We start from the raw sequence: 72,089 nt of genomic DNA on the forward strand, positions 1-72,089 counted from the left end.
TCCGGTATAAGTCGGTCGGTCATTTTAACAGATATAGGTTGTCTTTTTCTAATAATTATAGTTTAATCACTAGTTTAATCTGTAGCTGTTTATCCTAAACCGTATATTCTTACTTAAGAAGCTATCTTAAGTAGAGTAAGTATAAGGAGTAGGTTAATTCTTTAGATTAAGACTAGTAGCGTAGGTCTTTCTTATAGATTAATAGATTAATCTATCGGTTTTCACTACCTTCGGTAGCTTAAGTTTCTCTTCGAGGGTCTTTTGAAACTACAATAGTTTTAATAGTAACCGTTGTAATTACGAAAGAGTCGTTTGTTTCGATTTTTGATAGTAGTCGGGTATCCGTATTTAGAGTATTTGATTGGTATTGTTCTTGTCCGCCGTTATTGTCTTCGTATAGTAGTATACTCGGGGATTGGTTATATAAGTCGTTTATATATCGATAGTCGTCTAGATTAAAAGTATCCGTTATCGATATATAGTAAGATCGGTAGGGTATTTCGAATAGTAGTCGATAGCGAGTAAGGCTTAATATCTTAGGTTAAGAGCTAGCCGGGCTCATAACCTGTTAAATTGTGTAGTAGTAGTATAGGCTGAACTGTATTGTGTTCGTTGTGTTCTATTCAAACTAGTAACTATCCTAGGCATATATATATTTAGTCCTTCCTATTGTCGAGTATCCCTACTATTATCGGCTACTCCGACAATAGTATCGGTATATCCGATAGTTCTAGAGGCGCCGTATTACGCCTCGTAATCTTATTTCTTTATATATAAAGGCTGTATATATATAAAGAAGGATATAAGGACAAAGCAGCCCGAAATTATTATTTACTCGCTTTGAGGCTAACAAAGCTTATTTCCAAGAGCCTCAAATTGCTACCTATAACAGTGCTCTATATAGTCTATAAGCGGCTATCTAGTCTAGGCTTCTAGAAGGACCTAGACGAGAAGTTTAGCTATTTAGCTACTATATTAAGTTATGTATTTAATGCGGCTATATATAGCCTAGTAATAAGGTAGAAGTCGTTCTTATTCTTTAACAAGAGGCGGCTTACTAAGCAATATCTCCGGAGCCTAGCAGAGTCGCTATATCTATCCGTCGGACTATCTAGTATCTTTAGATATATTAACGGCACTATAAGGAAGATTGCGAGACTATAAGAACCTAAGCAAGTAAAGTCTCCTATTATGCCTTAGCAAGCCTATATAATAATTATATAATGTTATTACGTACACTACAGTACTGTCTCGCTAGCGCAAAGCCTACTTAGCGTATACGCGGAAAAGCTCGGTCGCTCGTACGGACATACTCGGTTGCCGGCTCGGCATATATACTATCCGTACGTAGCCTAGTTAATAGTAAACGCTCTACCCTATTCTAAAAAAGGTACGGTTTAGTTCTACTATCTACTACTACGATTAGTAGAGGGTGTTCTATATATTACTATATACCTATTTTCTTATAGAGACCTAGTCGCAACTAGAGGGTGTTTTACAATAGCTATAAGCACTTCTACGGTATTAAATTCTAAGGTATATAGCTGCCGGATAGAATACTACTTATCGATAGTCCTTATCCTAGCTCTTATAGGGATAGCCGAATAGTACGCGAGTCGGGGATTAACTAGGTGTAGTATAACCTGTTTAATAATAACGATAATATAGATAACAAGCTCTTTATCTTCGGTAACTTAGCGTACGGATAGGTAGATAGCATTATCGGGTCGTAGAAATCGAAGAGAGGTAATTATCGCAACGCTATAATAGCGTAGGTCTCGAAGGAATAGTTAGTACTACGCTAGTTAGTCGAATAGGGGTTCGGTAAGGTAACTAACAACTAGCTATTTTTCGAATATAAGAAGGGGTTACGTACTAGTTTAATGCCGATAGGATCCTATTATCTAGTCGCCGTATTGCTTACTAACTGCCTATCCTATTATCGTAGAAACAAGGTCGCCGCGTACTACGGTCTTAGGTGCCCGGATATTAGGGATTATTTAGGTACTAAGCTACTACCTATGCCGCTAGCAGATACGGTAGTGCCGGACCTAATACGTATAAACCCTTCCGGTAATAGATTAGATATCAGAAGTAACGTAGAAGATATAGGGGATATAGTTGTTAACGATAGTAATAAAGAATAGTAAAGGGTAGTTATAGATTAGTAAGCGGATTATATCTAACTCTTCTTAGTTCTTTCGTTAATCTTCGGAGTAGATACGGAAGAGCTTCGGATAGCCGTTTTAGTATAGGTAGAGCTATATAAATTGCTTCTCGATATCTTAGTAGTAGACAACGATAGAGAATAGCGGGGAGTTATAAGGGAATACCCTTCTATACCGCCGAGACCCTTACTAGGTACCTATAAGGCACCCTAGAGGTACCTCGCTAGTAACCCCGAGTTACCTAACTCTTAGTACTATAGGATAAGGCGCCTATTCCTACCTCGAGAATCGCTCGTTCCTTAGGCGATATCGTTAAATGCTAAGACTACTATTTACTCGTGTTAATACTCCTTATATACTACTTTCTTATAGAATATCGCCTCCGAATCCTCCTTAGGAGTATAGCCGTACTAAGTACGACCTCTAAGTAGTAGTACCTACGTCGTCGGTACCTACTAGGCCTCTTTAAAGTGCCTCTAAGCTACCTAAAAGCACCTCTAACTAGCGTACCTACTCCTAACGTAGTACTACCTACTTATTAGTACTATGCCTCCTAAAGGAAGCAGTAGGGCCGCCGGCGGAACTAGTATATCGTTATCTAAGGGAAAAGGTCCTAATATTAACCCTCTAGTAGAAGAACAAATATTCCCTACCGGACCTAGAGACTAACTTTAGGACGATAACGAAGAAAATAACGATACTACTTCGGACGATACTATAAGTACCTTAAAGGGACCTCGTAGCTCCCGTATAAGTAGCCGTACGGAATCCGGTCCTAAAGAAGAGAATTAGGACCTAAACCCTTAGGCTAATACCTAGTAGACGGCAAAGAATAATATTAATCGAGTTTCTCGACTTATTAATACCCTCGATGCCTTACTACTAAAGGAATTAGAAGGCTAAGCCTTCGACGCTTACGTTTAGAAGCGTAAAACCCTTATAGATCTCCTTGCCTCCTTTAAGAGCAAGATTGCTATTAAAAGGAAGAGGGTAGAGACCGTCGACGAGACCGCAAGTCCCGCCGACGCCTCGTAGATACCTCTAGGGCCTCTAAGAGACCCCTTAATTAAGCTCTTTAAGAAAGATCCTCCCGAGCTTCTTACTATAAACAACTAAGCTTTTCTTAAGTAGGCCTAAGTATGCGAGGCCCGCTTCTTCTATATAAATTGTACCGATCGAGACAGTACTAGACGTACTCTATAGGCGACTAGTAAGGTTAAACTAGTAGAGATTACTGCTACCGTTAAACGGCGTATCTAATCGTATATAGATAACTATACTAAGTTTAGATAGTCCGAGTACAAAGAACTTATTAATTAGGCCTCTAGCTATATAGCGAGCCGAGAATGCTATATCCTACTAGGGTGCTATATACTACGCTAATTAACTAGTAATAAAGTTCTACGCCTATATAAAGAAGGTCGAAAGCTAAATCGAGTATAGTTTTCCTAAAGATAGATCGTATAAAACTATACGTATCGACTTCTATTATACTAAGCTTTTAAAGGATATCTAAGTAGAGATTATCCGTATTAACAAGCTAATTTCGTTTTAGACCGTTAATAATCTCTTTAACGAGGCACACCGTATCGAAGACTCGGAGTCTATAAAGAAGAAAGATGCCGCTAAGAATACTCGCAATTCCGGCGGGTTTTCTAATATTAGCTAGTAACCGGCCCTATACCTATAGGCTAGTTATAAGCCTATATAAGAGGCCTCCTTCTATAGAGTAGACAGATTATTAACCTCGTATAGTACATTGTTTACGTTACGCTTCTATAATGCCTATATTGTAGGGCTCTAGTTACTAGCCTAAGCGGCAGTCTCGTTATCCTATCTTACTAAATATAGCTACCTATATTGCTATAAGTTATATTACCCTCGGTTGCCTATACTATTACTACTAGTAGTAGTAGTAGTATTAGTTTCCGTCCTTTACTAAGCAAGCATCTAGTTCTAGAACCGATACCTCTCCTAGTACCTTATAGGCACCTCTAAGGGGCCCTAGGGGTAGAGGTAGCAGTCGGGGTTAGTTTAGAAACCGTAGCCGAGGCTAAGCCTAGGGCGGATTAGCAAACCTAACCTCTAATTCCTCCGCTAGAGATAGCTAAGCCTTTGCCGGTTTAGAAAATACAAAGCCCTAGTCGCTTCCCTTTCCTTACTACGACTAGGGCCTAATACTAGAGGAAGAGAACGACGTATTGTCGTCGACGTTAAGGTGCCTTATAAGGGCCTTACGCGTACCCTTAAGGCACTAATCGATTATAGTGCCTAAATTAACCTTATCTCTTAGTATATAGCGAAAGTCCTAGACCTAGTACCGCTAGATCTAGTCCCTCCGAAAGTTACTTTCCTCGATAATAATCGTATAACGATCTATAAGGCTTACTCCCTCTCTCCGATAGTAAAGGATAAGACAGGTGCCGAGCGTACTATCCCTTAAACCTTTTAGGCTAGGACCTTTACCGGATACGATATAGTTTTAGAATAGGACTAGCTCGCTAATACTAATCCTCTTATCTCTTTTCGAAAGGGAACCTTTATCTAGAACCCGATTACCGGAGACCTAGAGGACTACTTTAAGGCGCCTAATAAGCCCCTCGGAGACTCCTACGAGGTCCTTACGAATAATCCTATCCGTCGTATTCTTATAGCAATCGTTAACGGATCGGCTGCCTTCTAGCTTAAAGATAGCCGGTATATTGTTAGACCCGAAACTACTAACGAAGAACTACTAGGTAACAATCCTAACGTCGCTAGTGCCTTAGAGGTACCTCTAGACTACCTCTATATCCCGGTAGTAGAGGCTCTTATAACCCTCTCCGCCTAAGGAGGAGGTAACCGCAATCCTACTACTATCGATTATAGTTAATAAGATCGTTAGTAGATCGGGGCACTTATTACTTATTCTAGGTTTAAAACCCTTTACGACCTTTATCCTAAATTAACTTCGCTTCCTAGCTCTATCTATTAGTATACTATTATCGCTACTACCGAAGTTTATTAAGAAGTACCCGAAGTATTTAAAGACTATATCGATGTCTTTAATACCGACCTTACTAGTATTATTCCTTAGTATTCTTAGTACGACTATACTATTAAACTAGAAGTAGGTAAAGTTCCTCTATAACTTCCTATTTATAACCTCTTATAGGACGAATTAAAGACACTCCGCGAATACATCGATTAGGCTCTAGCTAAAGGCTAGATCCGGCCTAGCAAGTCCCTATATAGTGTACCTATCCTCTTTGTCCCTAAGAAGGATAGTAGTATTCGTCTATATATCGACTATCGTAGCTATTACGATATAATACTATTGTATATACGATAGTAGGCAGCGGTTACTATTAACCGCTACGGTCGCTATTGCTACTAATAGTAGGACTATTATATAGATAGCTTGCCTTACGGCACCTTAGAGAATATATTAACTTTTATACCGTATAACTGTTACGATACCTTCGTACTATAACCGTATACCTAGTAACTTAGTAGCTTCGCTTAATACTTAGTTAGCTTCTATACTAACTACTAGTCCTCTACCTAAATCGACCCTAGTCGTTACGGCTACGACGAGAATCGACGCGATTAGCTACGGGTCCTACTAATCTTCCGCCGATTACTACGATTTAACTCCTATCCGTTACGACGGTACCTATTCGATTTACTACCCTTCCGTACTATACCCTACCGACGCGCGAGCGCCTTATCGGCGATCCTATTAGTACCCCGAGGAGACAGTAGTAGTAGTTTCTACCTTTAGTAGCAATTGCCTACTATACCTAGGTCTAGGGGTAGCTGCTTTCCCTAGGAGGACCTGCCCTAATAAGCTACGCTCCTCCGCCTTTAGTCGGTTCTCTATTATTGTCCTCTATCTAGAGACTATCTCGCCTCTACCCTCTTACTAATAGTTTACCCGCTTGCCGTAGCTCCTTCGGACTCGCTTCTAACTCCGGTAGAAGCCTCGAAATTAGCTAAGCTAGCGGTTTAACCGCTGCCTTAGTACTACAATCTCGGATTGCTAGATATAGAGCCCTATATCCTACGCATCTGTGCCTATATTTAGAACTACGTCGATTATAGCGAGAACTTCGTAACCTAGCTTAGGGCAAAGTACGGCCGAATCGACCTGCTTGCCTTATACATTCTATACTATTGCCCGCTCGTAGGAAATCCGCCGCCTTTATAGGCTAAAATCGAGGAACTCTATCTAAACGCCCTTAACGGTTACAACTTCCTAAGGTAGTAGGTAGTAGATAAAGGAATTCTAACTAAATCGGTTAAGGAGCTTAAAGCCGCGCTCCTAACGGTGCGCGATTTACGCTATTACCGTTAATTCTACCCGGATATCTATCTACTACCTATAGTAGAGTAGCGCCTACCGGCCCGACCGGCTTAAGTTCTACCGCGGCCTACGGTTTCGCCTATTACTACGGTAGAAACAACCGTACCGCTAGAATAGCGTCCTAGTTCGCCTAATAGCTCGCTTAAATCGGTTTTCTTACGGAGGCTACTTAAGCTATAATACCCGGCGGACGAGAATCCTTAGAAGCTAAGGAGGCCTCTACCTAAGACTTCCCCTAAGGAACCGTTAACCGGGCCTTCCGATCTATCGACGTCGCCGTTCTAGGACATCGGTCGCGGCTAATTGCCTCTAATAAACGACGGCCTCGCCGACCTATAGGCTAACGAGCCGCGTAGTCGTTTCTAATATCGTACCCCGGTAGATGCCTTATAGACAACCGAGGAGATCGATAGGGCGAATATCGCTATATAACAAAACTATTAGCGTTGTAATTATCTTCGCGAATTAGCTAGACGAAGAGGAGTCTATCTTAACGAAGTCGTATTAGACTTTCTAATAGAATAGGCGATTTTACTACTATCGGCTACGCGTAAGCTAAGTCCGCCCTAGCCGAACCTAGGTTAATACGATTACTAGTAGAGGGCAGACGTATATATAAATGCCCGTAGGCATAGCCGCTTACGTCGGAGCGGGTTTGCGCTAGGCGATCCGCCTAGTAATCCGCCTAGTAATCCTCCTAGTAATCTACCCGGTAATCCTCCTAACGATCCTCTACTACCGCTACTTAGTAACTTCGATTTAGGTAATTCCTCTCGTAAGCCGACGTAGGGTTAGCCTTTGCCCTTTCTACTATTAGACTTGCTAGGTCTACTACGGGAAGGTAAGAAGCAACGCCGGAAGTACCGTCGGTATAGAGATAATCCGAGTAAGGATAGATCCTTATTAGATAGTAAGGATTCGGACGACTCCGATTAATCCTCGTCGGATAACGATAGCTCCTTAGATACTAGTTATTATAGACACGCCCGCTATCGTAGATACCGTTAGTATTATCGGGACTACGTCGCGGAATCGCTAGTTTCTAAAGCGAGTTATATCTAGAGGTACTACGCCCGCCTCTAGCGGCTATAGTTCGATCTAGCGTATCTTAGGTTCTTCGATCCTCTACTTAGCGTTATAGATTATAGCGAGGGAGACTACGCTTTAGTTAGAAACAAGATAATATACCGTTCGGTATATGCTTTTATCGAAGCGGCTAAGGATTATACTTATATTATAGGGTAAGAGACAGTTCGTCTTAACCTCTCTCTTTACTTTCGAGGAGTAGCGCTTAGTTAGTATTATAGTTACCTTTCTAGCCGCAACCGAGTAAAGCTCTGCGGCGGATACGGTCTAAAGCGCTAGGAACGTTATCTAGGTAAGAAATAGAAGGTCCCTCCGATAAAGGCGATAGATCTCCTCGATAAGTAACGCTACGACCGGTAGGATATCGCTTTAGGGCGTTTAGTAACGGACTTTATTATTAAGATAGTGCGACTCGCTAAGGATGCTAGTATACGGAAATCGAACTAGCTCTTAGAAGCTTATCGTCGAATAGACCCGCGCCTCTAATTAAATATAGACGAGCTAAATCGTCGTATAAAGGTCGATAAGTAGGTTACGTACTACGAGAAGCAGGTATTAATCTAGGAGTATATGCTTTCGTCCTTGTCTAATCGTCGCTAAGACGCTACGACTAGGAACAATAGCCGCGCTAGTAAGGCTACCTAGTAGAACCGATACAAAGGGAACGCCTTTTATACCCTAGCGAGCTTCGCTCTAGTAAGAGCATCCCCTAACTACTAGAACCGCGATATCGACCGACCGAACCTACTACGCCTTACTAACGCCTATTAGCAGAATCGCCTGCCTAACGCCCCTTAGTAGAATCGCCTACCGCTAGTAGGAAATAGTAAAAGACCGTCGAAGGGTAGTAGCCCTACCTTCCTTCCGAAAGACTTAAAGCAAGTCGATTCGCACCTATTTAATCGATAGGATAGAAAGCGTAACGATCGAGCTCGTAAGTAGGCTAACTTTACCGATAATAGTAAGAAAGTAGGCGATACTATAAATAATACTAACTAAGCCGACGACGGCTATTAGGAGAATAGTTAGGAGGATAATAGAAGAACTAACGCAGATAATTATAGCTATTTTAGTAACGTCGGAGAAGACGCCGACTACTTTACCGACCTATACGACTCTAATCCGGGCTTAGGAGCTTACTTTACGGGCGTAGGCGACTACTCGCTATTAGCGTTAAACTCGGTACTATAGGCTAAAGCGTCCCTACTAGCGGCGATCTAACTATTTGCCTCTACGAAGTATACTTATAAGGTCTGTAGGCAGCGATTCAAGTTAGGCAACCTTCTATACTAGTATGTTTGTAAGGAGTATATAGGGGCGACGACGCCTTCTACTATTATCGAACGCGTATTAGCAAACCCGGAAGTAATTTAGTCGAAGGCGCCTCTATTAGCTTAGTAAGGTTACGTATTCCGGAATTAGCAATATATAACTTTACCTCTTCGGTTGTTACTGTCTAGTGCATCTATATAGGTCTACCTAGATACTAGCTATACGCTTACTATTGCGGAAAAGGACTTCGTTTTAAGCTATCGCCTAGACGTAGAGATATATAAGCTACGCGAACCGATCGAAATCGGCGGTATTACTAGCGCGTATCGCTCCGGGGAATACGTCGTATTAGATATATTTATTCCGGTAGCGAAGACGGATAGTATAGTCTCTCTAGTACGAATAACTTGTAAGGTTTACCTAGTTCCTAAACTAAAGGCAAAAATCCTAGTTAGTATAGATACGATTACTCTAAAGGGAATAAAGATCGATATTCCCGTATAGACGGTTACTATAGCTAGTTAGGATAACGCCCGCTTTAAAGTAGCTATTAAGCGTAAGAAAGGGAAGTCGGTTTAGCGCCCTATAAGGCTAGCGGAGGACGTAATATTAGCGCCGCGTACGGTCGCCCTCGCGCTAGTTAAGTACGGCGGTAACCTCCCTAAGGGCCGGGATTTTATTCTTAACGCCGGTTTCTTAGTCTAGCTAACTAGCAATATATAGGGATTGTCGTTACAAGCTCCGCCGTTAGTAACGGCGTATAATTAGGTCGTAGACGCTAATTTTTCTTATATATACATTCGTAACGATGTAACAACTCTAGTAACGATTCGAGCCGGATAGCTACTCGGTTCGTTAAGTAATAGGACTATTACTAGGGCCTACTATATCGACGTAGCCGACTACGGACTAGCGGGATTAAGTCCTAACGCTTTTACGGCTACGCGGGATATACTAAATGCATAGCGGGAACACTAGTACGCGTTAGGCGTAACGATCTATAGTAACGATAACTAGGTAGACTAAATCGCTATAGCGGTCGAGCGGTACCTAGAGCTTTTTACGGATCGCTAAACGGTAGTCGATATTCCTAAGTACGATTACATACCTATCCCTATAGTACCGAACTACTTAGATCTATTACCGCCTCCCTATATAATTAACCTAGGTAAGAGAGACTGTAAGGTAGTAGACAAGATATATAACGACTTGCACCGCTAAGGGAAAATGCAATATACGACCGAGCCTACCCCCTTCGGCTTCCTAGTATTCGTAGTTTAGAAGCGAGTTGCTAACGATAAAGGCGGTATAATTAATAAGCCGCGGGCGGTAGTCGATATACGCGCCTTAAATAAGGTAACGATCTCCGATAGCTATTAGATACCGCTCTAGGCGGATCTCTTTATATAGTTAGTAGGGTGCTAGTATATTAGCACTATAGACTATCTAACCTTCTTCTACTAATAGAGCGTAAAGCCGGAGGATCGTTACAAATTAACGATTAATACTTATCGTAGCTAGGAATAGTATAAGGTCGCTATTATAGGATATTCGAACAGTATCTAATTCGTATAGCGGAAGCTAGATTAGATCCTTCGCGACTGTCGTAGCTTTACGCGAGCTTATATCGACGATATCGTAGTATTTTCGCAGACGTTACCTAAGCATCTCGATTATCTAGAAGCGGTCTTCTAGAGATTAGACGCCGTAAGGATTAGTATTAGTCCGAAGAAGACTTTCTTAGGCTTCCTCTCTACGACCCTTTTAGGTTAGTACGTTAGCGGCCTCGGTCTAGCTATAAGTAAGGAGAAAATCGTAGCGATTACCTTACTTTAGTTCCCAGAAAACGTATAGAAGCTAGAGTATTATCTCGGTCTAACTAATTAGTTATAGTAATATATCTTATACTACGCGTAGATAGCGGCGCCTCTATAGGCGGAGAAGACACGCTTATTAAAAGGGGCGCTAGTTACTAGCAATAGTCGTCGCCGGCACGTCGCTATTACGACGCTAGGTAAGAACGATTAGCACCGCGACGAGCTAGTAAAAGCGTTTCGCTTATTATAATCGATATTCTACGAGCCCTCCTTCCTATACTATTTCGACCCTAACCGTCGCTTATATACTAATATAGATTCCTCTAAAGAGTTTAGCTATAGCGCGGTACTCTACTATATCGATAGGGACCTAGACTCTATTCTGTCTAAGGGAAAGGCGCAGTTATTTCCTTACTACAAGGTTTAGCCTATTCTATTCTTAAGCCGAGGCCTAACTTAGGTAGAGATACGATATTAGCCGATAGAGCTCGAATACTCGGGAATCGTATAGATAGTAAAGAAGGTAGGCTATTTAATATATGCTTTATCGAGGCCGACGACTATCTTTATAGACTACTATACCGCGGTCGGTCTTACTAACTCGGTGTCGATAACTACGACTACCGATATAGGTAAGTAGAACCTAAAATTAGTAAGGGTATCGATATTCCTTTCCTAATATCGAGTTAATATAGTTTACCGTCTAGGGCGGATATACCTAGTTCTAGACGCCCTTAGTCGACTTCTAGGGGATACGGAGTCGTCTAAGTTAACGCCGAACGAGGAGAACTTAGACCCGCTCTCTTACTATACCGACGTTACGCCCTCTTCGGCCGATTTAGAGGAAGTAGCCTACTTCTATACGATATTAGTAGAGCTAGATCCGGATTTCCGACGTCGGTTAAACCGAGCGTACAATAACGACGAACATTAGTCTAGGGTTTTGCGACTAGTTCGATAAGCGTAGGCGTAGAATGCTTTAGAGCGTTTCTATTCGGAGGGAGCTAATATACCTTCGGTAACGAAAACGCTAGTTCGGTATAAGGGGGGCAGAAATCCGGACCTATTCGTAGGTAATAAGTTTAATAGTCCGCTAGGCATTCGATTCTTCGAGAGGGACGGCCTCTTATATTTCTATAACTAATCTTTAGGGCGTAAGCGACTCTATATCTCTTAGGCCTTAATAGGCGAGATCTTCGAGTAGGCTTACGATAACTGTTACTACTAAGGCTTTTAGCGCGTCTTCGACCGTATTTAAGCTTCCTTCTTTATATATCGACTCGCTCGCTACCTTCGCCTCTATTTAGACTATTATTACTAGTATCTCCTTTTACGTACCCCCCGATACGCTCCTTATAGCGAACTTTACCCGATCTAGAATACGGAGGGCCTATACTATACTATAACGATAGATCTCGTAACCGCCTTGCCGGTTACAACCGATAGATTTAATATACTATATACGATTACTTATAAGACGTCTAAGCGGATAGTAGTCGTTCTAGGCAAAGAGGACTAGAAGGCCTACGACTAGGGTATCGCTCTAATCGATAAGCTTTACTTAATAGATATAAGTATACCGGTAGTACTTATCGCTAATCGTAATCCTCGCTAGCTAAGCGACTTCTTTAAGGGCGTTTTCTCGCGCTTACGTACGAAGCTAGCTACGTCTACGACCTACTACCCTTAAACCGATAGTTAATTCGAGCGAACTAACTAAACGGTCGAGACGGCAATTCGTTACTAGTTAGCGGATTATCCTAGCGAGGATTAGACGACGTTTATCCTATAGCTATAGGCTACGCTTAATAACTCCTATAATGCGACTACCGGTTAGTCGCCGAACGAGGTTGCTACGGGCGTAAGGACGAATCTCGACTCGCTCGATATACTATACGACTATCCGTATAATAGGGCGGTAGCGCGTAGTCGTATCTAGAAAGAAGTCTAGGATGCGATTACTTAGGCGAACGTAAAAATAAAAGAACGGTATAATAGCAAGTATAAGCCCCTGTTCCTTAAGCTAGGTAACTATATTATACTTCGCCTATACCGTAGTTACGAAGTGCCCGGTTAGTCGTATAAGTTTAGCTACTATTTTAAAGGGCCTTTTATAGTTCTCGAGAAGGTCGGATAGCTAGCCTACTATCTCGAGTTGCCGCTATTAATGCGTATCTATCCGGTAATATCGGTTTCGTAGTTAGAAAAAGCTCCTAAAGACCTAGATCCTTTTAAGAGAACTATTAATTACGAGCCCCTACCTATCGTAGCTAAGGATAGTCTAGGTTCTAGTAACAAGGGCGATTCTTACGAAATTAAGCGCTTTCTAGGGCAAAGGACCGTCGTCCGGAGGGGCTAGCCCGTTCTCTAATATCTAGTAAAGTAGAAGGGATATAGGAGCGCCTATAATATATAGTATAATATCGACGACTTAACGAGCGTAAACGATCTACGTAAAATCTACGATAACGCCTACCTTTTAGAGGAGGCCCCGCTATCCCGTACCCTCTATAGGGTAGTAAAGCGGACGAGAGCGCGCTAGCCTTTTTTAGAGGTTGCTAGCTCCGCCGATAAAGGCGAGGCCGGATAATCCCTCGCGGTTCGTCGTAAATCGATACGACTCCGCGGCGCGACTCCTCTTTCGGAGTCGTAATCCGCCTAGGCGTACCCTTATATCGTTATCGTAACTACGTTACTTAGGCAACCGTTATACGTAGACGCGGGCTATCCCTTATTTAGTATCGATCTTTCCGGTATCTTACAAGGAGAGAGCTTTCTATTAATTACCGACGGCGAATAGAAACAGCCCTTAAGCGCGATAACCGTATCTATCGCGAGGAACGTAAAGTAGCAGTTTTTTAGCAAAAATTTCTATAGTACCGATCGCGATATAAGCGCCTAAACGTTATATTATTCGAGGCGGATTTATAGCGCGCGTCTCGCCTATACCGTAAGGCCGATACGTTCGACCTCCTCTAAGGAGTAGTAGCTAAGGAATATCGTAGAAGCGAGGATCGAGAACCCTAGGATACTACGATAGGGAATAGTAAGGTTAACGCTCCTCGCGGGGAACTACTACTATTAGACGGTCTAGGATCGGCCGGACAGTCCTTATTTATTACTAGCTTAACGCCTACGCCTAAGCTAGAAAGTAGAGCAAGTAATAAGGATATAGTATTAGATACTACAGTCGAGAATTATACGGCCGCGCCTAAGCTAGATAATATAACGGATAAGGAGGTTATAGTATTAGATACTACGGTCGAAAGTCGTACGGCCGCGCCGGAGGCAGATAGTATAACGGACAAAGAAGATATAGTATTAGACGAAATAGTCGAGAATCGTATAGCCGCGCCGGAGCCTAAGGACGTAACAAGTAGATACTAGAAAGGATATAGCCTTAGACCCTTCGATCGAGGTTCCTACGCTCGCGTCTAAGCTTAAGTATATAACGAACAAGAAGGATACAACGCTTAATACTACGGTCGAGGAGCGTATAGCTACGCCTAAGCTAGAGAATTTAGAGAGCCCGGTAAAGGATTCGGTAGATAGAGAAGACGCAATAGCGGATTAGATCGGCGAGTATCGTAGAGAGATAGATAACGCTACGCTTAGCCCGCAATAAACGCGTCTAGAGGAATATAGTACTAACCTAGCGTAGACACTAGAGGGCTTTGCGATCCTCGCTACGGCGGAAGGCAATCTTCGATAGACCTTTCGTAAGGCGCTATCGCTTATTTCTACTAACGGTAGTTTAAGCACTAGCGAGATTTAGGCGGTATTAAGCTACGCTACTAAGAATAGATATATACGGCCTTTCCTAATATTTACCGAGGACGGATTAGATATAGAACTATACTATATATTAACGGACTCCGGTCGATAACTATTATAGCGATACGTACCGTTATTCTTAGGCCGTAGTCGTATTAACGATACGCTAATAGCGAGCTTAGCACTGTTGCTCCTAGCTAATAATATAGACGAATCCGATTTAGAATTACTCGAGGTAATAGCTCGCCTATAATCGTAGAGGACGCTAGGTAGCGAGTTTAGTACTATATAGCGTTAGACTATTGCTAGCCTATCGATAGTGCTTCCGAATCTAGACTATCCGCTCTCTAATATTAGACGGTTTTCCTTTCTGAAATATTACGTACTAGCGGTTATCGCGGCGGTTAATCTAGATTACGTTTTCGATAGGAAGTCGTTTATATAGGCGGTTATAGCGCTTACTACGAAGAAGAAATAGTTAACGGAGCTAGCGAAGGCGTTGCTAGGCGAGGGCCGATAGACGGGCCGAGCGCTCTATAAGGCTATAGCCGACTACTTTATCGATAAGAACAACCCTCCGCCGTACTATTTAGGTAAATAGGAGTTTGTTTAGAAGGGCAAAGCGTTATAAGTCGAGATTCTAGAGGCCGAGAAGAGGATATCGTACCGGGCTTCTTTGCCCTTTACCGAGACGCCGCTACCTACGCGTCTAGTAGCCCGGTTAATAGTATAGAAAGCGGCCTAATTAATCCTATTAGCGCGCAGCCTCTTAATACGCCTTCGGCTTTAGAATCGGTACTACCGTCGACAATACCCGCAAATCGACCGGCTTTACTAGAATTACTATCTCCGCTAGCGCGTACGCTTCCTAATTTACCGCTACTATAGGCATCCGCCTCCCTAACGTAGGCGCCGAGTAACGGCTCGCTATAAGCGCCCGTACTAGCTCCTCCTAAGCTCCTAGCTACTCCGATCGAGTCGGTTTTTAAGGAACCTCCGGTCCTATCCCCTAAAGAACTTAAGTTCGAGCGGTAGCGGCTTCGAGGCTAGCGCGCGCGCTAGACTTTAATTAATAAGCGTCTCCTTCGCGCTAACGAGACGCCCGAATAAGCTACAATCCGGTAGTACGTAGAGTACGAGGACTATAATAAGAAAGTCGATACGCTAATCGCCGCTAATCCTATAGAGCGTAATAAGAATAGAGACGTACGCTTTATCTAGGCCGCGAAGCTCGTACGTAACGCGTACGCTAAGGACGCTAACGGTCGGCTACCTAATCTTTTTCGCCTACGCCTATATAAGCGAATAGTCGAATACTATTTAGTAAGGCTTTAGTATTACCTATATTATCTATACCTTATAGCTAGCGATCGGCGCTTCTAGATTCTACGCGAATTGTATTAGTATATAGGCAAGCTAGTTACCGATTTTGAAAACCTACTCTTTACGTAACTATACTCCTTCTAAATTGTAAACGACGATCTCGCCCGTAAATACTCTATCTTTAGGACCGACCTCTACTCGGACGGTTACGATACGTAGTAGGAGATTTATACGATACGCTTTAGCGAGTACGTAGCGCTTATAACGGCGGGCGAATTAAAGAAGCTTCCTAACTTAGCTAACCTCGATACGAATTTTCTACTAACTATTACTTTCTACTACGCGAAGTTATAGTACCGACTCCTAGCAAACATTACCCGCTTACGCGAGAACTTCCTTAGCTTAAGTACCTATACCGGCGACCTACGATTCTAGCTAGTACTGTCTCTAATCCGTAATAGAGCTATCGGTCTTATAGTACGCGCTATCTTATACTTCCTATAGACGGTCGACCTCGTATAAAAGTAGTTCTACCGCTTCGTCCTAAAAGAACATCGCGATAGTATTATAGTAGGCGGTTACCTAGTCTTATATAAGCGTAGCGAGAACGGTAAGGATGTCTCCTACCGCGATTACGGTAAGGAATACTAAAAGACAGGCAAGCGACCTATTAGTAAATACGTCGGAGCGATAAAGTATTATAAGATCGACCTAACTACCTACGGCGAAGTCTAATTCTTATAGATAGTAGCTACCGGACGACTCTTAATAGTGCGCCTGCCTCTACTAGACTCCTAGCTTAAGGACTATACCGTTTAGCTACTACTAATCGGTATAGAGCTTAGTGCCTAGTCGGCTATATAGCTCTATAAGTAGTACGAGTCCTCCCTAAACTCTAGTAGCCTATCCTATCTATACCGTCGAAACCTAAGTCGCCTAGCTATTACCTAGGACGTTATCGCTTATACCTAGCGGTATATTACGGTCCGCAACGCCTATACGCTTCGCGGCGAGGGCTATATATCCGCCCTCTATACTAATAAGGCGCTTGCAGACACGAAGGCTACTAATACGTCGCGTACTAAATAGTACGCTTAGCTTATAGGTAGCGGTCGCTACTAGAACGGTACCTATGCCGCTAATAAGGGCAAAGGTATACCTCTACTACTCCTTAACCGTTAATGCCTAGTAGACTTTAGCCTAGTCTGCTAGCTAACTTAGATCGATCCGGTATACGCCTTATCTACCTTTATCGCCTATATCTAGACGCTTAAGGACGGCGCTATCCCTAATAGATTAGAGCCCGCGCTAACGCTATAGTTCTACGCTTTGCCGAAGACGGCCTCTACCGATCCGGTCTTCGATCCTTTAGGCGTCTAGGAGCGTATTATATAGGGCAATACTATTTTTAAGTACGATAAGATAGTAACGAAGAAGAATTACTAGTAGTATAATATTAACTATACTTAGGATCCTATAGGTACATTCCTAGTGCCGTTACCTAACTACTCGCTAGACGAGACTAACCTTACTAACGCGCGCCTCTTCGGCAAAATTATCCCTCCTAAGCTCGCGACTCGGGCTAAGCCGCAACCTCCGGCCGTTGCCCCGCTAACTAAGGCGATCTAGCTAAATTCCTCGCGCGTATTACTATCGACTAAGTTAAATATTCGCTAGAAGCTAACCGCTAGCCCGTTCTTAGCGCCTCGCCTACCGTCGAAGATACCGCTACTATCTAACCTATTCTCTACGCCTACGAAGGCTCTAGTTGCGGCTTAGCTACTACCGCCTAACAATACGGTTGCGTAGCTATAGTACAAGCTCCTATCGCTTCCGATACGCTTACTACCTTTACCCGCCCTATAAGAAAACACTATAGGCGCCTACGGATAATACTAATATAATACGACGGCAATTAGTATACGTACGCTTAACTTATAAGCTCTCTACTATATACGCTAGTCCGAGTTAGTAGCAACCGAGGTATACTAGCTTTAATAGATACTAGTAAAGGACGGAAACTAACACTACTACTACTACTTGTAGTAATAGTATAGGCTACCGAGGGTAACATAACCTATAGCAATATAGGTAGCTATATTTAGTAAGATAGGATAACGAGACTGTCGCTTAGGCTAATAACTAGAGCCCTGTAATATAGGCATTGTAGAAGTGTAACATAAACAATGTACTATACGAGGTTGATAATCTATCTACTCTATAGAAGGAGGCCTCTTATATAGGCTTAAAACTAGCCTATAGGTATAAGGCCGGTTACTAGCTAATATCCCTCCCTTTCTTCGTGTCTAACTAGATACGCTTTACATTGCGCGCTTAAAACAAACATATATGCATCCTTAGCGTTCTTAGCTAAGGCTATTTTTAGAACTCCGCAATAATACCCCTAGGGTAGCATTAATCCTAGATACTATAATTATACAAAAACAACTTCCTAAGTAACACTATATAGACCTACTATTGCTTCAACGCGCCGTAATCCTTACTAGTAATAACCTTATCTACTAGTCGGCTCTCGAAATCTCCTCCGTATACGTTAAAGCTATTAGTACCGAAGTACTATCCCTCGTAGAAAGCTTGATTAACGAGGAGGTTAGTAGCCTTTTCCGTCGCAGTATTCTCCTAATTGTATAGATATTCCTTAAGTCCCTCGTTATTAAGCTAGAGGATCTATTTAACTTCGTTCTAAACAACGTAACTTAACTAAGGAATCCTACTAACTAGGGCGTCGGAGATACAACTAAGGCCTTCGACTAAGATAGCGGTAGGGAAGGGGAACGGTACGAAGGTGTTCGAACCTAGAAGGGCGGTTAGATTGCGGTGCGCCTTAGCAACCTTAGTAACGGTTAAGTTGTCGTAACCCTCAATCTTAGTGCCGTCGATAACGCGAGAATAGCCTAGGTTAATTAATATACGGTTGCTCTTAGTCTTTAGATTACTATATAGTAGGTATAGCATCTAAATAGAGACTTCGTATTCCTTTAGAGGGTTAAGGATCTACTCCGCCTTGCGCCCCTTACTATTAGGCTAACTATCGAACATATAGTCGAGGTCGTCGCCGGTAAGGTGCTTATTAGTAAGCTTGCCAATCTTGCTTAGCGGGACTAGGCTACGAGCCTTAAGCTTCTCAACCTAGTTCGTAAAGACCTCGGGCTAATGCATACCTTCGACAATAGTAGAGTAGCTAGTCTTATCCTTAGATATAAGACAGACCTTAATGCGTAGGTAACTAGTACCCTCGCTAGCTACGAGCTTAACTATATCTTGTCCGAGACGAGCAGACTCCTTAGAAGGACAGTTCTCGTAAGTACCGCTAACCTTAAAGAACTTAGTAGGCTTAGGAACGGAGATAAGCTTATATACGTAATTAGGTCGAAGGGCGACAGCTAGGAGCTATAGGGTAGGGTACTAGCGGACGATTTAGTTACTTACACTATAAGTTTAAAGGGCATTACGGCCTTCCTGCTTAGACTTAGGCATGTTACGCATATACTAAAGGTATATCTTAAACTCTTCCTATATTAGGTCGATAAGGAAAGGAAGATATACTCTACGAGGCTCTTATAACTAACTAAAGACTTAAGGGAAGACGGTATTACTAGTCTAGCGAAAGCGATCGAAGGAGGTACCTTAGCTAAGAATGCCGGTAACGAACTTGCTCTAGCGATCCGTTAGCGTAAGGGCGCGAGTAATAGTACTAGTAGGGTTGAACGCGTAGAGTCCTAGAGATATCGGGGCGGCAATAGGGCGTCTAGGAAACTAGTTAGTATAGGCCTAATTAGCCTTAAGGGCAGCGAAGGCGTCTTAATTAGGAACCTCGCGACCAATCTTTAATAGGCGACCGACGAGGACAATCGCCTTAGCACTAGTATAGAGACTATAGACCTTAGCGGCCTTCTTAACATAGTTAGTATATATAGAGAACGGCTCTTCTCCTAGCTTACTAAGGTCGTCGAGCTATTAATAGATAGATAGGGCGGTAGGAGCTTTACCTATATCGGCTTTAGGAACTATATCGATCTTAGTAATAAGGTACGTAATAGAGTCGCCCTTATAAGAACTATAGATGTTCTTAGTTAATAGGATCGGCGAGAGCCCTCTATCTCTACGCTCGCTAAAGGAGCCTTCGGAGGAGACATCTTCTAGTAGTATATCTAGTATATTAACATCCGAGTTACTATAGTTAGTACTATAGTTAGTCCTAGAAGAGGCGCTATACTTCTTAGTAGCCTTACGGAGGGCCTAGCGAGTATGCAATGCCTTCTTACGCGCTACTTCGGCCTTAGCGCGCTCGTCCTTAACTTCCTAAGGGACCTTACGGTTACGGGTCGAGCGACGGTCTTAAGCCTATATCTCCGTAGCGAGCGCGAGACTAGCAGCCGTATCGGCCTCTATTTCTAAGCGAAGAGCCTTACGTTTAAGGACATTAACGATAGGAGCCTCTTAACCTTTAATAATAAAACCTGTACTATTAATGCGATAGCCCTTCTCTTTTAGTAGATCCTTAGTTGTCTATACATTAAGATCGATCTAGACAATTGCATCGTAGTGCCGCTTCTAGTAGGATGTCGTAAAGTCGTTAAGCGTAAAGGACAAGTTAAGTAACTACTTGCCTACCTTCTTACTAGCGGTAGATATACGATAGATTATAGTACGGGAAAGGTGCTCGGCGCCTTAACGACAGACCTTGTACTTATTAACGAACGAAGAGACCTACTTAGCACGCTCTTATCTACCGTAGGCAAAGTTAACAAGGCTCTTAGGAAGACTGCTTAGTCCTCCCTAATGTTCGAAGGCCTAGTCGAGGGTCTTAAAGCGTAAGCGAATCTAGGTGCCGGCTGTCTCGAGGCTATAGACGATAGGAAAGGCTTGTTCGATATCTATATCGTTAAGGACCTCGCGCTTAAAGATACGCTTACCGATAGACTAACGCAAGTTGTTTATACTGTATATAACTAAGATAGCAGCCTTCTTAATATTCCTATTAATAACGCGTAGTAGGGTACGAGCGTTCTAGATCTTCTCTTAAGGGTCTTTAAGGGCGGTAACGATCTAGAAGCAATACTCGAGACTAGTTGCAGTAGCTAAGGCGCTATCGGAGGGGGCTTCGATCGGGACTAGTACGCCTAGGTTTAGGGCTCGTAGGTTGCTACTACTACTAGCACCTAGCGGATTTAGGGCGCCGGAAGACATCTTAGTCGACCGGAGCAGAAAGGAGTTAGTAACGAGCTTACAAAAACGTTCGTAGCTTGTTAATAATAATTAAAGGGTTTAGATAGAAGGAGGGGGAGGGGTAGGCGGTAGTAAGTTAGTTAGTGTTCGAGTAGAAGAAAGAGCTTAGAAGGCTCGCCTTAAATAGGATACGAAGGTAGCGTAGTCCGTATGTTCCGGTAAAGCAAACGGATAACGATTATATATAGACCCTAAAAAGTAAAGCTATATACGAGACTCCTTTATTAGTAGGGCGGCTAAAGTTTAATAATCGATCTAGCTAATTGCTAGTAGCGACTACGCGCCTTTATTAACCTCTAGCTTTCGTAGATTCCCGCGCACTCGAAATGTAACTAGTTAGTTCGAGTACCTAGTAGCAATCTATAGTAGTAAGGCTAGCGGGACTAATAACACCCCCGGGGTAGTATTAGCTTTTCTCTAGAGATACTCGGCAACTAGGAGCAAATCGCCTAGGCTTAGCGTAGCTTATATTAGCCTATAGCACTATCGTTGTAGATGTAGCATTACCTTTTATAGCAGCAGGCATGTAAACGTAGCCCGTACGTTCTTCTTTCTTCTAGATACTAAGCTTAGCGGCCTAAGGTCCCTATTCTTAGAGGCTATAGGCCTAGGTTGCTACGTCTATCTAAGAGCTAGGAAGGGAGAGGGATCCTCCCTTTCTTAGTATCCTACGTAACTAATGCTAATTAGGGTAGGAACAATCTCTAGTAGAGTACCTTATTGTCGTTGCTACTTAAGGATAGTTGCTAGAGTCTAGGAACCTAGAGGGAAGTAGTCCTAGAAGGGTAGAGGGTTAGGTTCGGCTATTTTCCTAATACTATCCCCGGGGTATTATTAGGAAAACACGCCTCGTATAGTTCTATCTAAGGAAACAAGAGTAAAGGAATAAAGTTATAGCAATATTAATCGAAAGCAAAGGCAAAGCAAAGGACAATAACAAGATAAACTAAAAGCAACAAACGAGAGCATAAATATTAGTAGGAACGGACAGCAGGTAAGGACTAAAGGTATAGGGCGGTACTATATTAATAGCGCGGAGAACGATTAATAAGAGTAAGGAAGCAACGTAGCAGAGGCAGACAGAGGCAAGGAAGAGTAAGCAATTATTTAGTCTCGGGGTCGTCTAGCTATAATTCTAGGCGGTCTTTATCGCTAGACTAGTTAGGTTCCTCGGAGTTAGAGTTAGATAGCTAGAAGTCTAGTTCACTATTAGAATCGGAATTAACATCGGAAACGCTCTATATATAGTTAATCTATATATAACCCTCCCTTTGTTCTTAAGTTATTCCTAATAGCTTACTAAGACGAATTTAGGGATAGGCATAGTTGTTAGGTAGAACAGGATCTATAATAGCGGTAGGATCCTCCTCCCGATAGGCATCTAAGGACGGTAGAGGGTCTATAGAGGCACTAACTTCCTCCTCGGTCGGCGGAGGGCGGGTAGGTTTACGTAACTTAACGATCTTCTTTAGATTAGCCCGAGGGTAAGAGTGCTTTAAGGTAGCACTATCTAGCTCCTAAAGAAGGTATACGGAACCCGAGTAAAGGACCTCCTTTACTCTATAAGGACCCTTCTACTTAAAGGCTAGCTTATAGGAGTAACTATACTCTAGTTCGGACCGGTATAGAAGGACTGTATCGCTAACCTTTAGAGGCTCCTAATCAATAGCATTATAGTTATTAAAATACTGCTTAGCCTCTTCCCGAAGCCGACGTTGTCGAGTAAGACCCTCTTAAGAAGTCGTAGTTATATCCTTAAGAGCCTTAGCCCGTAGGGCAAGAAGGTCTGCCCTAGTACGAATAGACCCCTAATCGTAAACGCCGTACGTACGATAGGACAATTTAATAGGAAGAACGGCGTCCCTCCTAATTATAAGTTTAGCTAGTATAAGTCTAGTCAAGTCGATAATAGTAGTTCGGTCCGCTTAGAGAAGGGCTAGGACGCGGGTAGAAATAGGAACTAATCTGTCGCTACTATTAGTTATCTTAGATAGAGTATTAATTAACGACCGATAGCCGCGCTTAATAATAGTATTCGACTAGGGATAGTACGGGGAGATACGAAAGTTCTTCGCCCTATACAAAATAAGTAGCGCTTAAACCTCCTTAGCTATATTGTTCGTAGCGTTGTCTAAGATAACCTCGTAAGGTGTTCCCTAGCGGTAAAACAGATCCTTAAATAGGAAGGTAGCTATATTACGGGCATTAATAGCACCGCAACCTTTATAGAAATAATAGGCCTCCGGCTATCGAGAAAGACCCTCTCGAATAATATATAGGCTATTGTTACGGCTAAGATAGACCCTATCGCTATACTACCGCTCCCTAACTAACTAGGTAGTAGGGATACGCAGCTCTCCTAGACGCCGGTAGCTATTCCTAAAGTTGCACTTAGGATAGCTCTTATAGTAGCGGGAGATATTAGCCTATACGCCGTCCTACTAGTAGCGTCGACGAAGGACATCGAAGGTACCCTCCGCCGCCCGGTAGCCGAGCTTATCGTAAACGGAGCGAAGGATTTCTTATCGGGCTGCTAGATCGTTAATAATACGCTAGAGAGGTGTATTAACTATCGCTTGTCGCTAAAGGATTCGATCTTTAACTAGGAATCGTCGAGAATAGCGAATAACCCGACGGTATTAACTCTTTAACAGATTAGGAGCTCTCTTCGTATAGGTAAAGAAGTAGGCGATATTATAGGAGTCGTCGGAGTAGACCCTATTAAGGATCTTATCCCTACCTAGTTCGCCCGCCTTAGTATCGTCCTAGTCCTCGCTATTAGTAGTAGGGTCTTCGTTAGGCTAGTTACTAGGTTAGTCGTCGGTAGTAGACCTAGTAATTACTAGCATAGCGTTAATATAGAAGGTAGTAAAGAAGGTGCGGTTAATAACCGCGTCGATATCCTCTTCTTCTATTATCTCGGCGATGTCTTCGTCTATAGTAGGCCTTCTAGAAAGGCTATCCGGTCTAGTATGCTTCTTGCTAGGAATATAGAAGACGTCGAAATCAAACAAATAGATCTAGGCAACCTACCGAGCTATCGTAGAGTTAGGTAAGTCGGAGGCTATACGGTTAAGTTAATAGACTAGCGTCTAAGCGTCGACTTCTAGGCGAAAGAACACTCTAAAGAGCTAAGGTCGGAACTTCTTAAGAGCCTTATAGACACTAAGGCACTCTCGCTTACTAGTATCGTATCGGGCCTCGATAGGTTTCTATAGACCGGACTCGTACCGGATAGGGTAACGTAAGGAGGGCTCCTTACGATTATACTATATTAGTATCTCGCCGTAGCCTTCCCCGCTCGAGTCGATAGCAACAATTAGTAGACCTACGCCTTCCGAGTAGTTAATAGAGGTAAGCGCAGGCGCGCTAACAAGTGCCTTAGTAACCTTGTCCTTAGCGGCTTAGTAAACGGAGGTCTATTTAAATTCTGCATCCTTCTTAAGTAAGGCGTATAGAGGCTTGTATACTAACGCAAAGTTTTCGACCTAGATACGGAAGTAGGAGACTACTCTAAGCTAGATCCGGACATCTTTCTAATAGGTAGGGTCGGGCTAGGACATAATCTTTAGGACCTATATATTATTAGGATAGCGGCCGTTCTTATTAGTTACAAACCCGACAATGTTTATTCGTTTATATAGGAGCTAAAGCTTCTCCCTATACACCGTTAGGTTAGCTCGCTCTAGGTCGTAGAGGACACTATCGAGGTTCTAAATGTGTTCGAGAAAGAACCTACGGATGCTAGGCTCTACTTCTTTATTATCGTACCTAGTTTTAGGGCCCTTAATGCCGATGTCGTTAAGGAAAGGCATCGCTATATAGGAGATATAGGCCGCGAGGACTTAGTTTATAATACGAACGAACTAGGCTACGGAGTTAGTTGCCCCTTATAGAAGGGTAGTTTATCTATATAGCCTAAGAGGTGTCTCGAAACTAGTAAGGTCGCGGCTATCCGGATAGAGAGGGATCTAGTCGTAGCCCGAGAAAACATCAACTAGTAAGGCTACAATACAGTTAGTAAAAGCTTCCGAGAACCTATTAGTCTCCGGAGGGAGGTTAGTATCTCTAATCGTAACTACGTTAAACTTTTGTATAGTATTAATTAGACGGTACTTCTTTAGTTCCCTAGGAGCTATCTTTTTCTAAACTAGGAAGTATAGGTTGCGATACGAGGCATAGGAAGGCTCTAAGGTACTAGCCTTTATACGCTACCGTATTATGTCCTTAACTACACCTCTTAGGCTTAGGTTTAGCTTAAACCCTAGGTAAGCCTAAGGCTTATACTCGATCGTTCGGATCCTCTATAGAGGGGTAACCTCCGGGTTAATCCTGCCTAGATACGTAAAGTTATATACTAATACGGCTTCGCGGTTGTATAGAAGCTCGTATAGCAAATCTAGTTTAAGATCCGAAAGCTCGATGCTAGGTTTGATATTCGCTAGTCTCTCCGGCGTTAGCCTCGATCCCCTAGGAATAGCGGAGAACTTTTTAGTAATATACCTCTAGTCGTATAGACTATCCCTAGGTATTAATATCGCTTCGCGGTTAAGGCACTTTTGTCGCTAGTTAGGATTTCCGCTAGGATTAGACCTATCGGTTATATATACGCTACCCTTTACGGGCTTAATCTTGTTAGCTACCCTCTTATATAGGGTATATATACTAACCGCTCGTAATACTCGAGCCCTCTCTCTTTAACGTTAGGCCCGGAGATTAGCGCAATAGAATAGCGCGTAAACTTTATTAGAAGTCTCCTTAAGTTAGTAGGTATACAGCTAGTAATCCTAATTTATAATTCCGGCGAAAACGTTAGATTCCTAATAACACCCCCGGGGTAGCATTAGCTCGGCGCTCTAATTGGTTAGTTCGGATTTAGGCTCGGGTAGATCCGCTTCCGGCGGCGATGCCTACGATAGTATTATTACCGAGATTCGTATACTAGATTGTCGTTGCCGGGTTGTTATACTCGCTATCGCTTCGAGCATTCGCCTCCTTAGTATAGAGCCTAGAAACTAGCCTTATCGTACGGAGCGGCGTACCTCTAGATATAACCTATTTAAGCTATATTAACTTATAGCGCAGATTGCCGGTCTTATAACCGCGCTATAGCGTTTCCCGAAGAGCGCTTAGAAGTAGCAAGGATATCCTCGTAGGACTTGTAGCTAGTATTTCCGATATAACTAGTAAATACGACTCGGTTGCCCTTCTAGTTAGCGATAGTTCCTTCCTAGGAGCTATCGTCGCAGTTGCGCTAGATACCCCGGGTTATACGAGACTATAGTCGACCTAGAATAATTAGCGTGTTCGGGTTAGCGGCAATCTAGAAGGTAAAGGAAAAGCATATGCCGAAAGCGTCTACTATAACATTATAGCAGGTACCTACTAGCGCAACCTCCCTATTTACTCCCTATATACTAAGGGAAATATCTCTATTTATTAGTAGTCGGAGCTGTTTAGCCTAGCGCTTACTTATAATAAGTAACTCTAAACTATTATTAAGCATTGCTAGCAACTACTAGCTATAGCTTCCGATAGTAACTTAAATATAGATAGCGGGAACAACGGCAAAGGAACGGGTAACTACGGAAAGGTCTATATTATTAGGGATAGAGTAAAGTTCCTTAGGTCGAGGAGGTCCTACTCGACCGATTTGTTAGCTAGTAAATCGGATAGCCTTAATAGAAACTAAAACCGAAGCAGAGTCGGTATTATTATTATCCCCTCGGCCTATCTCCTTAATCCCCTCTTCGTTAGCATTATCGATAGTCTCCTAGCTCTCGTAGGTTACTAATTCGCCTTCTACTAACTCCTAGGCCCCTAAAAATTTAGGAAGGAACTATAGGGAAGAGACGTCGATATAGTCCTCTCGCCCCTGTTTACGTCGGAGGGCTATAAGGTCTTTTGTAAAGGTAGCATCGTTAGGAATCCGGCTCTAGAATAGGTTAGTAGGCAAACCGTATACTAGAAGCTCCCCTATAGACACGTTAGACTTAAGGTCTAGGAACTATAAAGCCTAGAAGAGAGCATTTGCCTTTATATCGTAAGAGTTAGTAGGCCCGGCGCTATACTTCTTTATATACCTATTAAAGCGAAAGCTCTTTAGGTCGGCTAACTTTCGTTTGTAGGCCGGCGGGTTAGCTAGGCCTAGGGTACTACTAAGGTCGGTAGTAGCATCCTCTATATCGACATCTAGAGTTTCTAGTACCTCCGGAGTAGCTATACTAGCTCGGGTTGCACGGTCTTTAGCTGTCTAGAGTGTCTTAGTCTTAGCGACTAATTCTCGCTGTTTCTTAGCCTTATTAGCTGCCTGCTTCTTAAGTATCCTAGTAGGGGCTGCCGCACTAGGGCGGGTAGGGTTCTACGGGCTCTTACTCTTACCCTAGGACTAGGTTTAGGACGACTAAGTTTAGGACCTTATAGCAGCGTAGACATCTATACTATTCTTAGTAACCGCGTAAACATTAGTAACTGCGTCCGGGTCCTAAGACATAAAGTTAACTTTAATAGGCTTAGTAGTACTATTACTGCTCCGCTCCTTAACCTGTTTTACCCTAACCTTCTAAGTTTCTCGTTTAGTAATAGCGGCGAGAGTACTATTCCTAGTATCCTTAAACTCGATCTTACTACTATACTTCTTCTCTAGAAGACTCCTAAGTTGAGGCAGCTTCGGAGCTCTACGATCCTACTCGAAGTTAATCTTATCGCCGGTGTCGGTATAGTAGAACCGACTATTTACTTATATAACGAGCTTCCTCTTAAGAAGCTCCTTCTAGATAGGGCAGTCTAATTAAATATATTTAAAACCGCCGCATATCTAGCACTTGCTATCTAAGTTAGAATAGATCTTCTATATTATAGTAGCTGCCTAGAAAGCACCGACAAGTCCTACAAGCTAGCCGCTATACTATAAAGTAATGTCGGATTTGAGTTGCCTTAGTAGTAGGGGCCCCTAGCGAAGCAGGTCGCCTAGTTAGCCTAGGTCGCCTAGTACGCCTAGTACGCCTAGTACGCCTAGTACGCCTAGTACGCCTAGTACGCCTAGTACGCCTAGTACGCCTAGGTCGCCTACTTAGCCGTATAACGTAATATCTTAGGGACTCCCGCGGAGGCCGTATATAGTAGAACAATACGTTATACATTAATATACGAACGACGGGACTGTACTAAACTACGCGTACGTATATACGGACGATAGTAAGCGAGACATACAGAGTCGTAGGACAGATCCGAGTAGTAGGAAGGAACTGGAAGGCAGGGAAGAGCTAGGAGAAACATATTTACTTAAGAGCGGTTAAACGAGTTCGCATACGCGCGCTGCGCTAGTTAGCTAGGAGACAAAGGCGCTACGAGACAGCGGATAAGCAGGATATACGTACTTACGCTTACGCGTCGGACGCGCTAGACGGCCGTAGGGCGGAATACTAAGGAAGGGGCTCTCCCTCTAAGGTACCCTTCTTCCTTTCTTCGCAGTTCGTCTTATATAGATAGCAGCTATATTAATTTAGTGCTCCCTTTAGTTTAGTTCAAAGTTTCGTATACACTCTTACTGCTTAGCTACTAACCCTTACATTACGAACTGCCTTAAAAAACGCCTCTATTAAGATAGATACGCCCGACGAATGGATTCAAAATATAAGACCTAACGAAGTACCCGATTTTTTAAGCTTAGTATAGAATAAAATCCCCGCTACGCGCGAACAGCTAGATTACGCCTACGCTACCGACCCGGAACTGCTCGTTAACCTACTTAAGGCTTATAAAGATGCTACTCGTTTCCTCTCGGTCTCCCGTACTAGCCTTAGTACGGCTCTTAGCGACGCGAATACTTCTATCGCGGAAAAAGAAGACGAGGTAGGCCGCCTCTAGTCGTAGCTCGCCTCTACTCGCCTAGGCGCCGCGGTACCCGCTTCTTACCTATTTATACCTACTTCGAATAAGAGTAAGAAGCTAAGCGACCCCGAACGCTTTACCGGTAAGCGTAAAGTATACGAAGAATTTAAGATATAGATTAAGATCCGCTTTCTCGCTAACGCCGACTACTATCCGACTAAAGCTTCAAAGACCGGATTTATGTTTTCTCTACTCGGTAGCTCCGCCCTCGATTCCTGCCGCAGCCTTTTAGAAAATATAGAAACAACTATAACGGCTACTATCTAGAAGGCCCTCGACGCTAGTTTCGGCGACCCCGACCGTAAGTAAACTGCGCGCCTAAACTTAGACAAACTTAAGTAAGCAAATAAGACCTACTAAGAGTACTATACCGCCTTCTAATACGAGATTAGGTACGCCGAATACCCTCCGGACGTCGCTAAGTAGATCTTAGTGCGCGGCCTTAGCGAAGAAATAATACTACAAGTCCGCGATAAGGATACGGAGAATCTAAACATTACCGAACTGTACGCTTTACTTACGCGTATCGATAATACGACTCGAAACTTCGCGAAAATTATCGCTAACCGCGGAGGCGCCTGTACGAATGCCGGTCGCTTTACGTCGCCGTTCGCTACGCTACCGTCGAAGTTATAGACAGCTTAGACGCCGGCTTTAGCACTAGCTCCGGCTATAGCCCTAACACCGCTAGGCGCCTAGCCTACCGCCGATCCGATAGATTTAAGCGCTACCTCGCTTAGCGCCCGTCTACGCGCGCCCCTAGTAAATAGTAAGCTTTCGGAAGAAGAGAAGCAGCGTCGCCGTATAGTAGGAGAATATATCTACTACGGAGTAAAAGGATATATTGCTCGCCTCTACCCGTCTCTCGTCGGCCGGCTAAACACGCTAACGATATAGCGAGTCGCCGCCGCGAATGTTACGACTCTAGATACGCCTTTACCGGCTAGCGCTACTCCGAGCGGCTAGGGAAAAGCTTGAACCTTATATATAGTCGCTTATAAGGTTTATTCGTTCTAAAACTAAGAGTATCTGCTACTACCTTCCCTTTCTCTAGCTCGGCTATAGAGAAAGAGTTAGTCTGCTAGCCTTTCGTAGTAGAAACGTTAATAGGAAATTAAAAGAAATTATTGAAAACTGTAGCTCTTATTAACAACGGCGTAACCGGCTACTCGTTTATAGATTACGACTATACGAGAGAGCTCGGCTTAACGTTCTAAGACCTTACGTACGCTCGGGAGTTAGAAATGTTTAACGGTACGACCGCGGCCGCCGGTAAGGTAACCTAGATCTACTACTTATCTATTACTATTAGCCCGTATACCGAATATATTATGTTTTTCCTTACGAAACTCCCGAAGACTTACCCCGTTATTCTTAGTCTTCCTTAGCTTAAAAAGCATAACCCGGTTATCGACTAGGCCTCCGAATCTCTGTCCTTTACGAGCAAGCATTGCGCTAAGCACTGCTTTAACGAATCTAGTTCTACCTCCGATACTCCCCGAGATCGTACCGTATTCGCTATTAGCGCGGCTGCCTTCTCGCGTCTTGCCCGCGATAAACGTACTTAGATCTTCGCTATAATAATATAGGATATCGAGAAGGCTATCCGAAAGTTCGACGAAGAACTAACGGATCTAAGAACGAAACTACTAAAGGAGCATTAGTACCGACTCTATTAGTTTTCGAAGAAGAACGCCGATATTCTACTACCGTACCGGCTAGGTATCGACTACAAAATCGAGCTAATCGACGGTAAGCCGCCGCCGTACGGCCCTCTCTACTCGATATCTCGAGATAAGCTCCTCGTACTAAAGAAATACCTAGAAGACAACCTATAAAAGGGCTTTATCCGCCCTAGTTCCTCCGAAGTAGCCGTACTAGTTATATTTGCCCGGAAACCCGGCGGAGGTCTCCGTTTCTACGTAGACTACCGGGGCCTTAACGCGTTAACGAAAAAGAACCGCTACCTAATCCCTCTCGTAAACGAAACGCTCGAACGCCTTTCGAAGGCTCGCTAGTTTACTAAGCTCGACGTAATCGCCGCCTTTAACGCGATCCGTATTACCGAGGGAGACGAATAGTTAATAGCCTTCCGAACCCGTTACGGCCTTTTTAAATACCTAGTTTTGCCGTTCGGGCTCTACAACGGACCTAGTACGTTCTAATTATATATTAACGATACGCTTAAAGAATTCCTAGACGCCTTCGTCTCGGCGTATATAGACGACATCCTAATTTATAGCAAAACGAAAGCGGAATACTACGAACATATCGAAAAGGTACTTAAGAAACTCGTAGAAGCTAGACTATATATCGATATCGACAAGTGCGAATTCTATAAGTAAGAGGTGAAATTCCTCGGCCTTATTATCTCTTTAGAAGGTATTCGAATAGATCCCGGCAAGATCGAAGCCGTTCTAAATTAGGGAGTGCTACGAAACGTAAAAGAAGTCTAGGGCTTCCTCGGTTTTGCTAACTTCTACCGGAGATTTATACGGAATTTTAGCGGAATCGCCCGTCTACTTATAGTACTTACGCGGAAAGACGTTAAATTTGAATAGTTACCGGCCTATTAAGAAGCCTTCGACTAGTTATAGCAAAGTTTTACGATCGTACCGATCCTATAGTACTTCGACTTCGATAAAGAAACGCGCCTAGAAACCGATACTTCCGACGGTACAACTAGCGCCGTTCTCCTTTAACGAACGACCCCGGAAGATACGTAGCTACCCGTAGCCTACCTCTCTAAGAAAATGTCCTCCGCGGAATATAATTACGATATCTACGATAAGGAGCTCCTCGCAATCGTTAAGGCTTTCGAAGAATAGCGTCCGGAACTCGAAGGTTCTAAGTTACCGATCTAGGTTAGCTCGGATTATAAGAACCTTATCTACTTTCTTAAGAGCAAAATCCTTAGCCGTAGGCAGGTACGCTAGAGTAAGTTTCTTTCCCGGTTTAACTTCGTTATTTAGTATACGCCCGGTAAAGCAAACTTATAGGCCGACGTACTTACGAGGCGTAACGGAGACTCGCCTTTAGATCGAGGTCCGTAGCGTAAAGAATAGTCTATCCTTAAGGAGTATAACCTTAGCTAGGAACTGTACGAGCTCCTCGGAGACGACTTTACCGGCCTAGAGCCTCTCGTAGCATCCTTTATACTAATAGCCGCTCCCGCCTTTCTCGGAGACGACGATAGCTCGGACGACGAAGATACGAGTTTAGAAAGCTTAGATAGCGACTAGGAAAGCGAAGAGGAAGTATAGGACCTCCTCGAACCTACCTAGCTCGAATAGCAGCTTACGATAGTATACGCCGAAGACGCTTTTACTAAAGGTCTAATTTAAGCTTTATAGAACGAGGAGCGGTTATACGAGAATGTTTCTCTCTCGGAGTACGAGCTCCGTAGAACTCTACCGCGAGTACCCCGTATAATATTTAGAAATGCCCTCTACGTCCCGGATTTCGAAGATTTACGCGATTAGATTATACGTTCCGCTTACAACCCTCTTAGAATAGTATATCCCGGTCGAGCTAAGATATTATCTTAGCTCCGGAAGTAGTACTACTAGCCTAATCTATACCGGGATATCGACCGATTCGTTAAGAACTGCGTAGTATACCGTAGAGCGAAAGCAGATACGCGTAAGCCGTAAGGGCTACTAAAACCTCTTAAAGTCCCTCTACGACTATAGTAATACATTTCAATAGATTTTATTATAGGCCTACCGAAAGGATCCGACTTTAACGGCCTTTAGTTTTAAAATATGCTAGTCGTAGTTTGCCGCCTTACGAAACGCAAGAAGGTATTAAATGCCCGTAGCCTAACCGCAAAGAATACGGCTTAGATCTTCTACCGGGACGTATAGAAAGATATAGGCCTACCTAAATTAATTGTATCTAATCGCGGCCCGAATTTCGTTGCCCGTTTCTAGAAGCGCCTCTACGAACGATTGAAAATTCAAGCGCGCCTTTTAACGGCTTACTACCCGTAGACCGACGGGCAAACCGAACGGGCTAACGCGCAGATCGAGCAAATTATTAGGTGCTTCTACAATTACTACTAAAACGACTAGCTAAGATTAACGCCTTCTATTGAATTTGCTATTAATAATTAGGAGTCGGCTATAACTTAGACTACGCCGTTCTACGCCTCTACTAGATTTTACCCTCGAACCGGTATAGAACCGATAGAGATCGAACTAGAGCCCCCGGCAAACGATCCGGAAAGAGACGCCGATACCTTCGCTCTTTAAATAGCCTAGACCTACTAAGAGCTCTAGGACGAGATAAGGTATACCTAAGAAGTATACGAGCACTACGCTAATTAGCGCAGACGCGCCGCGCTAGATTACTAGGTCGGAGATTACGTCTACCTCGACTTACGATATATTAGAACTAACCGACCTTCGAAAAAGCTCGACTAGAAAAATCTAGGACCCTTCCGAATTATAAAGAAAATCGGTATATACGTATACGAACTGGATCTCCTAGAAAATCTTAACATTTACCCGGTTAAATACGTTGTTAACCTAAGAACCGCCGGAGAAATCGCGGACCCCGAAGACATCCCGCCGATACCGGAAGCTACCGAGGCTACCGATTAGGCCGAAGACGAGCCGGAATCTACCTTAGGTATAGTACAGGCGATTATCGGATAGAGCTTTAGTAATACAAATTTCGGAAATCTCAACCCTCCCGGGCCGTAGGGAGAGGTACAATAGGAGGGGTACTTAGACGAGGATACGACTTAGGAACCTCTACGCTATATTATCTTCGCCCGCGAAGCAATCGAGGAATTCCTACGAGACTATACCGACTATACGATAATAGAAGGAGCTATCCTAGAACATTTTCTCCGAGAAGCGTACGAATAGAATTTAGATTAAGGTCTCCGACCCGAACTAGGATAAGAATACTAGTACCTATTATATACGGACCTCCTTTAGCGTCGTAGGAACTCCGCGTAGAACGAGGGGGGGGCTACTATTATAGTAGCTGCCTAGAAAGCACCGACAAGTCCTATAAGCTAGCCGCTATACTATAAAGTAATGTCGGATTTAAGTTGCCTTAGTAGTAGGGGCCCCTAGCGAAGCAGGTCGCCTAGTTAGCCTAGGTCGCCTAGTACGCCTAGTACGCCTAGTACGCCTAGTACGCCTAGTACGCCTAGTACGCCTAGTACGCCTAGGTCGCCTACTTAGCCGTATAACGTAATATCTTAGGGACTCCCGCGGAGGCCGTATATAGCAGAACAATACGTTATATATTAATATACGAACGACGGGACTATACTAAACTACGCGTACGTATATACGGACGATAGCAAGCGAGATATATAGAGTCGTAGGACAGATCCGAGTAGTAGGAAGGAACCGGAAGGTAGGGAAGAGCTAGGAGAAACATGTTTACTTAAGAGCGGTTAAACGAGTTCGTATACGCGCGCTACGCTAGTTGGCTAGGAGACAAAGGCGCTGCGAGACAGCGGATAAGCAGGACATACGTACTTACGCTTACGCGTCGGACGCGCTAGACGGCCGTAGGGCGGAATACTAAGGAAGGGGCTCTCCCTCTAAGGTACCCTTCTTCCTTTCTTCGCAGTTCGTCTTATACAGATAGTAGCTATATTAATTTAGTACTCCCTTTAGTTTAGTTTAAAGTTTCGTACACACTCTTACTGCTTAGCTACTAACCCTTACATTCTATATAGCGTAGACGTTAACTAAAGGGGCCTTAGGGTAGTTAGGATCGGAGACCTAGTAGACTAGTAGTATATTCTTTAGTATACTAGTATTAAGGACCTCCCTAATTCGCTATAGTGCTTTCGTATTAAGGTTGAGCTAGGCTAGGGATTTAGCTAAGTCCGCAACGTCCTAAGAATGCTTAGTAATAGTAGGAGTTACGGTACTAGGACTACTTTGCGATTTAGGAAGAAACTTAGGCCCTCTAGTTCCCGAGGTATTATTCCTTACCTAGGCTAGGTTATTCCGGTCCTCGCCGTAAATAAACTTCTTTACGTTAGCGGAGCTGTTAATATCGTCCTTAATAGCCTCTAGGACCTCTTTGTACTTCCTAAAGGTCTCGGGATTAGCTTCGCTAAGCTTATAGCGACGGAAGATACGCTTAGCCGTAGACTACGGTAACCCTTTAAGGAGTAGCCTCGTTCTCTAAGAATTCTCGAGGTCCTACTAGTCGATGCCGTCCGCTAACTTAACAAACTCGCGGACGTACTCCTTTAGGTCGTTATCTTCGGTGCGCCTCTCTATATAGAGGTTCTTAAGCTACGTACGACTGCCTTTAATACGACGGCTATCGCGATCCCGATACTCCCTTATAAAGGCCTACTTAAAGACCTCCTAGTCGGCATTAGACTTGTCGTCCTTTTCTAGGTAGCTAACTAGGGTTCTAAGGGTTCGGTAAAGCTTAGTAATAGTAGTCCTCGTAAGGGACCGGACCTTGTACTAGTCCGACTCCTCTTTAAGCCTATACTCGGCTAAGTTGTCCTTAAAGCGTTCTACGTGCGCCGTAGCGTTCTACCCTTCGAATAAAGGGTTCCTACTACTTCCCGGCTCTAGCGGGCGACGCCTATTCTAACGGAGAAGGTTAGTTTGCCCTTAAATTATCTTTATAACGATATTGTAGAGGGCCTCGGGCGTAGAAGGCTCGATAGCCCCTAGTTCGATAGCGCTTATAATAACTAGTCGTCGCCTAATTTCTTCGTTAATAGAGTCCGGTAGGTTATTAGATTCCGAAGATTCCGCTAATTCGTAATGCTCGCTTTCGCTAGAGCTTATTCGATTATTATAAAGTAGTTAAAATGAAATGCTATAGGAAAGTGTTTTTAGTGTATATTGTAGGTTTAGTTTGTTTCGATATTGCTATACGAGAAAATAGTATGCTAGGCTGTTTTCTTCTAATATTACCCCTAGGATAGCATTAGAGTTTAGCCTCCTAGGGGTCGCCTAGATACCCCTAGGAGCTTTAATTTAGTAAATTTAGATAAAAGCCGCTCGGAGGAAGGAACTGCAATCTCTATTTACACCTAGATCCTAGAAACTAGCTACTTTACTAACTATCGTTATCTCCTTTAGCTAGGCGGGGGGGCGGGGACCTTCTTTTTTTTTAGTAGAAGGCTAAACACTATCCGAACGAGGTAGCGAATCCCGAAATAGTCTACCCGGTTAATAGGGGAACTGCCTAGGCATCCGACCTGTAATCTAGAAATTGCTATCGTATAGATAGTCTTAGCAAACTAAGCAAGGCCGATAGGTAATTAATCTATCTCCTCCTTAGGCGGGCGGTAGCTTATCTCGAGCAAGCAGTACTAAATAGGTCTTCGACCCGGAGCCGAGTCCTTAGAAGCTAGCTATAGTTATAGACTAGGCCCTAAGCTATAACAGTCCTAAGGGTTTGTAGCTTTTCGGGGTTAAAGCGATGCCCTCGTTAAGAGGTTTCTCTACTTATCGTAACGGCCCCTTAAGATACTTTAGTATCGTCCGTATCGTAGGCTCTTATCGTGCCCTCGCTTCGGTTATAGCTATTCGTACCTAGAGACTACCTTTAATATACCCGAACCTGTTAGATATAAAGAGATAGCCCTACCTTCGGCTCTAATAAAGGACGGAAACTAATACTACTACTACTACTTACAGCAATAGTATAGGCTACCGAGGGTAATATAACCTATAGCAATATAGGTAGCTATGTTTAGCAAGATAGGATAACGAGACTATCGCTTAGGCTAATAACTAGAGCCCTACAATATAGGCATTATAGAAGTGTAATATAAACAATGTGCTATACGAGGTTAATAATCTGTCTACTCTATAGAAGGAGGCCTCTTATATAGGCTTAAAACTAGCCTATAGGTATAGGGCCGGTTACTAGCTAATACTAGCTAAGGCATAGATCCGCGAAGTAACTAAGCGCTAGATAGCCTAGTAGTATCGTCTTTCGGCTACGGTCTTAAAGGAGTCGCTTACGCTATCGCTAACCTATCTTTACTACGATTTCTTACGCATCGCGCTGTAATAGGCAATCCCTATACTATACCTAATTAACGAGGACGCTTTTAAGCTACTCGGCGGCGTATAAGGCAATGCTACTAAGGATGAGATCGCGAAGCTTAACGTATAGATAGCCGACTACTTTAAGCTATACGGTACTATACGCGACGCCGATACGCTGCTATTACTAGGTACTAACTTCCCTAATATCCCTATCGATTAGTTAGACCGCGCTGCTACTATAGCGGACGCAGTTAATACCTCGCTATCCGATAATAAGACTATAAAGACCGTCGCGCCTTAGCCGTAGCTAAAGGCGGTTTAGACTATACCGACTAGCTTACGCGACGCCCTTCGTAACCGTCGTAATAAGCAAGCATAAAACCGACGTAGTTATTACTAGAGAGATACGATTCTATACCTAGTATTACTGTTCTAGCATACTATTTAGGCTTAGCCTTTGTACGACGCTATTACGCTCTTTTGCCTTAAACCTTCCTACGGTGCGGCCTACTAAGGACCTTTGTTTTAGGACACTATAGACAGTGCCGACCTTTTTTATAGGAAGGGAGGCTATTACGATATAATACTATTACATATACGATAGCAGGCAGCGGTTACTATCGACCGCTATAGTCGCTATTGCTACTAATAGTAGGACTATTATATAGATAGCTTGCCTCGCGGCACTTTAGAGAATGCATTAACTTTTGCACTGTATAACCGTTACGATACCTTCGTACTATAACCGTATGCCTAGCAGTAGCCTTAATAAGATTACTATTAAGGACCGCTATCCGTTGCTACTTATTAGTAAGCTTCTCGATCGGCTTAGTAAGGCTAAGATCTTCTCTAAATTAGACCTTAAAGATGCCTATTATCGTCTTCGTATTCGCGAAGGAGATAAATAGAAGACGGCTTTTAAGACTCGTTATAGACTATTCGAGTATCTCGTTATACCGTTTCGCCTAGCTAATGCCCCTACTACTTTCTAATTATATATTAATTAAGCCCTTATAGGACTAGTTAATCGCATCTGCGTAGTCTACTTAGACGATATCTTAATCTATTCTAAGAACCCTAAAGAGCATAATAAGCATATCCGGATAGTCCTTAAAAGACTGCGTTAATAGAAGCTATATACTAAGCCTTCTAAGTACGAATTCTATACTAAGTATATAGAATTCTTAGGGTTTGTTATTACTCCGGAGGGTATCGTTATAGATAAAAAGCGGGTAAAGGCTATCTAAGATTAGCCTATACCTCGCAGTTATAGAGACGTTTAAGTCTTCTTAGGTTTCGCTAACTTCTATCGACGTTTTATATAGGGATATTTACGTATCGCCTGTCTATTAAATAAGTTATTAGCTAGCGGGAAGTTAGAAGAGAAAGGGAAGGGGAAGAAGAAGGTTATTAGAGGGCTATAGCAATAGACAGAAGATGCCGAAGAATCGTTTCGTGCTCTAAAGTAGGCCTTCTAAGAAGCTCCTATCTTACGACACTTCGACCCTGCTTTACCGATTATAGTTATTACTAATGCCTTAGATGCGGCCTATACTAGTATCCTCCTCTAACTAGGTACCTTAGAGGCATCTTATTAGTACTACTAGCACCCTATCGCCTACTACTCTAAGAGTTTTATAGGCGCGCAGATCCGTTATAGTATACTAGATAAAGAACTAATAGCGATTTCCGAATACTTTAAAGTCTAGCGATACTACCTTAAAGGAGTAGCGTATCCGATTAGAGTTATAACGGACTATTATAACCTAAAGTACTTTATAACGACTTAGGAGCTTAATAGCCGTTAAGCCCGTATTACTAAACGCCTTGCCGCTTATAACTTTACGATCGAGTATAAGAAGGGAATATCTAATCTATCGGATAGTCTCTCCCGCCGTCCTAACTACTTCGATAGGTTTAAGGACAATACTAAACGTAGAGAGCTAAGGGACCTCTTACCTAGCCTTAAGCGTTAGTTAGAAGTTACCCGGGACCCGCGGCCTACCGTAGAGGTACCTCGTAGGCCCCTCGCGACTATATCGGTAGAATAGTCCTCTCTTACGGACTCGCCCGAGGGTAGTTAAATAGATTATTTAACGATAGCAAGCCTCTACCTCTAAGAAGAGAACGAGGACTTAGATAACTACGCTTTCGACAATATCGTCGGACTATACCTTACTAGGGCAGAACCGACGGCTAGTACTAAGAACCGTAACCTCTTAATACCTCGCTATCTTATTACTACGGTAGTAGATAGTAAAACGGCGTACGCTATCGAGCTACCGGCGTCCCTTATAGACCTTATTCGGGAAGCTTAGTAAAAGGACGCTTTTATAGAAGACATCCGAACTAGAGCTACGTAGGCGGCCGGAAGCGGTACGGATAAGGCACTAATAGAGCCCCTCCTAGGTACCTTAAAGGCACCTTAGCGCCCTCGGCTAGAAAGATACTAGGAATTCGATAATAATAACCTTCTTCGTTACGACGGAAAAGTATATATTCCTAGCTTTATACCTCTTAAGTAAGAGATCCTTCGACGGAATTACGATAATCCTATCGCCGGGCACTATAGTACTATACGAACTTAATATATTATCGCCGCTAAGTACTATTAGCCTAGGATTACTAAAGAAGTATCTAAATACGTCTCCTAATGCGATGTCTGTTAAAGAACGAAAACTAAACACTATAAGCCTTATAGTCGGCTACGCCCGCTAGAGGTCCCTAAGGTACCCTAGAGGTGCCTCTTTATAGACTTTATTACTAGGTTGCCGCCTTCTATTAGGTTTAGAGGTCGTATATATAATTCCGTCTTAGTTATTATCGATCGATTTTCTAAAATAGTACGTTACTTCCCCGTTATAAAGGATATTAACGCGGTTGCACTAGTAGAGCTTTTCTTTAATAAGGTCGTCTATAATACCGGAGCTCCTAATAAGTTAGTTTCTAATCGGGGATTAATCTTTACTAGTGCTTACTAGAGTGCTTTCTATTACTATCTCGCTATTAAACGCCGTCTTAGTACTGCTTTTTATCCTTAGACCGATAGTTAGACCGAGCGTATAAACTAGTAGCTTAAGAACTATCTTTATATCTACTATAATTAGGACTAAGACGATTAAGCTCGGTTACTATATACTACTACGTTTACTTATAATAGCAAGCCGCATAATAGACTTAGTAGCAAATCTCTAATTAAGGTTGCCTTCGGTATTAAACCGAACCTTCCTAATAGTATTAAGATCGTATCGAGTAGGGAGCACCTACCTCTAGGGTACCTCGATAGTACCTCGCTAGTGCCGCCGAGGACTAAGAAGCTCGCGGAAGAAGCGTATACGTTTCTATCCGACAGACTAAAAGACTTCGAAGAAGCTCGCTTCTCGCTCTAGTATACTTAGGAGCTATAATAATACTACTACGATAGATTAACGAAGGACAAGCACTTCGCTATCGGTAATTAAGTCCTATTATCGGCAAAGAATATTCGTACGAAGCGTCCTTACCGTAAGCTCGATAATAAATATCTTAGACCTTTTACTATTATAGAGCGCTTCGGAAGCTAGGCTTATAAGCTTAACCTACCTCCGTCGATAAAGCGCTTATACCCGGTATTCTATATATCGCTACTAGAAGGATATAACGCTCGTAAAGGCTACTAGCTACCCCCTATCGACGATATTAAAAAGGATAGATCGGAGGAAGAATATAAGGTCGAGGAGATCGTCGCTTATAAAGGAAAAGGAAAGAATAAGAAGTTTAGGGTTAGATAGAAGGGGTATTCGCCCGAATAGGACGATTAGATAACGGAAGAGCAGTTAGCTTATTCTCTAAATCTACTCGTAGAGTATAAGGAGAAGATTAAAAACGCCGCTAGTACCTAAAGTACTATAGAGGTACCTCGGAGGCCCTCTAAGAGGGCTCGTAAGACCCTACCGACGACTAAAGTATCTTCTTCTCGTCGGCCTAGTCTCCGACTAAGGGCAAATTAAGATAGTACTAGTAGATAAACTTTATAGAAGTTATTAATATTACCGGGCGACCGTTATTAATTTCCTAGCTATCTAAAGTATCCTCTTCTTATTTAGGATAATAGTATTAAAAGTATACCCGTTCGTAGAACCTTCCTATCTCTACCTATACGCTAAGCGTACTTAAGGTATTCTCGAGTCGCGTATATTCTATTAGGACTAAAGAGGTTATACGTAATTAGTATATAACCGGGCTCGAGTAAAGCTAGGGTCTCGATGCCTTAGGTAGGGCTTAGCGCTTAGTAGTAGGCTAACTAGCCTACCTTCCTCCTTCTCCTCCTAGTTCTCTATCGAATACTACCTATACCTACTACTACCCTATTATTAGCTAGTAACCGGCCCTATACCTATAGGCTAGTTTTTAGCCTATATAAGAGGCCTCCTTCTACAGAGTAGACAGATTACTAACCTCGTATAGCATATTGTTTATGTTACACTTCTATAATGCCTATATTGTAGGGCTCTAGTCTTTAGCCTAAGCAACCGTCTTGTTATCCTATTATACTAAACATAGTTGCCTATATTGCTATAGGCTATATTACCCTCGGTAGCCTATACTATTACTACTAGTAGTAGTAGTAGTATTAGTTTCCGTCCTTTATTAGAGCCGAAGGTAGGGCTATCTCTTTATATCTAATAGGTTCGGGTATATTAAAGGTAGTCTCTAGGCACGAATAGCTATAACCGAAGCGAAGGCACGATAAGAGCCTACGATACGGACGATACCGAAGTATCTTAAGAGGCCGTTACGACAAGTAGAGAAACCTCTTAACGAGGGCATCGCTTTAACCCCGAAAAGCTACAAACCCTTAGGACTGTTATAGCTTAGGGCCTAGTCTATAACTATAGCTAGCTTCTAAGGACTCGGCTCCGGGTTAAAGACCTATTTAGTACCGCTTGCTCGAGATAAGCTACCGCCTAGCCTAAGAGAGGGAGATAGATTAATTACCTATCGACCTTAGCGGGCCCCGCTAAGACTATCTATATAATAGCAATTTCTAGATTATAGGTTAGATGCCTAGATAGTTCCCCTATTAACCGGATAGATTGTTTCGGGATTCGCTGCCTCGTTCGGATAGTGCTTAACCTTCTACTAGAAAAAGAAGGTCCCCGCCCCCCCGCCTAGCTAAAGGAAATAACAATAGTTAGTAAAGTAGCTAGTTTCTAGGATCTAGGTATAAATAGAGATTGCAGTTCCTTCCTCCGAGCGGCTTTTATCTAAATTTACTAAATTAAAGCTCCTAGGGATATCTAGGCGACCCCTAGGAGGCTAAACTCTAATGCTACCCTAGGGGTAATATTAGAAGAAAACAGCCTAATATACTATTTTCTCGTATAGCAACATCGAAACAAACCTATAATATATACTAAAAACACTTTCCTATAGCACTTTATTTTAACTACTTTATAACAATCGAATAAGCTCTAGCGAAGGCGAGCTTTACGAATTAGCGGAATCTTCGGAATCTAATAACCTACCGGACCCTATTAACGAAGAAATTAGGCGACGACTAGTTATTATAAGCGCTATCGACCTAGAGGCTATCGAGCCTTCTACGCCCGAGGCTCTCTATAATATCGTTATAAAGATAATTTAAGGGCAAACTAACCTTCTCCGTTAGAATAGGCGTCGCCCGCTAGAGCTAGGAAGTAGTAGGAACCCTTTATTCGAAGGGTAGAACGCTACGGCGCACGTAGAACGCTTTAAGGATAACTTAGCCGAGTACGGACTCGAAGAGGAGTCGGACTAGTACAAGGTCCGGTCCCTTACGAGGACTACTATTACTAAGCTTTACCGAACCCTTAGAACCCTAGTTAGCTACCTAGAAAAGGACGACAAGTCTAATACCGACTATAAGGTCTTTAAGTAGGCCTTTATAAGGGAGTATCGAGATCGCGATAGCCGTCGCATTAAAGGCAGTCGTACGTAGCTTAAGAACCTCTATATAGAGAGGCGTACCGAGGATAACGACCTAAAGGAGTATGTCCGCGAGTTTGTTAAGTTAGCGGACGGCATTAACTAGTAGGACCTCGAGAACTCTTAAAGAACGAGGCTACTCCTTAAAGGGTTGCCGTAGTCTACGGCTAAGCGTATCTTCCGTCGCTATAAGCTTAGCGAAGCTAATCCCGAGACCTTTAGGAAGCATAAAGAGGTCCTAGAGGCTATTAAGGACGATATTAATAGCTCCGCCGATGCGAAGAAGTTTATTTACGGCGAGGACCGGAATAACCTAGCTTAGGTAAAGAACGACGCCTCGGGAAGTAGAGGACCTAAGTTCCTTCCTAAGTCGTAGAGCGGTCCTAAGACCGTAACTCCTACTATTACTAAGCACTCTTAGGACGTTACGGACTTAGCTAAATCCCTAGCCTAGCTCAACCTTAATACGAAAGCACTATAACGAGTTAGGGAGGTTATTAATGCTAGTATACTAAGGGATATGCTACTAGTCTACTAGGTTTCCGATCCTAACTACCCTAAGGCCCCTTTAGTTAACGTCTACGCTATACGGAAGATCTATTCTAACTTAGATAGTAAGTGCTAGATATACGGCGGTTTTAAATATATTCAATTAGACTACTCTATCTAGAAGGAGCTTCTTAAGAGGAAGCTCGTTATATAAGTAAATAGTCGGTTCTACTATACCGATACCGGCGATAAGATTAACTTCGAGTAGGATCGTAGAGCCCCGAAGCTGCCTTAACTTAGGAGCCTTCTAGAGAAGAAGTATAGTAGCAAGATCGAATTTAAAGATACTAGGAATAGTACCCTCGCCGCTATTACTAAACGAGAAACTTAGAAGGTTAGGGCAAAACAAGTTAAGGAGCGGAGTAGTAACAGTACTACTAAGCCTATTAAAGTCAACTTTGTGTCTTAGGACCCGGACGCAGTTACTAATATTTACGCGGTTACTAAGAACAGTATAGATGTCTACGCTACTATAAGGTCCTAAACTTAGTCGTCCTAAACCTAGTCCTAGGGTAAGGGTAAGAGCCCGTAGAACCCTACCCGCCCTAGTACGGTAGCCCCTACTAGGATACTTAAGAAGTAGACAGCTAATAAGGCTAAGAAACAGCGAGAATTAGTCGCTAAGACTAAGACACTCTAGACAGCTAAAGACCGTATAACGCGAGCTAGTATAGCTACTCCGGAGGTCCTAGAGACTCTAGATATCGATATAGAGGATAATACTACCGACCTTAGTAGTACCCTAGGCCTAGCTAACCCGCCGGCCTATAAACGAAAGTTAGCCGACCTAAAGAGCTTTCGCTTTAATAGGTATATAAAGAAGTATAGTGCCGGGCCTACTAACTCTTACGATATAAAGGCAAATGCTCTCTTCTAGGCTTTATAGTTCCTAGACCTTAAGTCTAACGTATCTATAGGGGAGCTTCTAGTATACGGTTTGCCTACTAACCTGTTCTAGAGCCGGATTCCTAACGATGCTACCTTTATAAAAGACCTTATAGCCCTCCGACGCAAATAGGGGCGAGAGGACTATATCGACGTCTCTTCCCTATAGTTCCTTCCTAAATTTTTAGGGGCCTAGGAGTTAGTAGAAGGCGAATTAGTAACCTACGAGAGCTAGGAGACTATCGATAATGCTAACGAAGAGGGGATTAAGGAGATAGGCCGAGGGGATAATAATAATACCGACTCTGCTTCGGTTTTAGTTTCTATTAAGGCTATCCGATTTACTAGCTAACAAATCGGTCGAGTAGGACCTCCTCGACCTAAGGAACTTTACTCTATCCCTAATAATATAGACCTTTCCGTAGTTACCCGTTCCTTTGCCGTCGTTCCCGCTATCTATATTCAAGTTACTACCGGAAGCCACAGTTAGTAGTTACTAGCAATGCTTAATAATAGTTTAGAGTTACTTATTATAAGTAAGCGCTAGGCTAAATAGCTCCGACTGCTAATAAACAGAGATATTTCCCTTAGTATATAGGGAGTAAATAGGAAGGTTGCGGTAGCAGGTGCCTACTATAATACTATAGCAGACGCTTTCGGTATATGCTTTTCCTTTACCTTCTAGATTGCCGCTAACCCGAATACGCTAATTATTCTAGGTCGTCTATAGTCTCGCATAACCTAGGGTATCTAGCGTAACTACAACGATGTAAGAAGGGTATATTAGCAGGTAGATAGGGTAGTAGTAGGTACGAGTAGTACTCGATAAGGAGCTAGGAGGAGAGGGAGGAAGGTAGGCAAGTTAGCCTATTACTAAGCGCCAAGCCCTGCCTAAGGCATTAAGACCCTAGCTTTACTCGAGCCCGGTTACATACTAATTACATGTAACCTCTTTAGTCCTAATATACGCTTCCCTTCTAAAGGCCGCGCCCTTGTAGCCGGTCTTTGTTCTAGTCTTAACCTCCGTTACTACTAACTTAGCAGGTCTAACAGGCCGCTTAGTCCGCGCTAAATTGAATATATAACTACCGATTATATAACTATATTAAACCTTACCTCTAATATAGCATAATGTACAACTCTAACTACGCTATCTCTATATATAATAAACTATAAAGTAATATATATCTATAAGAATTGAAGGCCTTTAACTAATTACAATACGAACGCGTCTTCCCTGCTATAATAGGTAGACGTACGAGGTATTACAGCACTGCCTCCGTTCTAAGTAATATCGTATCGAGTTCTTTGCGTCTACTCTTAAAAGACCTAGCAATGTCCGCTTCCGAGGGTTTGTCCGCTTCCGAGGGTTATTATTCTTATTGTTCGTAGTTTCGCTAGCCCTAATTAGCTAGGTTTAGTAGCCTTCAAGTGTTAATCTTATCTTATCTTTTCAAAAAATACAGCTCGTCTAGTTTCTATAGGTAAAGGCTATTATAAGTGTAGTAGTAGAGGTTCGCCTCGCTTAAAGGGTTAGATAGATCGAGGAGTAACCTATTGTCCGTAAGATCGACCCCGGCTAGCTTAGCTCTATAGTTTTTGCCCTTAGTTAGTTAGTCTATTAGTCTACTTAATCTTTTAAGCGGCTTAAAGCTTTAACTTAGCCTTAAAGTTTTAATTAAAGTTTTAATTAAAGGTGCCTTAGGCTCGTAGTATAGGTAAGGTTGTGTCTATAGGCGCAGTAATAATAGCAAGTAATGTTAATAATAGCAGCGCTAGTCGTCTTAGCGCTAACTTTACCTTCTTCTAATTTCTTTCTTTAACTAATAACAACTCGGCAACACCGTTACTAATATAGCTATATCCTTCCTTTCTTAAACAACAATACACTCCGCAACACTGTTACTAATATAGTCGCGCCGGCCGCGCCGATTGCCTAGGCCTCGAGGCCTCGACGGAATAAGGGAATAAGAGGGGGACCTATAGGGCGCGTTAGTAAAGAGGTAGAATCCTTAAAAGAGCAGGCAATTAGTTAACGCGTCGTAGCGCGCTTGTTAACACTCGGTGCGCGTTTACTATAGTAGTATAGTCTTATTGTCCTTCGTTGCTAACAATTGCTTGCTTCTAATTAGTTAGCTAATAGTACCCTAGGGGTAGCATTGTTCTTAGGCGACATTACAGCCCTTAGCCTTCTTCTTGTTCTTTATACTAGTCTAATACTTATCTAACAACTTAGTTATGTCTTTAAAAGAGTCTTTAGCTTCCTACGAGTCCTATTTAGGTAAATAGCCTTGCTATCTTAGCAGGTACTCCTTCTTGCCTTGCCTAGTGCGATGCTATAGGATACGTTCTATAGACTATAGCTCCTTACTATCCGCTAGTATGTCTTCGTATTCTATAGGGGCTTTATCCCCTTCGCGTAGGTAGTACGGCTTAAGGAGGGATACATAGAAGGTATTATAGATAGTGTAATAAGGTAGGAGCTATAACTAATAGGCCTATATGCCCTTAGCCTCTCGAATGCGGAATAGGCTAATATATCTTAGTGCGAGCTTGAGCCTTGTTTTGCTATTAGGTAATAGGTGTTTGCGGATGCGGAGGTTCTTTATACTAAGTATAACTATGTCGCCTTGCTTAAAGGTTATTAGTATATAGCGCTTATCGTAGTAGGTCTTTTAGTACTCTTAAGCCTTTGTTAACTTCTCGGCTATCTTAGTATAGATTTCTCGCATCTTCTAAACCCTCTTAATAGCCGCTAGTGTTTCGGGTACTTAACGCGCTTCCCTTTCCTTACGCTCGGCCTCGAGCGATAGTAGGTCTTATAGCATAGTAGCATTCTAGCCTATTATAGCTATATAGGGCGAGATCTTAGTTAATAAATATATACTATTATTGTATACGAATTCTATAGGCTATAGGAGGTTAACCTAATCCTCGGGGTTCTTATTAATATAGCTACGCAGGTACTGCTATAGGGTAGCATTCTGCCTCTCTATTTGACCGTTAGTCTATAGATAGTATAGTAGGGAAACCCGGCTTGGCACAGGTGTACCTACTTGTACCCTCTTCCCCTGTTTTTGTACCTTAGAATATACACACCTACCTTTATAATTAGAATACATATATACAATACAAGGAGACACAGCTACGACAATACATAGCAAGAGAGACATAGGAAATGTACCTAATCTAGCTGCAATATAGCCCTCCCTACGTCTATTCTCTTCTTTTTAATATATATAACGCTTTCCCTTCGAAGTATATAATGCTACGCCGACCCCTCGCAGTTCACTAAGTACTAGGCCTATAGCATACAGTTCCCTATATATGTACCTCTACCTACGACCTACTCGTCCCGCCTATATTTTCTAGAGCCGAAGATAGGGCTATCTTTATTCATTTGAAGGTGCAGGTATATATATAGTTAAGAAGAAACGTTTACAGCCTTCGCCTAGAGCGAGGACTATACTACTAATATAATACTACCGCTAAAGAGACCTTAATAGTATCGAGACGTCCTACTACTAATAAACCGTTACCGACTTAAAGCAAAAGGAATACCGTTACCGACTTAAAGCAAAAGGAAACACTGTTTACGAATGTTACGACTCCCTACCTGTCTATAGTAGGCGGGACCTTATAAGAAACGACCTATATAGAAAGAAACCTAAGAGCCCGCTATAAGAAACTAGAGATAGGGATACGAAGAACCCCGAAAAGTCGATAGCCCCCTATCCCTTCCGCTAATCGGCGCGAGCCTAACTTAAAACCTCCTTCCGGGCTATTACGACCCTTCCGCGGTGCCGTAATCGGCATACTGCGAGTTAATAGAAATTAATAAGAGAGGAACAAAGGGGGCCTAGAACGGGTGTAGCAGGTATGCTAGCTAGCTAGCTAGGTAACATTCGCCGCCCCCTTTATTCTATATATATACGGACTACCGCCTACCCTCCCCTTACTTCGAGAACACAGACGCGATACGTACTACAAAGTACGCTATAGCCCGTCTATACTCCCTCCTTACCTTAAGTATAACTAGCAACCTGTCTAATTTTATCGATACTGTATCCTTCCTATTTATTCTAATCGTTTATCGTCTTCTACAAATTGTTTATTCTATCGACGAAATAAGCTCCTAAGAAAACAATAACAACCCTACCCCGGCGGAGCCGCCTTTGTAGGCCCCCTCTAATACCGGTACCTACCGAGACCTACTACTAAACTTTATTCGCAACTACCTCGATACTAACTCGGATGCCGAGAGGACTACGGCCTCGGGAAGCGATAAGGATACTAGTATAGAAAATAGAGAAGCGACTTAAGGAGGCACTGCCTAGGAGGGTAGTACTCGAGAAGTTCCCTAGTAGCTTGTCTAGGCAACCGGAGGGCTATCCCCTTAACTTCTCTAAGGTCTTCTTTAGGCCTTCTCGGACTTAAAGCCGTAGATGCCCCTCCTAGGGACCGTTAAAAACCCCCTCTTTACTAGAGAAAACGCTACTAACTTTGTTAAAAGGTTTTCTACTATCCTTAAGCGATACTATCTAAGGGCCGAAACGGCTACTACGGTAAAGCTCCTTATAGCTAATTGTGAAACTAGCATCCGACCCCGAGTTACTCGGCTCCTAGGCAGTAAGCCTCTTGCGTAGGAAGCCTTCTTAAAGAAGTTTAAGCGCGAGTTTGCTAACTAGGATGTCGCGGTTCGGCTAAACTCCCGCGAGTACCTTAAGCAGCTATACACTAGACAAACAGCTAAGAGTAATACCCTTCGCTTTTGCTAGGACTTCTATAGTATCGCTAAAGGGATACTAAGGAGGCTTCTTAATAATGTTACGAGGAGCCGTCTGTTTCTAAAGGGCTTAGGAGGTTCTATACCTACTATTATACCTCGGATCTACGAAAAATGCAGCATCTACCCTTACGATAAGGAATCCTATACCGACTTCGAATAGATTTATCGTACTAGGTACGACCTAGCTCGTAGCCGATAGGGCTTCTCGCTCCTTACTAGTAACGACAGTAGCTATTTAAAAGAGCTACGAGAGACAGTTAAGAAAAGAATGCTAAGCACACGCCCTACCCTAGATATCTAGCGACAGGGGGTAGCCCTTAAGCTAGTTACGGACCCCGGTATCGACGACCTTATTAAGCAGTTCTAAGAACTGAAACTTTACGTCCTCTCTCGAGATAATTGGAGGGGCCCTACTATAGGTCCGGTTAATACTAATACCGATTCGTATGCCCTATAGCGCCTCTACCCCCTTTAAAGCGACAACACCCCTACAACTTAGATATATAATAACTAGTTTGTATAAGGGCTAACCTTCGACGCCTTTGCCTTTCAATCTATCCCTAGTATAGAGGGTCGCTATTACTATTACAGAGCTAAAGGCTACCTTCGTCTAAACTGTAGGCCCTACCGGTATATACAAGATCAAGGGTTCTACTACATTCGGGACCGTACGTAGTACTTCGGGCCCCTAGGTACACTATACGCTACCCTATTCCGCTTCCGTAACAGTCCTACCCTCCTAAAGCTCGCTATTATACTTCCTCTCCTTAAGGCCTATTACTAGTAGGAGATTGTTTTCCTACCTAAATTTAGAATAGAAGCCCTTCGAAAACAATTCAACTATCCTTCTTAGCAACTAAGGCGAACTGCAGCCCCTAGTGCTATAGCTTAACTAGGCCCTCGAGTTCCGACTCCTCGAGCCCTAGCTCCGATAATTCCTTCTACTCTTCCCCCTCTACCTTTAAGGTCTCCGGGAAATCCCTACGGAGGGATCGCTTTAAACGATGCTCGAAACGGCCTTCCTGCCCCTACTACTGCCCCTACTACTACTAGGCGGGTTATACTATACTAAAGGCCCTACGATCTAGGTATAGTCGAGGAGGCCGATAAAGAGCTAGATTTTAGCGACTACGAGGCGGCTATAGTTATAGATACCCTTGCCTATACTCGTAGCTAGGATACACCGCTTAGGAATAGTCTTCCCGTTACCGCTATTACCGACACAAATCGGATCCGGAAAGCTACTACTAAGTAGAAAGGTGCTACGAAGACTAAGGGCATTCGCAACGTAGTTTAAGGGCTTAGCGTTCGCGAGGCAGAAGAAGCAATTCGTAAACAAACCTAGCCTCGAAGAACTACTTAAAGGTCCCCGAGCCTACTACCTCTAGGAGCAAGAGCCTAGTCTAAGGAAACGGTTAGTCGTAGAACCCCTGCTACTAGCCCTTCTAGTACCTACAGGCAGCCTACTGCTAAATCCTTAAATAGTAACGCTAGCCTACCTAAGGATAGTAATTAGGAAATAGATAACGTACTACCGCCTACCCCGAAGCCTACCGCTAAAGAACTATCGAAGGGAGTAAACCCTCCGAGCCGGCAGAGAGCTACGCGAAAAGAGCCTAAGACAACCAACATTATAAAGAATCTTTAGAAACACTATAAGGACCCCGACTTTTAGGTAAAGAAATTCCTTAGTAGGAACGGTATATAGCTTAGTAATACTAAGGCCCTCGCCTACATTCCGGAGTGTTAAAAGCTCGTTATACGCTAGCTAAACGATAACGCGCTTGCTATAAGGATTCGGGAGCTAGAAAAGGATAAAACCGACAAGATCCCTTACTAGATTATAGAAATAGTAGGTAGGGTAGCTACCTTAGCTACTAGGAAAGGTAGACCTAGGCGGCCTAAAGACTACCCTATTCCAGTCCTTACCTCCGCCTAGGAATTCTTTACTAGCCTCGACGAGGAAGAAAGCTACGAGGAATACGAGGCCGCTAACGAAGAGGTTGTCCGGGACCCTAATTCGATTAGCCGGAGGAACAGACTTAACTACTACGCAGTACAGGTTATTTCATCCGGAGTAGATGCTCTACCTAACGAGATGCTCTATATCGACCCTAGCTAGATTTGCCTCTTATCGGTCGACGACAACTTCGCCCTTATTCCTAGTCCGTATGTTACTATTACTATTAATAGGTGCCTTAAGATCCGCGCTCTTATTAATAAAGGCTCCGAGGGGAATATACTAAACGCGAAGTTCCTATAGCGAGCTAGCCTTGCTCTATTAAAGGGTCTTATTCTAAATATACGAGGAGCTAGAGGAAGGGCTAAATTTATCGGTATTAGCACTTCCGTTCCTATCTCTACCTTTAATGTCGAGTATAAAACCGACTTCCTTATTACACCCCTAGGGGATAACGACCTCCCTATTATTCTTAGTCGCCCGTAGGCTCGCAAGAACCGCCTTATCGCTCGAAACATAGACGACGGCTCCTAGGAAGGAACTATTTCTACGCGCGGGGGCCGCTCTACTACCTTTACTACCCTTACTAGCTCTAAGAATTGTATCCTACTTAAGGAGCTCCTTAGTCGCAATAATACCTAGTAGTTAAAAAACTAGGTAGCGGACGAGAAACTAGCGTCGAGTCCGCCCCTTTTTCGAAACCGCTAGGTAGGGATATTATACGTACCGTTGCGACCTATTATTTAATAAGAAATATTGTTGCGGGGCTATATAGCAAAAAGGATAGTAACCCTAGGGTATACTAGCTAGCTAGCTAAGGTACATTGATTAGTCCGGTAGCCGGCCCGCCCCCGCTCCCGCTACCTTTTCCGATCTCGCTTAGACTAGCCCCGGCTTGTCCCGGCATTCCCGCGTCCCCGCAATTGCCTTCTAGTAGTACCCTATACAAAAGCCGCCTAGCTAGGCACTATATCTAGGAGCGGGTATACGACGACGTATCGGTCCTAGCTATATAACGCTAGTCCTTTCTCGAAGATTCTTCCTAGCTATACCCGACGAATAGCCTTACCTGGCTTAGGCGTACGGAGGCGATTCTCGAGCCTACAACTCGTAACGACTAGGCGACAATCCTTTAATAGTCGGAGGCGAACAGATTTTGTAACTAGTATAAGCGGCACTATAGGTTTTAGAGCTTTCGAAGGTTCCCTACCTAGCTGCTATCTATTAAGAGGATGCTTAAGGAAGATTCGGATACTAGCCGTACGGTCGGAGTTTATAGCATATATAAGAAAAAGGCAGACAAAGTGAGACCTATAGAAGCTAGCACTACGATAACCGGGAGTATAACGACCGGTAGTAACCCTTACTAGAAAAAGAAACGGCTTGCTCGAGAAGCGTTACTTCCGCCTAGAACTAGACTATATAACTAGAAGTACCTAATTAAGAAGTTCTTAGACATACTACGTAGCTCGCGCCTAACTAAGGAAAGGAAAGCAAAGCTTCTTATTAAAATAGAACTTCTTCCTAAGGAGCTAGATCTATTCTATGAAATACTTTATAATAGGGAAAAAGCCCTTACCTAGAGCTTTGCCGAAATTAGAAGAGTCGACGCGGATATAGTACCTCCCTAACGGATCCGAACAATTCCTTATAAACCCTAGAGAAAACTAACCTTCCGCCTCTAGCCTAGCCTAGTAAATATTATAGAAGAAATGATCCGAGAACGAATTGCGAATAGGGTACTTAAAGTTAGCGAAGGAGCATACCGGAACCTATAGTTCTTAGTCTAGAAGAAAGGAACTAAGAAATATCGCCTAATTAACGCTACTATAGAGCTAAACCGCTATATAATGCGGGACGGAAACCTCCCTCCTAATACTAATAGCTTTACCGAGGATTTTACTAACTATACTGTCTCGTCCCTAATCGATTTCTTTTTCGGATACGACTAAGTCCTACTTTACGAGGCCGATCGAGATATAACTGCCTTTAACACCCCGCTTAGCCTTATACGAATAACTACCCTTCCGCAAGGAGCGATAAACTCCGTTGCCTAGTTTGTCCGAGTAGTAACAAGAATCCTTTTTAACTATATTTCCTACCGTACGAGGCCGTTTGTCGACGACATTAGTATTAAGGGCCCGAAGACCCGATATAATAATAAAGAGGTCGAACCTAGCCTAAGAAGATTCGTTACTAAGCATATTTAATAGATAGATAGTGTTCTTATAGACATTAAGCGTACTAGGTATACTGTTTTAGGTCTGAAATCTTAGTTCCTCTATAAAAAGCTAAAATATATCGGCTACGTTATTGATATTTCCGGAAGATACCCTAATATAGAGAAAGTTGCAAAGATTGTCGCATAGCTAATACCTAAGAACTAGTCTAGCGTATAGGCCTTCCTTAGGGTTTATGTCTACTACCGTATCTAGATCGAGGGCTTCGCAATAATAGTAAGACTACTCTTCTACCTCCTAAAGGCCGATGTCGAATTCTTATAGGGACCGGATTAGCAAGTCGCTATAGATACCTTAAAGGCTGCGCTAACTACTACCCCTGCTCTTATCTCGATCGATTATACTAAGGGTACTAGGTTGATTATCCTTCTATTAGACGCAAGTAGATCCGGATATAGTAGTAGCCTAAACTAGTACGAAAGGGACAATGTAAAGAAGCGTTACCCTATTCGGTACGAAAGCGGCCTTTAGACCGAAAGTAAAGCCCGATATAATACTAGTAAACGAGAATGCCTTGCTATACTTAAACTACTAAAGAAGTTTAAGAAGTATCTCGTTAGGTAGTACTTTCGGATCGAAATCGATACTACTACCCTTATCTACTAGCTTAACAAATCCGCCTCGGACCTCCCTAACTCTGTAATAGCTCGCTAGGTAGCCTAGATCCGACTGTTCGACTTCGAAGTTAAGTATGTCCCCGGGCGAAAACACTCTACGGCTAATAGTCTATCCCGTCGTAACCCTACTAAAGAGGATATCGTCGAACGAGATAACTAGGTCGACGACGATAACATAATCGACAACGACTTCTTTTATAGCATAGTACAGTCTAAGCCTATCGATCCCTTAGCTAAGTCTAGTTTCCTTAACGAGGACGAATACTAGTCTCGAGAATCGCTTCTTATCGGATACTTTAAATCGACCCTTCGCTTTCCGTAAGGCATCTCTCGAAGCGAAGCCCGAAGGGTTCGACGTACTGCCTAGAAGTACATTATTAAGGATCGGCTCCTTTTCTACTAGCGTTATCCGAATTGTCCCCTTTAACGAGTAATTAATAGCGAAAAGGCTAGGGAGGAAATCATCTAATCGCTTTACGAGGATTATAGCTATAAAGGCCGGGAGGTAGTATACTATCTAGCCTCGAAAAGATACTTCTAGTATAGAATGTAGTCCTAAATCGCTATATAGGTTCGGTCCTATCGTATATACCGGATGCGAGAAGGATATAAGATTGCTAGGACGCTTTACCCTACCTATATTCGAGTTGTTAGCCGTCGCTAGGTTGCCGATATGCTTTATATCGACAATAAGGGGTCTATTGCCTTAGCGCGTAAGGTTGTTAGCGGCTAGGTAGAGGGGAGGATATTTAACTACTCGGGCAAGTCGGTTAGTATATAGCAAATAGCTAAGTTCCTATACGAAGAGGTCTATTGCCGATATAGCTATCCGGATGAATTCGTTATAGACAACGGATCTAAGAATCGGAAGGACACTAAGGAATTGCTTAAGCGAATAGCTACGTACCGGGTACGGATTTCCCTATACTACCCGAAGGCAAATAGTTAAATCGAGGTTAGAAACCGACCTATCCTAGCTGCCCTTTCTAAACTGACGAACGGCACTATAAATAGTTAGAGAAAACACGTCCTACCTATCCTATAGGCCGACCGAACGATATACCGACGAACGACTAGAAAAACGCCTACTAAAGTTATATATAGAGGGGCCGACGTTATCCTTCCTATCGAGAATATCTACCGAACCTTCTAAAAAGTTGATTAGGATACTATACGCGACACTGCCTCGCTACTTGTATACCGTGCTTAATAACTAGCATATATGCCTAACGATAACGAAGAGGCGGCCCTTCGGCTAAAGAGGACTCGTAAAGAGAATGCTCGCTAGCACGACGAGAAGGGAGTAGTATCTAACGCTCCCCTTAAGATTAGGTCCCTTATGCTTATTACTAGGAGCGAAATCGAGCACTCGAGGTCTAGCAAGCTTGCCTTTCGCTAGAAGGGCCCTTTTCGTATTACGGGGATTACTACCTCTAGGACCTCGTACTACCTTGCGGAACTCGATAGGGCTAATCTAGCTATTACCTTTCTACGCGATCGACTAAAGGAAGTACCTCTATTCCGACCTAACCGGATCTCGGGTAAAAACGCTACTACGACGAATAACGAACCTATTAATAAAGAAGTCGAGGTAGATAGAGATAGCTAGTCTAAGTCCTCCGAGTCTAGGGACGATAGCTAGTCTAATGCTAAGTCCGGTAAAGAAAGGGATATAGACGTCTATACGATTACATCCCTTCCTAGGGAGGAGCAAAGGCGAGCCTTTCAAGCCTATACTATAGCTATATACCGAGTCGACCCTAAAGTTGATCCTATCTCTTAGATTAACAACCTAATACGGGACCTTCTTAGCGTACCCCTTATAGAAGATTACTCGAATAACTATCTCTTCTTTAATAGCTCGACCGAACCTAATAGTTTTCTAGCTTTCAACTACCTAGCCCTATTTACCTAGGGAGGGGTAACCTAGCCTTTAGCTTAACACTATAGATTCGGCTAGATAGCAATTCTATATAGAAGGCAGGATCTATACGAACAAGCCTACTACGTTAGCGCTCTTCCGAGGCTTACCTAGGACCCTAGCTTTCGACTAGCACTATAGCGAGACCCTAGCTAGTAGACGACCTAAAGAGTCTAGGTCTACGACGAGATAAACATATTGAAGTTCGAACACAACCTACATCTCCTTAAGGCCCTAGTAGAGACTAGCCTTGCTACCCTAGTATATACTAACCTATATAGGCGGCGAGGCATTAGATTTCTCGCCTAGGAGGCTATAGACAACATTGCGAACTAGGGAGACAACGAATATAGGCTGTCCTTAATAAGAATACGAGACAGGCTTCGGCTTACCTAGATCGAATAAGAGGAGCTCCGCGGTACCGCTAACTCTAAGGGCCTAGGCTCAAACCCCGGAGCTTTTAACGAACCCTTAGAAGCGGAGTAGGCTATAGAATGCAACGAAAATAGACTACTACTACCTTAGTAGGCCCGATAAACCTATAACTACTCGCGTATAGCCTCCCCTTTTACTCCTATTCACTCGCTTTGCACCGAATTTTTCACTCGCTAGTACCCTTATTCGCGTATTTAAACGGATTATCGACGTATACTAGGATCGATTGTCCCTTTATATATTAGTAGCCGGATAGAGTACTACTACTAGAGCCCTATCGTTGCTTCTTTTCCTTTATACTACTACCGACGAGGGTAGGGGCTTTAGTAAGGAGCCCCTATCCTTAATAATATCCCTAGACCTGCTCCCCGGGGTAGTCTAAGTACCTGCCTACCCGTAGAGCGAGTAAATAATTTTAACTCGGTAAAAAGGGACCTGCTAGAAGCTCCACGTCGCGCCTAGCTTACTAAAACCGAAGCCTACCCTACGGAGTAAGCCTAGGAAAACCTTACCTAACCTTAAAAATTTCCTTTATTTAAAACCCTTTCCTTTATATTATTTCTATAGCCTACGCCGGCCGATATGTCGAGATTTCTAAGAATCCCGGGAGCTCCCGCCTATAGTAGCTAGCTAGCTAGGATACATTGCGACTACTACTACTACCCCTATACTACCCGGAGGAGCCCTTGTTACTATACCTTAATGCGGTAGGGGTTGAAGCGGAGGGGTTAGTACGCTATATAATGCTTAACTCCCTAGATCTAAGTGCTCTAGTCCTACGCCCTCGAATCTCGCTACTACGCGAATTACCTAGGCCTTTAGAAATGTCGCCGCTGCCCGCTGCCAACCCTTTACTTCCTTTAGGATATATGCCTTACTTTCGGATTTATATATAAACGCGCGTGTACGCGTAAGGCAGGTGCCTCCCGTCCCTTCCCGCGCACCCGCGCCCTTACTACGACAAAAAGGCGATCTTTCTCGCGCCTAAACTTCTTTACAAATAAACACACCTATACCGCCCTTCCCTCGACAAAGCGATAGGCGCTTATAGCAAACACTACCCTCCTTAATTAACTATTAAAGACCGACAAACCCCTACCTCCTCTACGCGACCCGATACGCAAAACCCCCTCTACCGCCTCGTAAGCGCGCAATAGTAGAAGCCTCTAGTCGAGACCTTATTACGAGCGTAGCCTATAGCGGCATTTCCTACCTTCCTTCCGACTAGCGACTAAGCAATTACAACACCCTACTCGAATAGGTATAATATCTTCAATCCGCTAACCTATCCCGCTAAACTAAAGTAGATATAATCTACGACAACCTAGGAAGCGTTAATAACTTTATTAAAGGCACCGAGCTAACCTATTATCGGCTTAAGGAGGCGCTCTTTAAAGGACTGCCGAAAGAAATAGGAGATGTTCTTCGTACCCGAGGATCTACTATAGTATAGGCCCTCGAGCAGTATATAGGTAACGAATTTGCTACCCTACAAGCCGCCGCTACTCGTAGGAAGGCTACGGAAGATCGCCGTAAGAACGATATTGCTAATAGTCCTATATTCTTTAGGAACTACCTAGACCTCTATAATGTCCGAGGTAATACCGCGAAGGAAATAGCTCGAGTCTTTAGGCTATAGAAGGATAGAAAGCTTAATAACTACGCAAACTTTAAGGACGCTAGCTAGGTTTCCGAAATTTAGCTTGTTCTTCGCATCCTAAGCAATTACCTATACCGCCGAACGCTTAGGGCGAGATAGGGACGGGCAGATGTTAATACCGTTACTATTACTACTAAGGACTGCGTAGTAGATAAGGAGGATAACACTCGCAAGGAGGGTAAGAATAAATTCTTCTCTTAGAGATCGGAGGCTAGTAAGGCGAAGCTTAAGGCTATTAGTATTCGAATTAGCTAATACGAAGGCCCTCCTATTATTGCTATTACTCCCGACGGGCGCCCTTTTTCGAGACCGCTAGATAGCTATATTGAAGGCACTACTTCTAGGACCCTAGGGCTTAATATCCCTCGATCCCGTATAGGCACATATAAGCGAATTAGTACACCTATTAGATCACTAGTTATATATAACCCGGCTAGCGACCCTCTAGCTAGATAGGACAACTAGTAGCTATCGCCCGCTCGCCCTACTTAGCCTATCGGCTCTCGCTAAAATACGCCTCTATAACGTAATACGACTCGCCCTAATCTCCTAGTCGAAAACTCTTCTTCGCTGCCCGATCGGACTAGTAGTAGGAGTAGTAATAACAGCCTTGCTCTAGGGGCTCCGCCTACTCGTCGAATTCGAACTACTACGCCTATCCCCCCTCTAGGAAGGACCCGCAGATCGAATAGACTTAATAAGCCGAGTAGAGATCTTACTATACCCCTCGAGGAGAACCTAACCGACGACCTTAATGCCTTAGGACCTAAGCGGGGAGGCACTATATACTATAAGGAACTAACCCCCGATAAGGACACTCAAATTAGAAACAGCCTAGCCTACTGTAGCTGCAATAGATTCTCGGAAGCCGACCGTAGTGCTTTAATGCAGTACGATAGTAAATCTAATAACGCTACGTAGGGAAGAGCAATTACCCTTATTGTAACTGCCCCTTACCCGCCTTGTTATACTCATACCCGCTACCTGTTTAGGATAGTAGTTAGATTTCGAGGAAAGGTCGGTCGAGAGCAGATAATAGAAACCTTAAGTAGCCCTAGATATAAGTACCGGAACGACCTGCTCCGCCTTCGAACTAAGAGACCTAACCTGTTTCGGAAGACTCGCCGTCCTCCTATCCCTAGCGACTACCTTAGACTATATCGCTTTTTCCCTAAGGCCTACAGTTACGAGAGCAAGATATACAACCCTTTAACTATTAAACGCGTTACCCTAGCGATTGCTACTAAGATTCGTAAGGCCTTCTCCCGTATAGGAGTAATAATAAAGGCTAGCTAGGATGCCTAGGCAAGAGATAGTACTATTACCTTAGATAGCATTACGAGCGACAAAGGTTCTACTAAACTATATAGAGCGGCCGTCTTTAGTTAGTATAATAATAAGAAAGTCGAAGTCGCCGCGGCCCCTCTACCCTTCGGAAAGATGTCCCTCTCTAACTAGTTTAAGCTAGAGGCTGTAATGTACCTTTAGTATTAGCGTTTAGTTAACGGAGTCTCGAATAAGGGTTAGCTTCGAACCGCCTTCTATTCTAGGTTCTAGCAGATCTGCCGAGGAGACCCTATCTACTAGCTCCTCTACGGCCTTACCCGCCCTAATTACGCTCTTAACCTAATCTCCTACCCGTACTACGCTAAGATAACTCAACCTAGTAACGGCGGTTCGACCGAGTTTGCCTATATTAACTAGTACCCTCTCGATCTCTAAGAAGGCATTGCTATAAACTAAGTTCAAGGCTCCGTATCCTTCCTCCCTAAAACGGTAGAGACTGCTACGAAGGTCTTCGCTAGGATCTACTAACTAGAAGTCTTTAACAAATAGTATAAGGAACTTGAGACCCTTCGCTAAGAAAAGGGCCCTACGTACGCCCCTCGGGGTTACATTCTCTCTATCAACTATAATACACATTGCCTAAATACTAAGATAGAGAATACCCTTAATAACTTTATTAAGAACGAGCTAAAAGGCAAGTGTCGAAATATAGGCTAGGAGTAGTACCCGGTCGGTGCCCTTAGAGTACGCCTAACCCTTCCCTACCTTCTATACGGCGCTTAGGCATTACCGAAGAACACTAAGAGGATAACTATACTCCCCTAGTTCTACCGATACGACTTAGTAACTAGAAAGCTCGATTACGAAGCTAGAGGTACGTTTTAGGAACTCGCCGCTACCTATCGAGACCTTCTTCCTAGCCCTACCTCGCCCTCTAGTCTTACAAACAAGTACGGTGCCCCTCCGTACGCGTTCCCGGCTGTAGTGCGCCTACGTAACAATAACCTAATCTCGGAAGCCCTCGTCGGTCGATTAAAGTAGGACGATACTATAGTATAGCAATATATTCGAAGACTCTTTCGCAACCTTAACTAAGAAGGCTCCTTATACATACTCGAGAACTATTTAAAGCAGTATCGCAAGGATGTAGCGTCGGTATACTCTAAGATATTAAGTAAGGTTATTCGCCTCGAGTAGGAACGTTTCGGGGAGAAATCATTCTTTAAGGCCCTTGTATAGTCTTTAAAAGACTAGAGTTGCATCCTAAACAATAGCGGAGATCGGTATATACGCCTAAACTAGGATAATTTCTACCGATATTAGCCTACGCCTAACGCTAGGGAGGAGTTTGACTAGGGAGGCTAGGGATTTATATACTAATAGGAACCTAGTAAGGCAGACCTTCCTACTAACTAGCGGCAGTCTAGCGCCCCTTTAGCGAAACCTACTACCTACGCTTCGAAGGTCTCTACTCCTAGTAGAGTACTCCCGAACGTTAACTCCTAGCAGCTTAGTATTCCTAAGAAACAGCCTCCTTAGCCATCTTCTTTAAAGCAGCCTACGAACCCTATAGCCAATCCGAATAAGCGACAGACCCGCTAGGACATACGGGCTAAGGCGACGCGGACCTAGGCTCTTATCGACTAATTTAACTAGTAGGGGCGAGGAGGCAATTATAGCGGCTAGGGCCGTAGAGGTAACTATAGTAGACTAGCGACTCGTAGTAGAAAGAAATAAGTAATAGGGTATAGTAGCTAGCTAGCTAGGATACCGTTATAGGATAGTCGGTTTGGTTTCTTTACGTATTTAAGGTTTTTTAGTCCGGGAGGTAAGGAAGCGTTAGTCTAAGGGCAGACTTCTTAGTCCGGGAGGGAAAATGTAGTAGGGAAACCCGGCTTGGTATAGGTGTGCCTACTTATACCCTCTTCCCCTGTTTTTGTACCTTAGAACATATATACCTACCTTTATAATTAGAACATATATATATAATACAAGGAGATACAGCTACGACAACACATAGCAAGAGAGACATAGGAAATGTACCTAATCTAGCTGCAATATAGCCCTCCCTACGTCTATTCTCTTCTTTTTAATATATACAACGCTTTCCCTTCGAAGTATATAATGCTACGCCGACCCCTCGTAGTTTACTAAGTACTAGGCCTATAGCATACAGTTCCCTATATATGTACCTCTACCTACGACCTACTCGTCCCGCCTACATTTTCTAAAAATGTAGTAGGGAAACCCGGCTTAGTATAGGTGTGCCTACTTGTACCCTCTTCCCCTGTTTTTATACCTTAGAATATATATACCTACCTTCATAATTAGAATATACACACACAATACAAGGAGACACAGCTACGACAACACATAGCAAGAGAGATATAGGAAATGTACCTAATCTAGCTATAATATAGCCCTCCCTACGTCTATTCTCTTCTTTTTAATATATATAACGCTTTCCCTTCGAAGTATACAATACTACGCCGACCCCTCGCAGTTTACTAAGTACTAGGCCTATAGTATACAGTTCCCTATATATGTACCTCTACCTACGACCTACTCGTCCCGCCTATAATAGAAGGCTATTAATAGCCGATACTTTAGTCTTAGCTGTAAGCAAATCTCGCTCTAATAGTAAGATATAAATGTCGAGCCCCTATCGGAGACTATCCCCTTAGGGGTTCCCTAATAGGTATAGAAGATGTTACTCTATAGCGCCTCTACTATATTAATAGCAGTCTAGTCTTTCCGCGCCGGGATATATCGAGCGCCTTTAGTAAATCGATCTACTATAACAAGGATAGCATTATACACGTCCTTGCTACCCCTGCGCCTAGCAGGTAGAAGGCCTATAATAAAGTCTATTATTAGCTTAGTAAATAGCTTCTTTAGAATAGGGAGCGAAGACAACTCGCCGAACGGCAAGTGCTTCGGTGCTTTAACTCGCTAGTATACTATATAGGTCTATATATACTCCTTTATATACCGCTCACTATTTAGCTAGTAGTATATACGCGATAGTAACTCGTGCGACCTCTCTATGCTATAGTAACTAGCGAGCTTACTATTATAGTGCCTCTTTAAAAGCTCTTGTCTAATCGATTGTTTAGCGGGGACATAGTATCTGTCCTTAAACTTTAAGTAACCTTTGTCGTCGATCGACTAATTGTTATTACTCTTACTAGATCGAGTCGCCCGCCTACTTACAAGCTTATTAATACGCTCGACAGCAAAGGCGTCCCTCTGCTAAGTACGCAATAGCTTATCTATAAACGATTAACTATCCCTATTTGCAAGGTTATTTAATAGCACCCTCGCTATTAAACGAGGTACGCATTGTATGCATCTAATAGCACTAGTAGCCGGAACTACTACAACCTCTTCTATAGTGCTGTCGCTATATAGGCTATTACTATAGATAGCAATGTCTTTAATCGAGTTATTATAGCTCGAGCGATCTACGTCCTTTCTAACGCGTACTAGAAGAACGACAACTCCGCTATAGTATTTGTTGCCGCCGCGGGGTCCGGAAGTCCGCTTATCCTACACTTGCTTATTAACAATACGGGCTATAGCAATCTTATACTACAGGGTTAGAAACAAAGAATTAATATATTAGGTCTCGCTATCGTAATTAGGTCGCCTCGATAGGCTATCGGCAGGGTTACTTACGCCTAGCTAGTATAATATATTAAAATCAAACCCGGCGAGGTAGACGGCCTATCTAGCCTATCGACCTATAACCCTAGTAACCTTAGTAATACTACGGAGGTTGTTATAGTCTATATAGACCTAAATTGTATACTAAGTACTATTAAGATAGTAGCGCTAATGCTTGAAGGCTTCGACAATAGCTAGGAGCTCTTACTTATAGGTCTCGTAGCGACGCTCTATATCGATTATCTTTCGTAAAAAGAAGGCAATCGGGTACTAATAGGTGTTATTAGCCTATTGTGACATAATAGCTAATATAGCGAACTGTAAAGCGTTAGTCTCAATTCGGATCTGCTTACTTAGTACGAAATAGTGCAATAAGGGGACTTTAGTAAAGCGTTGCTTTAGACCGTTAAAAGCGGCTTGTGTTTTGTTAGTCTACCTAAACTCTCTAGAAGGGTTTGCCTTAGTTTTAGTAAGCTTAGTTAGGGGCATTATATGTCGTAAATAGCCCTTAATAAAGCGACGATAGAAATTAGCGAAGCCGAGGAACGACTAAAGTTCCTTAATACTAGTAGGTGTTGGCTACTTAGTAATAGTCTTAATCCGGTTAGGATTAGCCTTAATACCCTTAGTTAATACGATAAAACTAAGGAAGGCTACCTCCTTAGTAGTAAAGGTGTATTTAGAAGGCTTGTAATATAGTCTATAGGCTCGTAGGCGATCGAGCACCTTACGGACTATAGCCTAGTACTCCGTAATATTAGGTAAGTGTATATAAACTAGGATGTTATCTAGGTAAACTACATAGAGGTAGTCTAGTAGGCCCGAAAGGGCCCGATTAATATAGGACTAGAATGTTATAGAAGCATTAGCTAAGCCGAATAGCATAACTAAGTACTCGAAATAGCTATAACGAGTGCGAAAGGCTGTCTTCTATTTATCGCCCTTGCGGATACGGATGCGATAGTACGCATCCTTAATGTCTAGTATAGTATAGTAGTAGGCACTAGAAAGGCGGTCGAGGGTCTTATTAATAAGCGGGAGTAGATAGCGGTCTTTGATAGTAACAGCGTTAAGCCCTCTATAATTAATATATAAACGTAGGCCGCTATCCTTCTTTAGCACGAACAGGATAGGTATACTAGCAGGGCTGTTACTATATCGGATTCGACTATTAGCTAGGTTTTCCTCTAGGTACTTACGCAGTATAGCAAGCTCTCGTTTACTAAGGTTGTAGAGGGGGCTAAAAGGAACCTCCTTGCCCTCTATAATATTAATCTTATAATCCGTCTCTTTAAACATAGGCAATGTCGATACTAGGTAGTATTTAAATACATTAATATAGGTTTCTCGAATAGGCACTAGTATACGAGAGAGCTAATTAGGGTCTATACTATTAGGGGGTATAGGTTCATCGTTATCTCTACCGAGAAGATTAGCTATCGGATTAGCTAAGGCAGGTGTTAGGTTGCTAATAAACAGGACCCTAATATCGTTAGGGCACTTGCTAACATTAATGTATTTAATGTCCTCTTTCCTAGCGATTCTAAATCGCTACTTCTAGAGGCCTAGGTCTATAGCTATAGCGTAGTACTTAAGAACAGGGTTGCTAATAACAATAGTAGCCCCCCTATATAGGTTGTCTATATCTACTACGTAGGTAGTAAAGTCTAGTAGGCGTTTATTTCCGAGGTCGTCCTTTAGAGCTATAGGAACATAGTAGGCTCTATAGGTTAAGTGCCGAGCGTTATTAAACTAAGCAAGGGTTAGTAGGTTAGTCTTCGGCAGTTGTCGAAGGTCTAATTGCTTAGCTAGGCGATAGCTAATAAGGGCACTAACTGAATTTCCTAGATCTAGCATAACCTTAGTTTAATAGGTAGTGCCCTTCGTGTCCTATATAAGGTAGGAGCGTGTTATAGCTAGCACAATGTCGATAGTCTTACGCCGTACGAGGCTAACAGTTAGTACGGCGCTTACTCTTTTTTCGAAGGTTAGCCTATAGGGGTAGCGTTAGCCGCTAAGAGGTACTTTCGGTATTTAGCGGAAGTATAGTTAATTCGGGCCTAGTCCTTAGGTTTGTCGCATTGGCCTAGTAGATAGCTAGTACTATTACAATTAAAGCACTTCAACCCGGTTAGTAGACTACCGTAGCTGTTATTGCTATTATTAGCCGAGCGGTTAGCATTATAGGGATACGAGCCCCTTCTACGGCCCCTATCGCGGCCTCCTCTATATAGCCGCCGGCTACGGCCTCTTCTACGATCGTTACTATTCCTATTGTTAGCATTGTTGTCCTAATAGGAACCTTAGTTTCCTCCGCGGCTACTACGGTTGCTACGGTTAGTACTAGCTAGTTGGATCCTTAATTCTAGTCGTTACTAAAGCTAAGCAGCTCGTTTAGCTATTTCCACTTTAACTATGAATTGAATACGTATTAGGTTAGCCTATTCGAATATGCGACGGCGGTCTAATTCGAGAATAAGCTCCTACCTAAGCTTAGGGCGTATTTCCGAGATCTATATAGAATTAGTCTTAGGCGGAAGGTCGTCTTTAAGGGTTTTTAAATAGGCTTCAAATAAGCGAGCCGATTGATTAGTCTTCTATATAGCTCGAAGATACAGGTCCTAAGCATATTATTGCCTTAGTATAGGGTTTCTAAGGGTGTCTAGTATAATAGTTTTGTAGGTTTGCTACTAAACAGTAGTCTAGTTATTAAGGGAGTCGAAATGGTTATCCTATATACGCTTTAGGTCGCTATTGATATACTATATAGCGTATACGACTAAGGAATAGTCGTCTAGTAGCGCTCTTAGTGCATTGCGCTAGTTAAGTTTACAGTTACGAATGTAGTCGTTATACTGCTTTCGACTAGAGCTATTAAACACGGTACAGTCCTTAAGTTTAGCATCCTTCTTTTAGATAGGTAGTAAAGAAGGTCCCGCTATTGGTTTTGCTATCGGGGCTTCCTAAAGGCGACGGAGCTCGAGGAGATTATCCTTTAGCTATTATTCTTAACGTAGGGCAGTAAGCCTGTTTTAAGTAGCTTCTTAAAGTCTCCCTAATAGTTAAGGGCTAAAGGCTAGTTAGCTATATCGACGGTTAACAATATTACTAAGAATGTCGTTAATAGGCAACTCTAGGTCGTTACCTAGAATTATAGGTTCTTCGGTAGGCCTAGTAGTAGGCTCCTTAGTAGGAGGCACTTTAGCAGGTGCTCTAGTAGGCACTTTAGTAGGCACTTTAGTAGGCACTATGCTACTAGCATTGTCGTTGCTAGCGCTACTAGCGGCGCCGCGATTGTTGTTTCGTAATAAGCCGGCTATTATAATAAGGGGTAGCACTAATAATGTATTGTTAGCCCCTAAGATACGGATATAGCGGAATTAGTAGATATCGGTCTAGTATGCTTAACTTAGTATAATAGGCCGTATAGAAGGCCTTGCTTAATAATTGGTACGGTTGTTTCGATAGAATAGTACGTGTAGGTCCCGTTCTTCGGGCGCAATATAGTTAGATTAGTCTTGTTCGTAGCTATACCGCTAAAAGCTTGAAATAAGAACTATCTAGCTGCTACCCTTAAAGGGTAGATCGAATACTATATAAGAAGGGTATATTAGTAGGTAGATAGGGTAGTAGTAGGTACGAGTAGTATTCGATAAGGAGCTAGGAGGAGAGGGAGGAAGGCAGGCAAGTTAGCCTATTGCTAAGCGCTAAGCCCTGCCTAAGGCATTAAGACCCTAGCTTTACTCGAGCCCGGTTATATACTAATTACGTATAACCTCTTTAGTCCTAATAAACGATAGCTCCTAGGAAGGAACTATCGCTAACTAGAAGGGCAACCGAGTCGTATTTACTAGTTATATCGGAAATACTAGCTACAAGTCCTACGAGGATATCCTTACTACTTCTAAGCGCTCTTCGGGAAACGCTATAGCGCGGTTATAAGACCGGCAATCTGCGCTATAAGTTAATATAGCTTAAATAGGTTATATCTAGAGGTGCGCCGCTCTATACGATAAGGCTAGTTTCTAGGCTCTATACTAAGGAGGCGAATGCTCGAAGCGATAGCGAGTATAACAACCCGGCAACGACAATCTAGTATACGAATCTCGGTAATAATGCTATCGTAGGCATCGCCGCCGGAAGCGGATCTACCCGAGCCTAAATCCGAACTAACCAATTAGAGCGCCGAGCTAATGCTACCCCGGGGGTGTTATTAGGAATCTAACGTTTTCGCCGGAATTATAAATTAGGATTACTAGCTGCATACCTACTAACTTAAGGAGACTTCCGATAAAGTTTACGCGCTATTCTATTGCGCTAATCTCCGGGCCTAACGTTAAAGAGAGAGGGCTCGGGTATTACGAGCGGTTAGTATATATACCCTATATAAGAGGGTAGCTAATAAGATTAAGCCCGTAAAGGGTAGCGTATATATAACCGATAGGTCTAATCTAGGCGGAAATCCTAACTAGCGACAAAAGTGCCTTAACCGCGAAGCGATATTAATACCTAGGAATAGTCTATACGACTAGAGGTATATTACTAAAAAGTTCTCTACTATTCCTAGGGGATCGAGGCTAACGCCGGAGAGACTAGCGAATATTAAACCTAGTATCGAGCTTTCGGATCTTAAACTAGATTTGCTATACGAGCTTCTATACAACCGCGAAGCCGTATTAGTATATAACTTTACGTATCTAGGTAGGATTAACCCGGAGGTTGCCCCTCTATAGAGGATCCGAACGATCGAGTATAAGCCTTAGGCTTACCTAGGGTTTAAGCTAAACCTAAGCCTAAGAGGTATAGTTAAGGACATAATACGGCAGCGTGTAAAGGCTAGTACCTTAGAGCCTTCCTATGCCTCGTATTGCAATCTATACTTCCTAGTTTAGAAGAAGATAGCTCCTAGGGAGCTAAAGAAGTATCGGCTAATTAACGCTATCTAGAAGTTTAACGCAGTTACGATTAGAGATACTAATCTTCCTCCGGAGACTAATAGGTTCTTAGAAGCCTTTGCTAACTATATAGTAGCCTCGCTAGTTAATATATTCTCGGGCTACGACTAGATACCTCTCTACCCTAATAGTAGAGACCTAACTAGTTTCGAAACGCCTCTTAAACTATACCGACAAACTACCCTTCCCTAAGGGGCGACTAACTTAGTAGCCTAGTTCGTGCGTATTATAAACTAAGTCCTCGCGGCTTACATTTCCTATACTGCGATGCCTTTCCTCGACGATATCGGCATTAAAGGGCCTAAAACTAGGTATAATAACGAAGAAGTAGAGCCTAGCATTCGGAGGTTCTTTCTTAAATATATCTAGAACCTCGATAGTGTCCTCTACGACTTAGAGCGGGCTAACTTAATAGTGTATAGGGAAAAGCTTTAGCTCCTATACAAGCGTATAAACATTGTCGGGTTTGTTACTAATAAGAACGGCCGCTATCCTAACAATATACGGGTTCTAAAGATTGTGTCCTAGCCCGACCCTACCTATTAGAAAGATGTCCGGATCTAGCTTAGAGTAGTCTCCTACTTCCGTATCTAGGTCGAAAACTTTGCGTTAGTATACAAGCCTCTATACGCCTTGCTTAAGAAGGATATAGAGTTTAAATAGACCTCCGTTTACTAAGCCGCTAAGGACAAGGTTACTAAGGCGCTTGTTAGCGCGCCTACGCTTACCTCTATTAACTACTCGGAAGGCGTAGGTCTACTAATTGTTGCTATCGACTCGAGCGGGGAAGGCTACGGCGAGATACTAATATAGTATAATCGTAAGGAGCCCTCCTTACGTTACCCTATCCGGTACGAGTCCGGTCTATAGAAACCTATCGAGGCCCGATACGATACTAGTAAGCGAGAGTGCCTTAGTGTCTATAAGGCTCTTAAGAAGTTCCGACCTTAGCTCTTTAGAGTGTTCTTTCGCCTAGAAGTCGACGCTTAGACGCTAGTCTATTAACTTAACTATATAGCCTCCGACCTACCTAACTCTACGATAGCTCGGTAGGTTGCCTAGATCTATTTGTTTAATTTCGACGTCTTCTATGTTCCTAGTAAGAAGTATACTAGACCGGATAGCCTTTCTAGAAGGCCTACTATAGAAAAGGACATTGCCGAGATAATAGAGGAAGAGGATATCGACGCGGTTATTAACCGTACCTTCTTTACTGCCTTCTATATTAACGCTATACCGGTAATTACTAGGTCTACTACCGACGACTAACCTAGTAACTAGCCTAACGAAGACCCTGCTACTAACGGCGAGGACTAGGACGATACTAAGGTAGGCGAACTAGGTAGGGATAATATCCTTAATAGGGTCTACTCCGACGACTCCTATAATATCGCCTACTTCTTTACCTATACGAAGAGAGCTCCCGGTCTATTAAAGAGTTAATACCGTCGTATTATTCGCTATTCTCGGAGGTTCCTTATTAAGGATCGCATCCTTTAGCGATAGGCTATAGTTAATATACCGCTCTAGCGTATTATTAACGATCCGGCAGCCCGATAAGAAATCCTTCGTTCCGTTTACGATAAGCTCGGCTACCGAGCGGCGGAGGGTACCTTCGATATCCTTCGTCGACGCTACTAGTAGGACGGCGTATAGGCTAATGTCTCCCGCTACTATAAGAGCTGTCCTAAGTGTAACTTTAGGAACAGCTACCGACGTCTAGGAGAGCTACGTATCCCTACTGCCTAGTTAGTTAGGGAGCGGTAGTATAGCGATAGGGTCTATCTTAGCCGCAATAATAGCCTATATATTATTTGAGAGGGTCTTTCTCGATAGCCGGAGGCCTATTATTTCTATAAGGGTTGCGGTGCTATTAATGCCCGTAATATAGCTACCTTCCTATTTAAGGATCTGTTTTGCCGCTAGGGAACACCTTACGAGGTTATCTTAGACAACGCTACAAACAATATAGCTAAGGAGGTTTAAGTGCTACTTGTTTCGTATAGAGCGAAGAGCGTTCGTATCTCCCTATACTATCCCTAGTCGAATACTATTATTAAGCGCGGCTATCGGTCGTTAATTAATACTCTATCTAAGATAACTAATAGTAGCGACAGATTAGTTCCTATTTCTACCCGCGTCCTAGCCCTTCTCTAAGCGGACCGAACTACTATTATCGATACGACTAGACTTACGCTAGCGGAGCTTATAATTAGGAGGGACGCCGTTCTTCCTATTAAATTGTCCTATCGCACGCACGGCGTTTACGATTAGGGGTCTGTTCGTACTAGGGCAGATCTTCTTACCCTACGGGCTAAGGCTCTTAAGGATATAACTACGACTTCTTAAGAGGGTCTTACTCGATAGCGTCGGCTTCGGGAAGAGGCTAAGCAGTATTTTAATAACTATAATGCTATTAATTAGGAACCTCTAAAGGTTAGCGATATAGTCCTTCTATACCGGTCCGAACTAGAGTATAGTTACTTCTATAAGTTAGCCTTTAAGTAGAAGGGTCCTTATAGAGTAAAGGAGGTCCTTTACTCGGGTTCCGTATACCTTCTTTAGGAGCTAGATAGTGCTACCTTAAAGCATACTCACCCTCGGGCTAATCTAAAGAAGATCGTTAAGTTACGAGAACCTACCTGCCCTCCGCCGACCGAGGAGGAAGTTAGTGCCTCTATAGACCCTCTACCGTCCTTAGATACCTATCGGGAGGAGGATCCTACCGCTATTCTAGATCCTGTTCTGCCTAAGAACTATACCTATCCCTAGATTCGTCTTAGTAAGCTATTAGGAATAACTTAAGAATAAAGGGAGGGTTATATATAGGTTAACTATATATAGAGCGTTTCCGATATTGATTCCGATTCTAATAGTAAACTAGACTTCTAGCTATCTAACTCTAACTCCGAGGAACCTAACTAGTCTAGCGATAAAGACCGCCTAGAATTATAGCTAGACGACCCCGAGACTAAATAATCGTATATCCTTTCCTACCTCTACTACGTTGCTTTCCTTGCCTCTATTAACTATTCTCCGCGTTCTTAATATAGAGCGCTGCCCTTTAGCTTTAGTCCTTACTACCTATTCCTACGGATGTTAATGCTCTTAGTTATTGCCCTCCTTTGCTTTTACCTTGTCTATTGTTTTACTCTTTTGTCTTTTGCCCTCGATTGATATTGCTACGGCTTTACTCCTTTTGTATTTCCTTAGAAAGAACTATACGAGGTATAACTTCCGAATAATATCCCGGGGGTAGCATTCGGAAGCTAGCCGAATCTAACCTCCCGCCCTTCTAGGACTACTTCCCTCTAGTTTCCTAGTCTCTAGTAACCGCCTTTAGGTAGTAACGATAATAAGATACTCCGCTAGAGAAGATTGTTCCTACCCTAATTAGTATTAGTTACGTAGGATACTAAGAAAGGGAGGATCCCTCTCCCTTCCTAGCTCTTAGATAGACGTAGCAACCTAGGCCTATAGCCTCTAAGAATAGGGACCTTAGGCCGCTAAGCTTAGTGTCTAGAAGAAAGAAGAACGTACGAGCTACGTTTATATGCCTGCTACTATAAAAGATAATACTATATCTATAACGATAGTGCTATAGGCTAATATAAGCTGCGCTAGGCCTAGGCGATTTGCTCCTAGTTACCGAGCATCTCTAGAGAAAAGCTAATACTACCCTAGGGGTGTTATTAGTCTCGCTAGCCTTACTACTATAGATTACTACTAGGTACTCGAACTAACTAGTTACATTTCGAGTGCGCGGGAATCTACGAAAGCTAGAGGTTAATAAAGGCGCGTAGTCGCTACTAGCAATTAGCTAGATCGATTGTTAAACTTTAGCCGCTCTACTAATAAAGGAGTCTCGTATATAGCTTTACTTTTTAGGGTCTATATATAATCGTTATCTGTTTGCTTTACCGGAATATACGGACTACGCTACCTTCGTACCCTATTTAAGGCGAGCTTTTTAAGCTCTTTCTTCTACTCGAATACTAACTAACTTACTACCGCCTACCCTCCCTCCCCTTTCTTCTATCTAAACCCTTTAATTATTATTAATAAGCTACGAACGTTTTTGTAAACTCGTTACTAACTCCTTTCCGCTCCGGTCGACTAAGATATCTTCCGGCGCCCTAAATCTGCTAGGCGCTAGTAGTAGTAGCAACCTACTAGCCCTAAACCTAGGCGTACTAGTCCCGATCGAAGCCCCCTCTAATAGCGCCTTAGTCGCTATAACTAGCCTCG

Source organism: Pseudocercospora fijiensis, assembly GCF_000340215.1.
Source record: "Pseudocercospora fijiensis CIRAD86 unplaced genomic scaffold MYCFIscaffold_5, whole genome shotgun sequence".
In the NCBI taxonomy this organism is placed as follows: domain Eukaryota; kingdom Fungi; phylum Ascomycota; class Dothideomycetes; order Mycosphaerellales; family Mycosphaerellaceae; genus Pseudocercospora; species Pseudocercospora fijiensis.